This window comes from Bubalus kerabau, chromosome 3 (assembly GCF_029407905.1).
Source record: "Bubalus kerabau isolate K-KA32 ecotype Philippines breed swamp buffalo chromosome 3, PCC_UOA_SB_1v2, whole genome shotgun sequence".
Lineage (NCBI taxonomy): Eukaryota > Metazoa > Chordata > Mammalia > Artiodactyla > Bovidae > Bubalus > Bubalus kerabau.
The window spans coordinates 21,978,554-22,040,574 of NC_073626.1; the positions used below are offsets into that span (position 1 = coordinate 21,978,554).

General features: G+C 42.5%; 4 protein-coding genes across 10 annotated transcripts in view; all 4 read left to right on the forward strand.

Annotated features, from left to right (window-relative positions):
• ZKSCAN4 (zinc finger with KRAB and SCAN domains 4) overlaps positions 1-4,365 on the forward strand; it is an 8,535-nt gene extending 4,170 nt beyond the window's left edge. The window contains exons 4-5 of the mRNA XM_055570929.1: positions 1,247-1,370; positions 2,632-4,365. Coding sequence (XP_055426904.1) covers positions 1,247-1,370; positions 2,632-3,491 — 984 coding nt within the window. The 3' untranslated portion in view covers positions 3,492-4,365. The remainder of the gene's footprint in view (positions 1-1,246; positions 1,371-2,631) is intronic.
• A 6,035-nt stretch (positions 4,366-10,400) lies between these two features.
• NKAPL (NFKB activating protein like) lies at positions 10,401-15,648 on the forward strand. 2 transcript variants are annotated; one of them, XM_055570934.1, is made up of 3 exons: positions 10,401-12,211; positions 12,517-12,631; positions 15,612-15,648. In XM_055570934.1, the coding sequence occupies exon 1, from the start codon at positions 10,929-10,931 to the stop codon at positions 12,129-12,131; it is 1,203 nt and encodes a 400-aa protein (XP_055426909.1). In that variant the 5' UTR covers positions 10,401-10,928; the 3' UTR covers positions 12,132-12,211; positions 12,517-12,631; positions 15,612-15,648. The 2 variants fall into 2 exon arrangements, with proteins under 2 accessions (XP_055426909.1, XP_055426908.1); XM_055570933.1 differs by lacking the exon at positions 15,612-15,648 and having other exon boundaries at positions 12,517-13,758.
• Positions 15,649-17,493: 1,845 nt separating this feature from the next.
• On the forward strand, positions 17,494-28,754 carry ZSCAN26 (zinc finger and SCAN domain containing 26). Of its 5 annotated transcripts, none has more exons than XM_055570951.1 (5): positions 17,499-17,616; positions 19,924-20,863; positions 22,521-23,002; positions 23,312-23,429; positions 26,873-28,754. In XM_055570951.1, exons 3-5 carry the CDS (start codon positions 22,583-22,585, stop codon positions 27,772-27,774), a joined length of 1,440 nt encoding a protein of 479 aa, XP_055426926.1. In that variant the 5' UTR covers positions 17,499-17,616; positions 19,924-20,863; positions 22,521-22,582; the 3' UTR covers positions 27,775-28,754. The 5 variants fall into 5 exon arrangements, with proteins under 5 accessions (XP_055426929.1, XP_055426926.1, XP_055426927.1 ...); XM_055570952.1 differs by lacking the exon at positions 17,499-17,616 and adding an exon at positions 18,917-19,058 and having other exon boundaries at positions 20,787-20,863; XM_055570949.1 differs by lacking the exon at positions 17,499-17,616 and adding an exon at positions 18,918-19,058.
• Positions 28,755-28,891: 137 nt separating this feature from the next.
• On the forward strand, positions 28,892-51,977 carry PGBD1 (piggyBac transposable element derived 1). Of its 2 annotated transcripts, XM_055570945.1 has the most exons (8): positions 28,892-29,570; positions 31,799-32,335; positions 34,069-34,478; positions 35,628-35,784; positions 38,392-38,504; positions 40,083-40,182; positions 40,805-40,901; positions 50,134-51,977. In XM_055570945.1, exons 3-8 carry the CDS (start codon positions 34,083-34,085, stop codon positions 51,698-51,700), a joined length of 2,430 nt encoding a protein of 809 aa, XP_055426920.1. In that variant the 5' UTR covers positions 28,892-29,570; positions 31,799-32,335; positions 34,069-34,082; the 3' UTR covers positions 51,701-51,977. The 2 variants fall into 2 exon arrangements, with proteins under 2 accessions (XP_055426920.1, XP_055426921.1); XM_055570946.1 differs by lacking the exons at positions 28,892-29,570; positions 31,799-32,335 and adding an exon at positions 32,344-33,761.
• The last annotated feature ends 10,044 nt before the right edge of the window (positions 51,978-62,021 follow it).

A 62,021-nucleotide genomic window follows, 5' to 3' on the forward strand; every position in this document is an offset into this window, starting at 1 on the left:
GAGGCTCTGTAGAATCTATTTTCCCTCACCTCAGACCTAGATTTCATTGTATTTTAAAATCATTGCTATAAATAAGCCCCCACCCCTGGTTTGGCAAAGCACATCACATATATTTTGAAAAGTTTGGATATGGTTCCATTCCTTTCACTGCATTTGTCCTTATTTTCCAAACCTTTCACTTTCTGGACTTTTTTATATTTATGTGAAAGTACTTATTGTAATGTGTGTATTTCTTTCCTTTAATGGTTATTTTTTTGATGAAGATATTATTAGAGACAGGGTTAAGTAGGCATAAGTGTACCATACTTGTTTTTTTATAAATAGCCCATGTAAAGGGAATGTTCCTTCATTACATGTACCCAGTTTTGTTTTGTTTTTTTACTGGAGCATAGTTGATTTATAATATGTTAGTTTCAGGTATATAGCAAAGTGAATCAGTTATACATATACATATATCCACTCTTTTTAAAAAATTAATTTATATTTTGGCTGCACCACACAGCATATGGGACCTTAGTTCCCTGATCAGGGATCAAACCTGCACCCCCCTGCAGTGGAACTGTAGAGTCTCAACCACTGGACCATCAAGGAAATCCCTCTCCACTCTTTTTAGATTCTTTTCCCATATAAGCCATTACAGAGTATTGAGTAGAGTTCCCTATGCTATAAAGTAGGTCCTTACTAGGTATCTATTTTATATGTAGTAGTATGTATATGTTGGAGAAGGCAACAGCAACCCACTCCAGTGTTCTTGCCTGGCAAATCCCATGGACGGAGGAGCCTGGTAGGCTGCAGTCCATGGGGTCACTAGGAGTCAGACACGACTGAGCGACTTCACTTTCACTTTTCACTTTCATGCATTGGAGAAGGAAATGGCAACCCACTCCAGTGTTCCTGTCTGGAGAATCCCAGGGACGGGGGAGCCTGGTGGGCTGCCGTCTATGGGGTCTCACAGAGTCGGACACTACTGAAGCGTCTTAGCAGCAGCAGCAGCAGTATGTATATGTCAATCCCAATCTTCCAATTTATCCTTTCCTACCTCTTATCCCCTAGTAATTTTAAGTTTGTTTTCTACATCTGTAATTCTATTTCTGATAAGATCATTTGTACCCTTTTTTTATATTCCACATATAAGCAATATTATATAATGTTTGTCTTTCTCTGTCTGACTGACTTGTACTCAGTATGACTGCTTGGGGAGTGATTTTGGGCAAATGGAACTAAGTGGGATTACCTGTTGTTTTAGGGGCCATTTAAAATGGAAGATGTGGCACTGACTGTTTCCCCTGGATGGACACAGCTGGATTCATCTCAGGTGAACTTGTATGGAGATAAAAGGCAAGAGAACCATGGCAGCCTGACCTCCTTGGGTAAGTCTTATGGACATTGATTTCTTCTAAGATTTCCTGGCTTCCTTTGTATATTAGCATCTACTAGGCTATTAGAAGCTGTATGAATTATGTTTAGCATTAGAACCACCATATCTGAATCCCAACTACTAACTGGCTATGTGACTAGTTTATTAATCCTTCTGAGCCTTGCTTTTTCTAAAAAAAAAAAAATGTATTTATCTATTAATATTTGGCTGTGCCTAGTCTTTGTTGTGGCATGTGGGATCCTTAGTTGCAGCATATGAAGTCTTTAGTTGCAGCATGGGAACTCTTAGGGCATGTGGGACCTAGTTCCCTGACCAGAGACTCAACCTAGGCCCCCAGCATTGGGAGCATGGAGCCTTAGCCACTGAACCACTAGGGAAGTCCATGACCCTTGCATTTTTATCTGTACTGCCAGTGTTCTGGTCAGTTTAGGTGGGATGAAGTAGGTACAACCTCTAGTTTAGATCTGGCTCATAGTAGATGCTCAGTAAATGCTGATTTCCTCCCCTTCCCTTCCTGTTTCTAGCCCTGACAGGAGAGGAGAGCTGAGGGGTCTCTTTAGGAAATGGACCATGGAACCATAGGGCGAGAGCTAGAAGTGATCTAGAGACTGACTGCAGAGCCTGGCCTTAAAGATGAGGATGCGGTGCAGAGACACACAAGATTGCCTGGCTTGTCTGAGTTCACACAGCTCATTGGCAGCACAGTAGGGGCTCCAACTCAGATCTTCCAGCACTGATGCCAGTTTTACTTGGTGGACCCTACCACTGCCTGGGTTCCAGCCAGAAATGACTGCACCTTCCAGTGGTCACTGAATTCTGAGTTCCTGCTTTCCCTGTTTCTCACGGAACATTTCAGAAATTCTTTTACTTGCCTTGTTTACTCACCCCCTGCTCAGCCCTTTTAGTGTCTAATCCCAAGCACATGGCCCTGCCTTACTTTCATGGCCCTTCTCACTTTACAGAATTTAGAGCCTCTGTGTGTATCCCCAGCACAGTCTTCAGTATTTCTCACCACCTTCCCTCCAGTCTCTCCTTTCCCAGGTTGCACCCTTCTTCCAACAGCCCCATTCTCATTCTCAGGTCTCCCTCCTCCCAAACATCCCTGTTCTCCCCCTTTCTTCCCATCTGTATTCCCTTACATCCTCATCCTTGCCATATGCAGACCTCTGTAACTCTTGCCTCCCTGGGACTCATCACAAAGCTTTCCTCTGTGGCAGGACATAACTGACAGTTGCTGGCCGTTTGTTGTTCAGGTGGTGTGGTGCAACCGAAGATCAGAGAGCTGCCTCCAGATGAGGATCCTCCAACACAGGAGCCTGTGCAGATACCATGCCACCTGGGTGAAGCCACTGGCCAGATTCCTGCTTGTGCAGAAGGTGGTGAACAGGAGGGCAGGTTACAAAGAAAGAAAACTGCCTCAGGAAACAGGCGGCACTATTGCCATGAATGTGGAAAGACTTTTGCTCAGAGTTCAGGCCTGACTAAGCACAGGAGAATCCACACTGGGGAGAAACCCTATGAATGTGAGGACTGTGGCAAGACCTTCATCGGAAGCTCTGCTCTCGTCATTCATCAGAGAGTTCACACTGGTGAGAAGCCATATGAATGTGAAGAATGTGGCAAGGTCTTCAGTCACAGTTCAAACCTTATCAAACACCAGAGAACTCACACTGGGGAGAAGCCCTACGAGTGTGATGACTGTGGGAAAACATTTAGCCAGAGCTGCAGCCTCCTTGAACATCACAAAATCCATACCGGGGAGAAGCCTTACCAGTGCAACATGTGTGGTAAAGCCTTTAGGCGGAATTCACATCTTCTGAGACATCAGAGGATCCATGGCAATAAAAACCTTCAGAATCCTGACCCTGGACAGACCTGGGAGAGTCAGGAGAGGAAGGAAAGCCAGTGGGAAAATGTTGAGGCTCCTATGTCTTATAAATGTAATGAGTGTGAGAGAAGTTTCACTAGGAATAGAAGCCTTATTGAGCATCAGAAAATCCACACGGGTGAGAAACCCTTTCAGTGTGATACATGTGGAAAAGGCTTCACCCGAACTTCATACCTTATTCAACATCAGAGAAGCCACGTTGGGAAAAAAATTCTATCTCCGTGACCCATGTCTTACATGCCAGAGTTGATGTTCCTTCCTCATTGAACTGAAGCCACCCTGGAACCCTTGCTGACTAGAAAACTGAGCTGAGCTTTATTTCCCACCACATATCATCAGGTGTTTGTTAGAAAAGAGAGTCTGAGATGAATTCTCTTCTACAACCTAGAAGGTGATTGAAAAAAAACTTGTTTGATAGGAAGCTATGGGAGCATTGTCTGGAAGAGGTTGGACCTGAAATAGTTCTCACCTTTTAGACTTAAATGGGCTTCCAGGCTGTCTAATTAATCACTCTCAGCCAGCATTTTATGATGTCTTCTGGGTGGATGGCTCTCTGATTTGGGGGGCTGGTGTTCTGACTGCTCATTTTGCATATAATTAATCCCTCACCTGTTGGTTGGATCAGTGATGTCTTATCCCCACCCCACTGTGCCTTGTATACAGGTGCTATAAACATTTATTAAATATACCAGTGAAACGACCTTCATAGCTCTGAAAATCTAATGTCTGCATTGCTGATGACTTTTTAAGGCCATTTGTGCTTGTCTAATTCTCTGAGGGTCTAGATTCTGGGTCAATCTAGTATATTTATTGCCAAGTACATAAGATTGTCAGAGTTGGAGTAGTGTGTGTGTGTGTGTGTTAGTCACTCAGTCATGTCCGGCTCTTTGCGACACCATGGACTGTAGCCTGCCAGGCTCCTCTGCCCATGGGATTCTCCAGGCAAGAATACTGGAGTGGGTTGTCATTCCCTTCTCCAGGGGATCTTCCCAACCAAGGGATTAAACCTGGGTCTCCTGTATTGCAGGCAGATTCTTTACCGTCTGAGAGTTGGGGTAGAGCAATCTATATTTCTTCACCAGCATAGGAGTTATAGTAAGAATGCCTTAAACAGCTTCTTTATCATTAAGACATTGTGAGACTGTTGCATCCATACAACTCCAGTCTGTAGTCAGCATTAACGACATTAGTTCATATTAATTGTGCTATTCTTTAGGGAAAACCTTTCACATTCAGGTACATAAAAAACAATTGATCAAGTCAGATCAAAATGGTTATGTATCTTGATATAAATCCTACGATGCTCAACAGCTTGTTTCTCACTTTTTGGTTATCTTGGACCTAACCAAGATAAGACAATTGATATCCCTCTTTCCCAACTTAGACCCCATGGTGCATCAAGGCTTATGCCAGCTAGGCTTAAACTTCTTCCAGGCTAGAGGATTCACACCAGATATTTATAACAAGTATCATTCATGTTTTCAAAACTGCCCTGTGTTTGGGGAGAGGAAGACTGGGTCAGAGGCAGCCAAGGATGATAGAGACCTGAATATGGTTGGTAGGAGAAAATGTATCTTTTTGGAAACACATTGGGAGTCCTGGGATCTGACAGAAATGATTCCACAACGTCCAAAGTATCAACCTGTGAAGTCAAGGCTGTCAATAAGAATTTCTTGGTATCTCCTGATTTCACTCAAATCACCTTCTTTGAAGCTTTTCAAAGACCAATACCATCTTCATAGGTGCGAGTGCCCTCTCCCCAGCTTCCAGCTTTACCAGATTATGCCAAGAATGGATTCTGCTTTGATGAAATCCTGGACCAATTTTGTTCAGTCACCAGCAGAACGTTTTCTGTTCTCCAGTCCCTTGCTGGATTCCTGCTCTGAAGAACCCCAGGCTGAATAGGGACTTTGCAAACTGTAGGACTCTCCCAATCTCACTTCCCTTGGGTCTTTCATTGCCTTCATTATTCCCTCATTGGAGTATAATTTAAAACTAGTTTTCTAAGAACCTGCAGACTTTCTCCAGTTAACCTTTTCTAGCCTGTAAAATTTTCCTTTTATATTAACTGTATTTTGGGTACCTCCATAAAGCTTACCATTTCCTCTTCTCTCCTTACCTTTATTTTTCCTAAATGTTTGTTAATAGCCCTTATATTAAACACTGTTCTTTTTTTTTTTTTTTTGGTATTTGTGTCTTATGTCATGTGAAGAGATATACATGAGAACCTTTTACAAACCAGAAAGCATTATACACTTACTCAATGAGTATTATCTATTGAGATTAACAAAGGACCACTGTGCCTCCTTTCACTCTTTCTGCTCCTTCTGAAGCTAAAAATCTTCTCCATGGAGGATGGGAGGATTGTAGAATACTTTTCAGTGCCTGCTGTGCCTGACAATGAAGGGGATAAAGCATAGACACACACATGGATGCATACTTGGGCTTAGACTTTCAGTATAATAACATTGATAAGACTTACACATAAAAATAAGACAGTGCCAGAGTTGGGACTCCATGCTTCCACTGCTAGGTGCATGGCTTCAATCCCTGGTTGAGGACTTAAGATCCTGCATGCCATGCAGTACAGCCAAAAAAAAAAAATTGTTTTTTAAATAAGGCAATATCCTGATCAGTGACTTGTGAATGATGAACTGAATACTGTGAAAGTTCAGAGGAGAGAAATGTTACTTCTGCTGTGTGCTATTTTTATTACATTGACAGGCTGATACAATAGCTGCAGAGACTAAAGGAGTTATCAGATTTAGTAACTAAGGCAAGTTTGAAGAAGTAGTGCATTGTAAGGGTCTTCAGTGCCAGAGCAAGGGGCTGAAATTTTATTCAGTAGCACTGACATTTTTATGATAAAAATATTTAGGAAGCTGTCTGGCACTATTGTATGATTTCAGATTAAAAAATTATTTTTCTGATAGGCTTTTGGACACCCCACTTTCATATATAACAGATGTGTGTTTATAAATAAGTGAATTATAAAATGGGTTTTAACTCTAGCCAATTTAAAAGGATGGTCAAAAAATTATTTTCAGATCAAAATTAGACCCAGTAAAAGAATCTACTTAGTTAAGATATAATCAGTATATAAAGTGAAATAAAATATCACTTTTCATGTTTTAAAAAATTGTTTCTAGGAATTTTAGTATCAGCTGGCCATTCACTTCTCCAACTGAAGCAATGCTGAAATCCACCATTTTATTTTTCCTTCCATTTCATGAGTAAGTAACTAATTATAACTAATTTTTTTTAACTTGGGTAAAATGAGTAGTTACAATGAAAAAAGATTTTTGATGAATAGCCCTCGTAGATGTGCTCTTATTTTTTAAATGGATTTACTTGGCTGTACCAAGTCTTAGTTGTGGCATGTGGGATCTTGTTCCCTGACCAGGGATTAAAACTGGGCCCCCTGCATCAGGAGCTTGGCATCTTAGCCACTGGACCACCAGTGAAGTCCCCTAGAGGTGGTCTTAATTTTGGTAAATATGTGTGTAATCCTACAAAAGATTCTGTTTCTCTGCCTTCTTTAAAGGAAAAAATGAATAGAGTGCCAGCTTACCTCACAGAATTGTGAGGATCTATCCTACAAAAATGAAGTGCTGGGTAAATAATCTGAAAACATTAACATTGATAAAGAAATGGAGATTAAATGCTCTGTTAGCTGAAACCTCTATATATTGGAATGACAATTGTTTAATAGTAAAGGCTATCTTTAAAAAAGTGTCCTAACACTAGTATATAACAGTGTTGATCTTATCTTGTAATGATGTCCCAAGTCATCTGTGTGGTTGCATCTCAGTTATTCATATGAGAACTTTAACCGCTCAGTAAACTTTATTTACCTACATTTCACTAAACACACTTTTTAGTCTGTCTTTTGTTATTCCTCGTGATAGTTAAAATTGGGTCTGATGGATTCAAATGAGGAAACTTTTTTTCGGTCAGCTCTGTAGATGTGGTACCTATTTTGAATGTTGGAGTAGTGGAGTTGCTACTACAGAAATACTTGGGGATGATTATTTTCCTGTGAATTTTTTTATTAGCATATTATTTGTAGAAATATCCTTTTATTTCTGCATCTACTCACATTTCTCACTTTATCTATGTCATTAGCAATTCCTTTTTGTTTACTGCATCAACTGAGACCTTGGAATTTCAGCACAGCAAGCATTCCTGGTCTCTTTTCCCAATTAATAACTGAACATTATGATATATTCTTACCTGTTCCATGTATTTTGTTTATTAGGAATTGAGTTGTCATCCAAAAGCCTATGCACAACTTTCCAAATTCCTGTTTTTTTTCTAATTTCTAAGCTACTTCAAATTTTTGAGGGTCTAAAAAAAAATCTGAGCAATCCTAATGTAACTTATTTGTATAAAATAATAAATCATGTGATTATTCCTTTTGTCTCAGTGAATTCTTAAACAGCTAAAACACTGCATAATTTCCAGGCTGTTAGAAAATAACTATACTTACAGGTATTAACTAAAGTGTTAACACTTTGAACCATTTCCTCCCCTCTGTTCTCCAATTCTGCCCATCAGCATTGGGAGTCTGGGAAATGGAATTTGTAGCCTTTCTGATGCACTACAGTTCAGGGTATAGGACTGGTGTGGTGAAAGTAAAAGTTGCTTAGTTGTGTCCGACTCTTCGAGACCTCATGGACTATACGGTCCATGGAATTCTCCAGGCCAGAATACTGAAGTGGGTAGCCTTTCCCTTCTCCAGGGGATCTTCCCAACCCAGGGATCGAACCCAGGTCTCCCGCATTGTGGATGGATTCTTTACCAGCTGAACCACAAGGGAAGCCCAGACTGGTGTGAGGCTGAGACATATTTGCTTACAGATAATCTATAATACTTACCTTATCCATTGTGATATGTATGGTGAAATACATGTGACCATTCATTTATAATACTCCCTCCTATTTGCCAGTTTCTAAGGAAGCATAGAGTCCCTTGGACTGCAAGGAAATCAAACCAGTTAATCCTAAAGGAAATCAGTCCTAAATATTCATTGGAAGGGACGGATGCTGAAGCTGAAACTCCAATACTTTGGCCACCTGATGCAACAAACTGAATCCTTGGAAAAGACCCTGATGCTGGGAATGATTGAAGGTGGGAGGAAAAGGGGATGGCAGAGAATGAGATGGCTGGATAGCATCATGGAGTTGATGGACATGAGTTTAAGCAAGCTCTGGGAGTTGGTGAAGGACAGGGAAGCCTGGCGTGCTGCTGTCCATGGGGTCATAAAGAGTTGGACACAACTGAGTGACTGAACTGAAGAAATCATATTTTATGGCAGAGCACCATGCCAGTCCTTATCCCCTAAAATCACATTACTAAAATTCTACTTGGATCAAATGACCTAACTTTGTTCTGTTTAATTTCTCCATTTTATTCGTTGACCCTAGCATCAGGAAAACACCATTGCTAAGTTCTGTCAGCAGTGGCCACAGGACTGGAAAAGGTCCGTTTTCATTCCAATCCCAAAGAAAGGCAATACCAAAGAATGCTCAAACTACCACACAATTGCACTCATCTCACACACTAGTAAAGTAATACTCAAAATTCTCCAAGCCAGGCTTCAGCAATACGTGAACTGTCATCTTCCAGATGTTCAAGCTGGTTTTAGAAAAGGCAGAGGAACCAGAGATCAAATTGCCAACATCCACTGGATCATGGAAAAAAGCAAGAGAGTTCCAGAAAAACATCTATTTCTGCTTTATTGACTATGCCAAAGCCTTTGACTGTGTGGATCACAATAAACTGGAAAATTCTGAAAGAGATGGGAATACCAGACCACCTGGCCTGCCTCTTGAGAAACCTATATGCAGGTCAGGAAGCAACAGTTAGAACTGGACATGGAACAACAGACTGGTCCCAAATAGGAAAAGGAGTACATCAAGGCTACCCTGCTTATTTAACTTCTATGCAGAGTACATCATGAGAAACACTGGGCTGGAAGAAGCACAAGCTGGAATCAAGATTGCCGGGAGGAATATCAATAACCTCAGATATGCAGATGACACCACCCTTATGGTAGAAAGTGAAGAGGAACTCAAAAGCCTCTTGATGAAAGTGAAAGAGGAGAGTGAAAAAGTTGGCTTAAAGCTCAACATTCAGAAAACTAAGATCATGGCATCTGGTCCCATCACTTCATGGGAAATAGATGGGGTAACAGTGGAAATAGTATCAAACTGCATATTTTTGAGGCTCCAAAATCACTTCAGATGGTGATTGCAGCCATGAAATTAAAAGACGCTTACTCCTTGGAAGGAAAGTTATGACCAACCTAGATAGTATATTCAAAAGCAGAGACATTACTTTGCCAACAAAGGTCCGTCTAGTCAAGGCTATGGTTTTTCCAGTGGTCATGTATGGATGTGAGAGGGACTGTGAAGATAGCTGAGCGCCAGAGAATTGATGCTTTTGAACTGTGGTGTTGGAGAAGACTCTTGAGATCCCTTGGACTGCAAGGAGATCCAACCAGTCCATCCTAAAGGAGATCAGTCCTGGGTGTTCATTGAAAGGACTGATGCTGAAGTTGAAACTCCAATACTTTGGCCACCTCATGCAAAGAGTTGACTCATTGGAAAAGACCCTGATGCTGGGAGGGATTGGGGACAGGAGGAGAAGGGGATGACAGAGGATGAGATGGCTGGATGGCATCACGAACTCAATGGACATGAGTCTGAGTGAACTCCGGGAGTTGGTGATGGATAGGGAGGCCTGGCGTGCTGTGCTTCATGGGGTCACAACGAGTTGGAGACGACTGAGCGACTGAACTGAAATGAAGTTCTGTCTTAGCTTTCCTGTCACATTCCAAGTCTGCTAACTGAGCAGGTCAACTTAACTATAGAGAACGAAAATGACAGTAGTGTCTACACATTTTAAGATCGGGGGAAACAATCTTTTGCATGAAATATTTGCCATTTTAGAGAGCGAACAAAATGTATGCAGAGCGTGATTCCCAAACCACAGTTTCTGAAGAGATCACCTAGGTAAAGAGACAATCTGGACTGAGTTGGATGCCTCCCTGTGTTTCTGTGAATTTAAGAATACAAATCATAATTCCAGTCTTCACTTAACTCAGGCCGAGCTCAAATTTTTATTTTAAAATAAGTTCTGGGTTTTGCTTCCAAGTGGGACTTGGTAGTCATTAAAAAACGTATCTCTGCTATGAAAATAGTGGACGAGGTCCTTTTTAAGGGGTAAACAAGAGGAGTGGGAGAAGTGGGGAACCTTCACCAAGGGGTAAAGATAAAGAGAGCCGGAGTGAGAATGGTAGCAGAGAATGGTGTCAAGATGCTTAAAGGCAAATAACCAGGTAGAGAACGGAGTGTTTGAACAGGAGAGGGATTCACTGATGCGAATTCCTCTTCTAAATATTCCCACGGGGCTCAACGTGGGGAATGTAAATGCCCAAAACAGGCGTTGCCACGCCCTCTTCATCTGCTCTCCAGAAGAGGCCTCCTTGCAGCCTCACCTAAAAACGGACCTCACAGCCCACACGCGGATTAAGATTCTCGCCTGGCAACCGCCGGAAGCGGAAGTCGTGCGCTGGGACGTTGCTAGTGCGCCTGCGTGGGCGAGAATTGCCGGCCAGTCAGGAACTCTGTTGTAGCCGCCAGTGTGAAAGACCGGCCCATGGCGCCAGTGTTCCAGTCCAGCTACCCAGAGGACACCCCGGGCTCTGGGAGACAGCGACGCAGCTCGTCCGAGAGCCCGCCATCCGCACAGGCCAGACACTCCCCTTGGGTCAGCCGTACTCACTCCCGCGACCGCGAAGGCCTCAGGCCTTCGTGGAGTAGTCGGTCGGGTGTTGGAGCTTCTTACCCCTTTAACCGCCTTGGGTCTCGAGAGCGGCCACCCGGGCTCCGCAACTACGGCTTCTCATCCTCTGATTTCTCCAGTGGAGGGTACCGTTACCATCAACACCACTATGTGGGCGACAGGCAGTGGGCGGAGGACTGTGAGAAAGAGAAGGAGGAGAGCTATCGCCAGAGGCGGCTGAAAGAGAGAGAAAGGATTGGGGAGTTGGGAGCTCCTGAAGTATGGGGGCTGTCTCCAAAGTTTCCTGAGCCAGATTCTGATGAACACACCCCGGTTGAGGATGAAGAGGTAAAGACCAAGAAGAGCAGCAGTTCAGATTCCAGCTTCGAAGAAAAAAGGAAAAAGGCCGGTCGTTCAAAAAATAAAAAGAAAAGAAAGAAAAAATCCAAAAGAAAACATAGGACATATTCTGATAATAGTGACAGTGATTCGGACTCCGACACTAATTCCAGCTCTGATGATAAAAGGAGAGCAAAAAAAGTCAAGAAGAAAAAGAAACGCAGAGCTAAAAAGCCCAAGAAAAAGAAGACTAAGAAGACTAAAAAAGAATCCAGTGACTCAAGCTATAAGGATTCAGAAGGGGAGTTGCCAGAAGACGTCTGGATTGAGCAGTCAAAGATTGCAGATAACATGGATCTAATAGGTCCAGAGGCACCTATTACACACACCTCTCAAGATGAGAAACCTTTGAACTATGGCCATGCTCTGCTTCCAGGTGAAGGTGCAGCTATGGCTGAGTATGTAAAAGCCGGAAAGCGTATCCCACGAAGAGGTGAAATTGGGTTGACAAGTGAAGAGATTGCTTCTTTTGAATGCTCAGGTTATGTTATGAGTGGTAGCAGACATCGCAGAATGGAGGCTGTGCGCCTGCGTAAAGAGAATCAGATCTATAGTGCTGATGAGAAGAGAGCCCTTGCATCGTTTAACCAAGAAGAGAGACGGAAGAGAGAGAATAAGATTCTAGCTAGTTTCCGAGAGATGGTGTACCGAAAAACAAAAGGGAAAGATGATAAATAAGGACTTTTGTTCCATAGCAGGACTTTCAACGATTTTATATGACCAAAATTAAAAGGCTTTATGGTGCTACTGTACCAACTGTAAGTTCCTTAAGAAAAAGCTGCTTTTTGAAATTTCTTTAACAATGTTGTTAAATTTAACTGAAAAAGTAATATGTGTGCGTGTTTTTAAAAATATTCAAACACTATAGGAGGAGAGTCAGTAAAATGTGGGTCCTCTAGCCCCATCCCTAATCCTTCCCTCCTAAGAAATCTCTTTTTGGTATTTTCTTTATCTATCCATGAGTCCTGTTTAGGTACAAGCATGTGTATTGCAGGATAAAAGTTGGAGCTATTAACCTAAAGGGTTGTTGTTTACCTATTGTTCTGACTTTTCTCTCTTCCAGGGCTTCATTTCCTCATGGAGACATTCATTTACCCAGGGAAAACCAGGAGAACACCACGAAGAACAAAGGATTCAATTGAGTGTATACTTCTGGTTTGCATTTAACAGAGTTAAAAGTTAGTTTTATTGGTTCATTTTCCTCTTTTAGCTTGTTTCCCTTAAATAATAGGCTGCCAAAGCTCCTGAGTTTGGTTATGTATTTCCTGGTCCACTTATGAAAAGAGAAGGAAAATTTTTGTCTTGGCATTCCAAATAAGACTACTGAGACTCAGCCTAATTAGACTAGCTTAGGTCACATGCCCCGCCGCCGCCAACCCCCCCCCCCCCGCTTCCGGATATATCATTGCCCCGGAAATAGAATGACTTACTCCTGATCTGCCGAGTTGCTCACTCTATGGACTATGTGGGTAAGGAATGGATACCTGAGTATCCATATTAGAGTAATGTTAGGAAGACAGGGGTAGGCAACCAACAGGTGCCCACTACAGTTCTGAATGACTTTTAAAAATATATATAGTACTTGTGCTGAAAGCCAACATTTTTTTTTTAAAAACTTGGCTTTGACTATCAGAAGCCAAGGACCTGATTGAAAGAGTCCTGGGGTTTACCCATAAAAATAGACATTAAAAAGATAACAATCCAGAGTGCTTGGGTATTCCAACGAGTAGATTAGGTGCCAGCTAGACGAGGAAGAGAAAGAGCAAAAGGAGGAGGTATAAAGAGATGGTTGGTAGAGCTCATGAAAAGATCAGATCAGGAAGGACCACGTAGACAAGAGAGTTAACCTTGAGACACTGGTTAGCACCAGTGCTGGAAAGACATTTAGAGCAAGCTCCACTTGTGGTCTATGATAAGACCTTTATTGTCATCTAGTGATATCTGACCAAACTTAGACTTTCAGTACAAATGAAAACTATATAATTTGGATAAGCCCCTTTTCAAGCCACAAGACCCTGGAAAGCCCACAGAGCTGAAAGTGAAAGGATGTGGCTCTAGAATCTGGCAGGGCAGAGTTGATGTAGAGGAACTTTTACCCTGGATCACACTAGCTTGACACTGGATCACACTAGCTTGAGATTTTCCCAAAGAGAGTATGGTTGAGTATGTATAATAATCGTAATTCTTTTGTGTGTGAATTATCCACATTATATATTTGTCTATTTTCCTATTGAGTTTCTGATATTTTTCTTATTGATCATAAGAACTCTTCAAATAATAAATAAATCAGTTCTTTATTACAGAACTTGAAGATACTTTCCCCTTATTTGACTTTTGAATTGCTTTTTTGGGAGACACTTGATCATGTTGCCCTTTAAGCCCTAAAGACTCTAGTAGCCATTCAGTGAATTGTCTTTCTCATGTGAGGAAAAGATGTAGCTCAGAAACTGTGGCTCCTAAGTAAACCAAGGTAAGACTGGTGGACTTCTGTCCCTCTCTCTTTTGGCTGCACCAAGCTGCATACAGGATCTTATTTCCCTCTGCACTGGAAGCCTGGTGTCCTGACCCATGGATCCCTTGGGAATTCCTCATCTCTTTGCTCTTAACCTAATAAATTCAGCTGCATTTTTATGAAGATACTTATGAAGTTTTACTATCAAGCATGAGGGAGGTTTTTTGGTTTGAGATACGTGTATGTGTGTGTTTTTCCATATAAAGGAAGTATCCATCTATTCCTATTTTATTAGGAGTTTCCCCATTTATTCAGAAATGTTTGTTGAATTTTATTAAATGACGTTTTAGCATTTGTAGTTATTAGTCTATTAATATGCTGGTTTTAAAGTTATGGATTTCCTAGAATTAAACTATGTGTTAAGTTTATTAGATTCATTTGGAAGTTTTTGATTATTTAAAACAATGATTGACTACAAATTTTTCTATGCCATAATTCACAGTAATGAATGAGTATGGGTGGAAGCAGAGAGAATAGTGGAAAGAATCATTACAAAAAGATACTTGTATCTCATGGCTATAATGCAGTAGTGCCTCTACTTATCATATAGAAAAGGAAGCTTTTATTTTAAACATCATGGACCTGGACCTGATGGAAACATATAAATGACCATTTTGTTTACAGAAATGAGGATAATCTTAGAAAATGAAAATCTCAAGTTCAAAAATTGATTTGTATTATTAGTGAAATGTAGCTCTGTCTTGGTAAAAATGGTATTTTGATTTATTCTCACTTTATCTACCTGTACCGCTTCCAAAAAATACAGCCTACTTAAAAATGCACACCTTAAATTCTTTTAAAAAAGCTCTCCTTTGTCTAGCTTCATTGTGTTTTTATTTTCATGATATCCAATGCAATGACAATAATCTCAGCCTTGATAATATGAGTGACACTTAAGCCAACCATGGTAGGGAGTTTGAAAGTGGGAATAAATGAATTAGGATATATTTGCTTCCTTTTAAAATTGAAATTTATATTTACCTCTTGTATAATTTTTTTGAGGGAAAGCTCTTGAAAAAAATGAGATACGTATTTCCCCCTCAGGACAGAATTATTAACTTTTAATTAGTAAAATATTCGCATTGATTGGATTTGTTAGCCTAAGGAAAAGTTTTTAAGTATATACATTGTACTTTAACTTTTTTTTAAGTTAAACTTTTAAAAGATATTTTTAAGTTTTTGAGACACAAGGGGAAAAAGAACTCTCTTGGTAATGGAGTTTTTTTTTTCTGTTATGATAATTTCAGGCTTGAAACAATATGAATTGTGTGATAAAACAATGGTTAGTAAGATATTTGTTTCAAAATTAACCAACTGATTAAACCAGTTTGTTCAGATTTTTTAAAGGGTTTATTTTGTTCACAGGTAATAAAAATACAGTTTATGATGATGTGGGCAAAAGAGGGAATACTTCTGTTTTCTTTGGCAGAATTTATTTTGGTAGTGACACCACCCTACCCCCCACCCTTCACATACTTTGCAGAGAATAATGGTTGATTATTCTCTCCCATAGTAATAGACTGTAATTGAGGAGGACCCTATGGGATCTTCCTGGTACAAACACCTCCCTCCTATCCTCTGCTGTAGCTCCTCTCTGATGTACATAGATAATAGTATCTGATGCACTCTCCTGGGTTGTTTTACAGATGCTAACATTACCACCAAATGAAAGAAATGAAATACTTGATGATCATGCCTCTAGACCTACAGGCCCAAAGTACCAATAAGTTGACTCAGACTGCCTTATTTGCCTGGTTAAAGAATCTGCCTGCAACGCAGGAGACTGGGTTTGGATCCCTGGATCGGGTAGATTCCCTGGAGAAGGGTATGGCTACCCACCCCAGTTATTCTTGCCTGGAGAATTTCATGGACAGAGGAGCCTGGCAGGCTATAGTCCATAGGGTTGCAAAGACTCAGACACAACTGAACAACTAATACTTAACCTAAGTAGTAGTAATGTTAACCGCTCTGTTACCTCAATACCAACCAATCAGAGAACTGTGCAAGAGCTGATCAGGTTCCTGACAACCCTGCCTCCCTCACCTGACTTTTATTTTATTTTTTTTGCACATCCCTTGAATTTAATTCTAAGACCACATCTCAGAAAGTCAAATTGTGTTTTTCATATGTCCTCAGTATAGGCAACATCAGTGTCTTTCTGGGTGTTCCCTTCATGGTTCTTACAGCTGGGAGAGAGGTTATTTTCTACATGCTTTAGACTGATTCTTTGAAGAGGGTTGGTGGTTTAGTCACTGAGTCATGTCAGACTCTTTGTGACCCCATGGACTGTAGCCTGTCAGGCTCCTCTGGCCCTGGGATTCTCCAAGCAAGAATACTGGAGTGGGTTGCCATTTCCTTCTCCACCTCACCTGACTTTTAAAAAATGCTTTGGTGAAACCCTTTGAGGAGTTGGGGGTATTTCTGAGGACACACCAAAAGTTTTCCTTGCTTGGTCCTGCAATAAACCTCGCTGCTCCACAACGCCCACATTTTGGTTTCTTTGGCCTACTGCATCTGGCACACAACCTTGCGTTTGGTAACATTCCTTAATTTTTTGTTACCTTAAACCTTGCAAATATACATTCATTGTATATTTACATATGTACATACATACATGTTCAACTTAAAAACACATTTACATTTATTTTTGCCACTGTATTTGATAATTTTTTTAATTGGGGAGAATGGTAAAATATGTGTCTGTGTCTTAATTAGGTGAGTGAGCAAAGTGGAATACCGGCTGTGATAACACTAAAGTGAGCTGGCCATGTCCAACTCTTTGCAACCCCATGGACTAAGGCCCAACCAGGTTCCTCTGTCCCTGGGATTTCCCAGGCAAGAATACTGGAATGGGTTGCCATTTCCTACTCCAGAGGACCTTCCCAACCTAAGGATCAAACTTGTGCCTCTGAAGTCTCCTGCATTAGCACGGGGATTACCGCTGAGGTTGTTGATGGATAGGGAAGCCTGGGTGCGGCAGTCCATGGGGTCGCAAAGAGTTGGACACGACTAAGTGACTGAACTGAACTGAGGGCAACCTGCTACTGCTAAGTCGCTTCAGTCGTGTCCGATTCTGTGCGACCCCATAGAAGGCAGCCCACCAGGCTCCCCCGTCCCTGGGATTCTCCAGGCAAGATCACTGGAGTGGGTTGCCATTTCCTTTTCCAATGCGTGAAAGTGAAGTCGCTCAGTCGTGTCCGACTCTTAGCGGCCCCATGGACTGCAGCCCACCAGGCTCCTCCGTCCATGAGATTTTCTAGGCAAGAGTACTGGAGTGGCTTGCCATTGCCTTCTCTGGAGGGCAACCTGGAAAGTCCCAAAATACGCAAGGTCACGAATTTGCGTGTCATCTACATGAATGAAATAAATTTCGGGTTAAATAAATTTAAGAAACCTAAAAACACACCTGGACGCCCCTCCAGCCTTGGGGCGCCCCTCCCAGCCTCTGGACTCGGAGACCGGAGACCGCTCAACCAACTTAGCCTGAATTTGGCCTCCTCTTGGGAGGCGGGAGCAGGAGGCCATCGAGCCGCAGTCCTCCAGCATTCCTAGAGCGACAGTCAAGTGCGCCGCGGAGCGAGAGCGGCCGCTCAGTAAAGAGCTAACAAGCTGCTTGAAAGCTTTTGGCTTTTCCCGTGGGTCCTTGGAGGGGTGAGTGGTGATTGTGCTCCATTTGGGGGAGTAACTGCGGCCCGTGGGCTGGGGAGCAGCTGATTTCCTTGGAGGTGCGGAGAAGCCTTACCCCATGGAGGAGACTTGTGGACTCTGAGCGGGCGAGGACAGGAGATGTCAATCTTGGGGCCTAGGAGAGGAATGATGCTGTGGATCTTGTTCTAGAGGCACAATCTTCTGCATGTGTGTGTGTGTATATATATATTTATATTTATCCACTGAGCTCAATTTTAAATATGTATAAAGTTAAGCCCTAGAAGGTGACTTTTGAGCAAAAGCCTGAGAGAGGTTTAAAAAACCTACGTGGCCTTTGCGGACACGAATTTTCTAGTAAGGGGCAACAGCAGATGCAAAGATGCTAAAGCAGGAGCCTGCTTATCATACTCGAGGAGTAGCTGGGAGCCCAGAGTGGTTAGAGCACAGTCAACAAAGGGAAAGTGTGTAGAAAATGCTGTCAGAGAGATGGGGGTGGGAGGAGGCCTGTAGAAAAAGTGGGTATTGTGTAAGAAATTTGTTCATTTCTTGATGTGGAAAGAGTATTCGGAAGGTTTTGAGCAAAGAAAAAACACCTGACAGGTTTTTAAGCATCTACAGCTGGGAACTCAAGATGAGACCAGACTGGAGGGCAAGACTGGAATTGGGTGCTGGAGGCAGGAAAAACGCTGATTTCTCAGCTTGAAGGCTGTCAGGCAAGTGACTTCTCTTATTGGGGGAAAGCCGTTTTGTTCTATCCTGGCTTTCACCCGATTGGATGACGTCCACTTATATTAATGAAAGCCATCTGCTTTCCTCAGTCGACTCCTTTAAATGTTAATCTCATCTGAAACACCCTCACAGAAACACCCACTGTAATGTTTGGCCAAATATCTGGGTACCCGGTGGTGCAGTCAAGTTGTCAAATAAAATTCACCATCATAATACCAAACTGTTTTCTGGCTAACAATCATTACTCTCATGGACATTTTTTCACTTCTTTTAAGAATACAGTTGACCCTTAAACAACATGGGTTAGCGGCCCATAGTGAAGTCGGAAATCCAAGTATAACTTTATAGTCTGCTCTCTCTACTCACAGGGCCACATTGCAGATTTGGCCTATTTGAAAAAAAAAGAAATCCGTGTATAAGTGGACCCATGTAGTTCACTCTCCTGTTGTTTAAGGGTCAGCTGCGGCAGCATTGGTGTTTTGGATTGTAAATCCTGTTTTGACAAATAAGTATCAGCTGGGAGTGATACTGTATAACAGCGAACTGAATTTGGAACCTAACTGGACACAGCCACTAAGTGAGTGAGCCTTATTCATGTTGATTCAGAAGTGTGTGCCAACAATTGGCAGATACTATTTCACTTATCTCTAGAGTCACTCAAGAGTCATCAAAATCAAGAGTCCCCACATACCAAGAGCCTGTTCAAAAGATTGATGGTATAATTCTCTGAGTTGTTGTTTTTTTATTTTAAGGTTGTGCTGGGTCTTCATTGCTGGGCATGGGGGGTACTCTGCGTTGCAGTGCATGGGGTTCTCACTGAGGTGGTTTCTCTTGTTATGAGCACAGGCTCAAGGGTACATGGGCTTCAGTAGTGCAGCTTTTGGGCTCAATAGTTGCCGTTCCTGGGCCCCAGAGCACAGGCTCAACAGTTGTGGGACACAGGCTTAGTTGCTCCAAGGCATGTGGGATCTTCCCAGACCAGGGATTGAACCCATGTCTCCTACATTGGCAGGCAGTTTCTTAACCACTGAGCCACCAGGAAGCCTCTCTGAGTTCATTTTGACATGTTGAGTTTGATAGGCTTTTGTAAGGTGTCCAGGAACCGGATAGCCAGAAGAAAAATCTGTCACTCTTGAGAGGTCTGGGCAGAAAAATAAGGAAATCATTGGCATAAAGATGGTACATAACATACCTGTCCTCTATGTTACCCTCTCCTAGCTTAGGTCCTATTTCTCTTTTTCCTTTCAATGTCCTGTTTTTTGAAAGAGTAATTTTTGCTTGTGCCATTTTTCTCATTTTCCTGTGGCTGGGTGACTGTTCTCCCTATCCAATGACCAGAATTGCCTTTTCAGAGGTTGCAGTGACCTCTGTTTGTTTGTTTTAAATACTATTTATTTAATATTTATGGCTTTGCTGGGTCTTAGTTGTGACATGCTGGATCTTCCAGATGTGGCATGTGGGATCTAGTTCTCCAACCAGGGATTGAACTCAGGACCCCTGCATTTGTTGCAAAGAGTCTTGGCTGCTGGACTGTCAGGGAAGTCACTGACTTTTTTTTGTTTTTGTTTGTATGTTTTTTAGAAATACTAATATACTTATGGGCTCCCCAGATGATTCAGCAGTAAAGAATTCACCTGCAGTGCAGGAGATGCAAGAGACCCGGGTTCGATTCCTGGGTCAGGAAGATCCTCTGGAGGGAGGACATGGCAGCCCGCTCCAGTATTCTTGCCTGGAAAATCCTGTGGACAGAGAAGCCTGGCGGTCTACAGTCCATAGGGTTGCAAAAAGTCGGATGCTACTGAGCACGATATAGTTATGGACAAGGAGACATGGAAAGTTTTGGGGTTTTCTGTTTGTTTTGGTTTTAATTTTTGGCTGTGGATGCGTCTTCATTGCTGTGTGCAAGGCTTTCTCTAGTAGCAGTGAGTGAGGACTACTCTCTCCAGTTGAGATGCCCTCATTTACCTCAAAACATGTCTCTGAATTAGGTATTATCTTCATTTTACAAATGAGTAAACAGTGTAGTGACAGAGTTGGATTGGAACCCAGGCCCCTTGTCTCCTGGATTCTACTGTCTTTGTTTTTCTACCTTTCTGGTTGTTCCTTCTTACTTCTCTTCCTTACATGTAGGTGTTTCCCAGGTTCCAGCCCCACTTACCCTTTTCCCAGCCATAACTAACAACTACCCTGAACATGTGAGGTTTTCCAACAGCTCTGCGCTCAGGTTTTTCTCTGTCTGGAAAAGCCTTTCTGTATTTTCTTGTCTGACTTTCACATGTCTTTTACGAGTCAGAAGGGCTCACCTTCAAGAGGCCTTTTCTGACCTGCTAACAGGGATTAAGTGTCTTACCACTGAGCTCTGCTAGCATCCTGTGTCTACCTTCACCGTGGCACTTAATACATGCAACTGTAATTGCTTATTTACTTGATTTCTTGTGGGGCAGAGAGCTATAGAGGCCAGAGGTTATTTCATCTCTGTATCTCCAGCAACTAAGAGTGTGGCACCTAGACAATAAATGAGGTAAGTTGTGAATATCCTTATGTTCTTTTAGTTAATTCTGATACTGGCTTTAATGAATGAACATACAAACAGTTTTGTTCATTTTGTGTCTTTTGTCTCCCTCTCAACATTTGGAGAATTTTCAAATCTACTGAAAAGTTGTAAGAATAGTATGGTCAACACTATATACCCCTCATATAGCAGCTCTTGTCAACTTCCTGCTACGTTTGTGTTTTTTCTCTCTCCCTCTCTCCGCATACCTCTCCACAGACTCCCCTCTCCTTGCAACATTTGAAAATAAGTTTTAGTACCATCTCCTGAGAATAAGGCTATTCTCTTACATGACCACAAAACTGTATCCCACCCGAGGAGACTCTCAGATCTACACACTTCTTCTGTGAAGGGCCAGAATAGCTGAGCTTTGCAGGTGGTGCAGTCTCTGTGGTAACTCCAGTTGACCCTTGAACAAAAGGGTTTGAACTACATGGGTCCACTTATACGTGGGTTTTTTCAGTGCATATAGTACATGTATTTTCATTTTGCAGATCTTTAAGTGGGGGAAAGTTTGTGTTTGGTTAGAGATCATGTGGAGTCAAAAGAACTGGAGTTTGAGTCCTGATCCTGTTGAAGCTGTTTTAGCTTCCTACCCTTGCTCATTTATCAGTTCCTTTGTTTTTGCAGCAGAGATAGTAAGTAGCACACAGATTTTGGATTTTTGACTGAGCAGGGGTCAGTGCCCCAGTGTTCAAGTCCTCAGTCCTGCCTAGTGTATTTCTGAAAGCAGATGTAAACACTGTCTACTAAATGGGTTTGGCTGTATTCCAATAAGAAAAAATCAATCTTCCCTGTTGGCTCGGTGAGTAAAGAGTCTGCCTTTAATGTGGGAGACTCGGGTTTGATCCCTGCTGAGTCAGACGTGACTGTGCACCTAAGCAGCAGCAGTATTCCGGTAAAACTTTAAGTACAAATACAGCCTTTGGGCTCTATTTGGTTTGCCTATATATTATTCAGATTTCTGAATTCTTCAAAACATTTGTGTATATTTTTTTTATTCAAGAGCAAATTTCACTTATTACGTTTTGCTGTATCTCTTTAATCTAGAGAAATACCTGTCCCACACTCTTTATTTTCACGATGTTTTGAAAAGTGCATACCTCTTGTAGATAAGCTGCATTCTGGACATTCTGGATTTATCTGAAAGTTTCCTCATTATTAGACTCGTGTTAAACACATCTAGTAAAAATGCTGCATACGTGATTAAGGCACAAGGTCAGTTATCTTACTGTTGGTGTTGCTAGGTTTCATTTGACTGCCAGATGGCGCCATTCTTCCCTTTGTAATTCATAAGCAATCAGCGTGGTGAGTCTTTGAGGCCGAGATTATCCTTTCCCCTTACTCCTTTTTACCCAATGATTTCACCCATTTGTGGCCCTTGATTGAATCAGTTATTTCATCAAGGGCTACAGAATGGTGATTTTTCAAATCTGTTATTTATGCTGTTAGCTGGCAATCTTCTGTAAAACAGTCTTCTCATTTTGTATGGTTGTTTCAGAGAGAGAGAAGAAATGGATAGTAATTATTGGAAATGTATAAATCCAACAAAGGGGTATTGCTATTGCAGTTATTATCATTACTACTACTATTACTGTTTCTGGGATTCTTGTTATTACATTTTCAGGGGTATCCCTGAGGAGGCAGTCAAAAGAAAGTTGCCCAAAATAGAGCAGTCTGAAGGTGGGGATGGCGACAGCATGGGGAACCGTTCCTTCCCTGGCTCCTGTGAACCTGAAGAAGGAGGGGCTTCAGGTGGTGAAGGAGGATCACCTCTCTGCTCGGGAACGGGGAGTCAAGCTGCAGGGAAACGGCACAGGCTTCGGGCAGGAGCCCTTGTGTAAGCGGTTCAGGCAGTTGCGCTATGAAGAGACCACAGGACCTCGAGAGGCACTGAGCCGGCTCCGGGAACTCTGCCGACAATGGCTACAGCCTGAGACCCACACCAAGGAGCAGATCCTGGAGCTGCTGGTGCTGGAGCAGTTCCTGACCATCCTGCCAGAGGAGCTCCAGGCCCGGTTGCGGGAGCATCACCTGGAGAGCGGGGAAGATGCGGTGGTTTTCCTGGAGGATTTGCAGCCGGAGCTGGGAGGAACAGGACAACAGGAGGTAAGGGTCAGGTGTCTCCCTTTGCAAGAAAGCAGGAGTTGACACACTGGGCCAGAGCTGTAGCCATGACTTCAGCAGTGGGAGAACTGCTCAGCTTGGGTTCCGTTTCTTTGTAGTCTGGTTGTTTCTTGCTGGAGCTCTTACCTCAGCCACCCTGCCTCTGCTGGGAGGAAACTGAATGTACTCCAGGCTCTCCAGCCTCTTTTCTTTGCCCTTCTGTGGTTTCTCTTCGCTTCCTTTTCTAAACATTGAAGTGTTTTTCTGAACAGCAGTTTCCACCTAAACCCACGTGTACCTAATCACCCCTAGGACCCAAACCAGGCAAAGAAACAGGAAGTGCTCATGGAGGAGACAGCCCCTGGAAAAGCCACGCCGGAACGGCAGGTCCAACCTGAAGGCGACGCTCCACAGCCCGAGAGAGAGAAGGGTAAGAAGACTGCATCTTCGCATGTGAGATTTGTGGTTCTGCCTGGAGGCCTTGCTCGGCACTCTTGGCATTTTGCTTTTTTGTTTTTGTTTTGAGTCAGGTTTATTGAGGTTAGTTTACATGCACTAAAATTCACTCTTTGTAAGTATACAGGCCAATGAGTTTTCACAAACATGAAATAATGACAGTTGTCTAATCATCACCACAATCGAGACAGAAAAGTTTCCATCACCCCAGACATTTCCTTTTTCCCTAACCCTTGTTTCTGTTTTTGAGTGTTTCTAGTTTGGTTTTTTTCTGTTTAATTAAAACTGAATCCTTCTCCTGTGTGAACCTTTACCTTCCTCTTCTCCCTGTTACTGGGGGGTGGGGGTGTGAATTAAAAAGGAGTGCTTGTTTCTCTCCCAAGGGAAAAAATGCCAGCCACATGATTGACTGCTTATTTTTTCTTACCACCTTTCAGTTATTGTAAATGACTACTGCCTTTTATTTCTAAATGTTGTCTGGATTTTCTTTTGTTTTTTTTCTTTTTGCTCTAGACTCTGAAATCTCTCTTTCTAATATTTATCCCTTTCATTCTTCTTCTCCTCTTTCCAGTCTGGTACAAGCCCTGTTTCTCTTTTTTGTTTTACCGTCTGTCATCTTGGTGCTTCCGCTAAAGTTAAATTACCTCTTGTTCATTCTCCACCATTTAAACACATTCATTACTGTTGCTCCCCTCCTTGAAGACCTTCAATGAACTAAGAAACAACCCATCACCTTCAGTCACTCCCAAAAGCTCTTAACAGAAGCCTCACCTAGCATATTCTGGCACTTGCGGACCTTGCAGCCTCATATTCCCTGACATAATCAGCTTGCTTCAGTTTGCTGGAGACTTTTCATTCCAACTATTCCATGTGCTGGGAAACCCCTTATTCCCAGACACACTGGGATAATTAGTCATCCTTGGTTCCATCAGCTCTTATGTGTGTTTCTCCTCATGCTGAGTCCCTTTCCTGCCTTGTCTGTCTGGAATACTTTTTCCTCACTCTCGCTGGCTAATTCCTACTCCTCCTTCACAGCTAGCTTAGATATCACTTTCTCTGTCCTTCCTAAATCCCCCCAAGTCTAGATCAGTTTCCCCACCTCTGCTGCTAAAGCTACCATAATATTAGAATTGCTGGTTTACTTCTCTTTTCCTCCTGCCAGACCTAAAGAACAGGGCTTTGTTTTGTCTCCTGAGTCTGCTACCATCCCATGCCTAGAGTAGACCTTCAGTATATATCTATTTGATGCATGGCTGATTTCAATTGTAAAGCCTTCTTTTACTTACTACCTGGTTCTCCTGCGCAGTTTCTGAGTATACTTCAAAATTCCTCTTCTTCTGGAAGCTTTCTGAGTAAAGTAGTCAAAAGAGAGAGGCCTACTTTTTCTAAACAGCCTTGCAGAAATGAATTTATGCCATGTAATCAATGATGAGTATATATTTTAAATATAAAAAGTAGATTTAGCAACAGTAGATTCTTGAAATTGTTCCTTACCTTCTAGATCTGTTGAAAAATGTTATTTTACACTCAGAGTTCAGGTTGTTTTTCAGTTTGGGAGGCCCCTGCATTCCCTTTTAGTTGTGTGTGTCATTCTGTCCTCACGGAAAAGGCTGTTCTCTCACTCCCTCCCCATGGGGCTATTCATCCTCTTGCCAAAGGCCTTTACACCCAATCAGGTTTCTAGTGTTTGTACTCTGCCTCCCCAACATGTGCTTTTACTTTCTCTGGTACCTCCTCCCCCCACCCTTAATTTTCACTTTCTCACTGACTCTCACTTTTGAAATGTTCTGCTTGCTGTCTTTATCTTGCTCACACAGAGTAAGCTTCATTTGTTTGTTATTAGTGCTGTTTAGACTCTCTCTCTCTCTCCTATTTTCTCCATCCACTTCTCCTTTTACTCTCATTCTGCTTTCCATCCCATTCATGCTCCTGGACTTCGTGCTCCTATCTGCTATTCCCTCTGACCCTCTCCCTGGTGTTTGAGCTAAGTTTTTATTCAGCAAACGTTGTTTATTATCTCTTCTGTGCCACATCTATAAGCAAATTCTTAAAGCAATGAACTATAATGGATCTACTGAACCACACAGGAAAGCAGTTTCTGCTGTCCAAGGAGATCGGGAAAGGCTAACACATTTTTGTGGACTTCATGTTACCCTCAAGGTCTTGTGGCCCAGTGTTTTTTTGATTTATTGGTGAGGACATTGAGCCCAGAGGATTTAAATCACCTAAGAAACACAGCTAATCAGTGATAAAATTGGCACCATGTCTGCATGCTTTCATTTCCAGTTCATTTCTTCATTTCTGGTGCTATCCCTTTCTCTTATTTGCCCTGGGTATTTAATTGACCTAGCTTTCTAATTTCCACATGGCAGACCATTATCAAGAACATACAGCCGTCAGCTATACAGCAAAGTGAATCAGTTATATGTATATCCACATTAAAAATTTTTTTTATTGGTGTCTAGTTGATTTACAATGTCATGTTAGTCTCAGGGATACAGTTTGGTGAATCAGTTATGCATATTCATATGTCTATTCTCTTGTGGATTCTTTTCCCACACAGGCCATTACAGAGTAGAGTTCCCTGTGCTATACAGTAGGTCCTTGTTTGTTTAATCTCACTTTTAAATACTTCCAATTGTATGCTCTTTTCAGACCCTGCAATTCTATATGCTTTTTCTTCAATTTTGAGACCAGTGATCTCATCCTTTTGCCTAAATTAATATAGCCATTATAAATTATTCAAAAACTTAAGTTTATAATATACTCTTATTTCCTGGTTTTGCCTGGTTGTTGATGTTTTATGGTAATTTATAGAAAACTAGATTAGCAAAAAGTTCTCAAAGATAAAATTGTAACAATCATTTTTTTCTTCTGTGTTACTGCTATGTCTGGCACAAACTTTACGTTATTTTCCCACTGCTTGTTTATAATTCTGTCTCTCCTTTAAAAAGAGTTCATAAAAAATAAATGAGTTTTTATCCTACTTGATAACCTCAGTGCCTACAGTAATGATTGGCATTTAGGATGGGTTTAGGAAGGAAGGAGTGAAGGCAGGAAAATGTTCAGTATTTTCTTCACTGAAGCCATAAGCAGATTTAAAAACAAAAAAGAACATAGAGCCCTGCCCTTTATGACTGTTTACTTGCTTGCTAACTTCTCTCTGTATGTATCTATGCATATGTATCACATGACTTCAAACCATTTAAAATAAGTCGTCTCTCACCATAATCCTCTCAAAGCAGCCACTGGGAAACATTTTCTTATGTATCATTCCATGTATGTTATATGCAAACACAAACATCCACATTTCCATTTTGCACACATGGCTTGATTCAGTTTTATCCTCCTAATTGCAGATTCCTTTTCCTGAGCACCAAAAAGCAAGTAATTGGTATTATATACTTAATGTTTCAGGGGAGGCGAAAAGGATTGAGAATGGGAAGCTGGTTGTAGAGACAGACTCCTGTGGAAGAGTGGAATCATCTGGGAAACCATCTGAACCCATGGAGGTTCATTACAAGGACTCTAACCTGGATAGGCAGCAGGCTGAGCCCAAGGAGAAGACTGACTGTAAATGCTCAGAATATGGGCAGGGGTTCTTCCAGCACTCAGACCTGATTAAGCATGAAAGTTCACACAAGAAAGAAAAATTCTGTGAAGCTGAAGTGTGTCAGAGTTTGAGTCTTCCTGGACATCAGAAAATTTGCTCTAGAGAAAAAGGTCATCAGTGTCATGAATGTGGGAAAGCCTTTCAGAGAAGTTCACACCTTGTCAGACATCAGAAAATCCATCTTGGTGAGAAGCCTTATCAGTGCAAGGAGTGTGGAAAAGTCTTTAGCCAGAATGCAGGCCTTTTGGAACATCTCAGGATCCATACTGGAGAGAAACCTTATCTATGTATCCACTGTGGAAAGAACTTTCGGCGCAGCTCCCACCTTAATCGACACCAGAGAATTCACAGTCAGGAAGAGCCCTGTCAGTGCAAAGAGTGTGGGAAAACCTTTAGTCAGGCCCTTCTCCTCACCCACCATCAGAGAATCCACAGCCGCTCCAAAAGCCACCAGTGTAATGAGTGTGGGAAAACCTTCAGTTTGACCTCAGACCTTATTCGACACCACAGGATTCACACCGGAGAAAAACCTTTCAAGTGTACTATTTGCCAGAAAGCCTTCCGATTAAACTCCCATCTCGCTCAGCATGTGAGAATCCACAACGAGGAAAAACCCTACAAGTGTAATGAATGTGGAGAAGCCTTCAGGCAGAGGTCCGGTCTTTTTCAACATCAGAGATACCACCACAAAGACAGACTGGCTTGATGAAGTGTCCTCTCCTTATGGACCATCAGAGACAGTACGTTAATAAGCAGCACTTCAGGAAAAGTCATTCTAGCCATTCTGGCAGAGAATTGGGGGCCAAGTTGAAGGCTTTCTGCCTGCACTCTTATTTTCCTTGTAGTCAGCTTTGGGCCACAATATTTTGACCCTAGATGGTACTGTGGGATCAAAGGTAAAAGCATTCTTCACTGCAGGACTTGTCAGAGCCTGTAACATGGTAAATGTGTAGTTATGTGTCTCCAAGTAGCAGAGAGTCTCATGATTAAGGGCTTGAAGTCATCAATGAGTCAAGTATGTATAGATTTATAGATTTAAGCAGAAGAAGAGAGGGTTGATATTTTTGCACATGCTGCAGCAGCAGTCTCCTATACAAAAAAAAAGACTTTGGAATACTACACTGAAAGGTACCTTTTAATTTTTTTTTTTTTTTTTTTTTTTGCTGCATTGCACAGCACATGGGATCTTAGTTCTCTGACCAGGGATCAAACCCATGCCCCCTGCATTGGGAGCGCAGACTTCCACCGGACTGCCAGGGAAGTCCCTCAAAGGTATCTTAAAGTGCAGGTTATTAATGGTAAACATTTTTCCCCACTGATTTTACTACCCCATCCCCACCCCAATCAGCAGAAACATTTTGGAAAGCAATGATGATCTAATTTTACCATTTCCCAGCCCCATCCCTGCCGTGTATACCTCATTGATTCAAATTAGAAACTAAAGTTTTATTTAGACTATGGAAGAGATTTGGTAAGTTATTTGAATGAACCAGGCTGAATTAATCAAAGTAGCAACTATCTTACTTGATAACTTCAGTATTAGTAGAGTGGCTGCTGCATAGCAACTTTGATAAATGTCTGGGGAAAGAAATTGGATTTTTTTCCTTTAATACTGATGATGTAACTTTAAAATGCTGTTTGTTCTGGAATTTTGAAAGTCAAGTAATAAAATCAGCTTGGAAGAGATCATGATCGTCACATTGTGAATGCCAAAATGTCATGGTAATGGTGAAGACTAGTAAGCTTAGGGGAGTCTGACTTCTGAATATGTCACCAGGGTGATAAACATCACTTGCTGATTGGTGGCAGCTGCTTGGGGTACTGCTGTCTGGAAAAGACTTCTTAGTCTGTCATGTGGGTGAGGAGACTGGTGAGCCCTCAGGTTTTGCTAAGGTTTTGTTCAGCTGCATATAATTTAAACACGAAAAATGGGAATAACATAATAAAAGTTTGTTTTTCTTTAAATAGAAAAGGCCAGAGACAGCAGCCCAGGCCTGGAAGGTGGTTCTCTGACATCACTAGGGGCCCCAGCCTTTGCCTTTCATGCCATCATTCCTTAAAGTCATCATATGATGATCCTTGATGGCTGCTGAAGCTCCAGCTATCACATACAAAATGTGGACAGAGGCAGAAGAACAGCGATGCCTCCTCGTCAGTCAGCTCCTTTTAAGCAGCTTTCCCATAAATCACTTCAGCACGTATATCATAGGCCAAAACTAAAGAAAGGGAAACTGGAAAGTATATCTTATTCTGGGTTTCAGACTGTCCAGCTGAAAATCAGGCTTCTGTCACTAAGAGTAAAGGGGAGAATGAAGGTTGAAATAGGCACTTAGGAGTCTTTGATCCACTTCCCACTGTGATCTGACTCAGTGCAAGCTGACCAGAAGCTACAGTTAATGCCATTTTCTGGAGAAGGACCAAATCTGCAGGAGAAACAGCTGTAATTTTTCAAGAAATTGAATTTTATGGAAAGTCAGTCATATTCCGTTGCTTAAGCCATAGGTATGTATCTTTTATTCTGCTTTTATTAGTAAAATTAAGTTGATACCAGGGAGTTTTCCAAGAGTTTTGAGGCATGTGCTGAGGTTAATGCCTAAATATTTAGCTCTATATCATAGTTTAGATCTGTTTGATTCTGCTCAGTTAAGGAAGTGACCTGAAATATCTTTATTCTCTATTAAAGAGCGATGATAATGAAAAGATTCAAAGTATGAAGAATTATATACCCTTCAGTTCAGTCGCTCAGTCACGTCCAACTCTGTGACCCCATGGGCTACGGCACGCCAGGCTTCCCTGTCCATCACCAACTCCCAGAACTTGCTCAAATTCATGTCCATCCAGTCGGTGATGCCATCCAATCATCTCATCCTCTGTCGCCCCTTTCTCCTGCCTTCAATCTTTCCCAGCATCAGGGGTTTGTTTTTTTTTCCAATAAGTCAGTTCTTTGCATCAGGTGGCCACAGTATTGGAGCTTCAACTTCAGAATCAGTCCTTCCAGTGAATATTCAGTACTGACTTCCTTTAGGATTGACTGAAGCTTCCACAAGCCTCTTATCCTTATCCCTCAGAGGGCAGAGAGAATGGAAACCATGGTTACAGAAAACTAACCAAACTGATGACTTGAATCACAGCCTTGTCTAACTCAATGAAACTATGAAATGCCGTGTTAGGGCCACCCGAGACAGATGGGTCATGGTGGAGAGTTCTGACAAAACGTGATCCACTGGAAAAGGGATGGTAAATCACTTCAGTATTCTTGCCTTGAGAACCCCATCAACAGTACATACCCTTAGCTCTCTGGAAAATTAATCTTGGCTTTTTCTTTTCATGATGATTCTATATTATAGGTATTATAAGCACCTTAAGTTCATTGACACTTTAACCTAATTCTTCCTTACAATTCCAAAGGAAGTGGTGCACTCATCTGTACCCTGGGGGCAGACCCATAAATAACCACCTAGGCACAAATGATGGATAGAGATATATTTAAATAATGTTTTCCTTATTCCTGGAAATTATAGAAACGTTGAACAAAGGGCAAATGTTAGATTCAATTGGGGTTTTGCTTAAAAAATAAAACATCCTAGACACCCTAAAATGCAGCTAAAAATCTACTCAGAACAGAAAGTCAGGAAGACTACTGTATTGCAGCGATATTGATTGGCCATTTCTGTTTGAGTTTACTTTTAGAGTTTTTAAGTAGTTTTACTGTCAAAAATGACCATCTTTTCACATGTTAATTGGTTGTTAATATTAATTCTGATTTTGAACCACCATGTTCACCTGGGCTGAATTATTCTATTAGATTCCCATTTTACTCTTAAACAGCAGTGCCCTTAAAAATTAAACAGGGGATTTAAATTTAAATGCACATGCCCTTTGACAAATATATTCCAGTATGTATTTACCCTAGAAATATATTCATAAAAGCATATAAAGATATTCAGTGGTGTTCTCTACGTATAAAGAAAAAATATAGTAGGGATAGTTAAGTAAATTAGCCCATACACTGGAATACTAATTGCTCTTAAAAGATAAACTGGTATGGGAAGATCGCCAAGTTAACTGAAAAAGATAAGATGTAAAACATATCATGATGCCAGGGGTGGTTTAAAATGCATACTAAACAAATGTTTGTTGAGTGCTATTGTGTGGCTGCGGAGAAGGCAATGACACCCCACTCCAGTACTCTTGCCTGGAAAATCCCATGGATGGAGGAGCCTGGAAGGCTGCAGTCCATGGGGTTGCTGAGGGTTGGACACAACTGAGCGACTTCACTTTCACTTTTCACTTTCATGCATTGGAGAAGGAGATGGCAACCCATTCCAGTGTTATTGCCTGGAGAATCCCAGGGACGGGGGAGCCTGGTGGGCTGCCATCTATGGGGTCCCACAGAGTCGGACACGACTGAAGTGACTTAGCAGCAGCAGCATTGTGTGGCTGGTGGTGTCCTGGGAGGGTATACGCAAAATACTAACAGTGGTTAACTGTGGGGAGTTGGGATACTTTTCATTTCAGTCTCTGTGCAACATGAGGGTGTGTTTTGTTTTTGTTTTGGGACTTTTTAATATATTTTGATATATTGATACATTATTAGCAGGCTTAACTAAGTTATATATGCAGTTATATGCAACTTGAGTTTTAGTTGTGTGTATTTGAATCTGTATATTTAAATTTTTTAAATGTGTGCTGCTTGCTCTACTGCAATGTTTATTCATCTGTCTCCCCAGCAGCCTGTGAGGACTCTAAAGACAGAAACTCAGTTTTGTCTTCATAATCTATTTGGTTTTTAATCGAAATAATTGCAAAAATGAGGGGTAGTTTGGGGATATCCGGATGGTCTATCGGAGACTATGCTACTGAGCCGGTTGGGCTGTGGCAGCTGGAGTCCTCCAGGCGCACCAGAGAGATGTGCGGCCGCATTCCTAGAGAGAGACACAGAGCCGGCTCCGCCGCAGCCCGGAGTCCTGATGGCAGGAAGTGGGGGCACGCCCACCAGGCAGGGTAGCTGAATTCTCTGGACTGGAGAGCTGCGCCTCCGATCTCCGATGGGATTTTTCACTGGGTCAGCTACGTCTTTGTTGTGCTTCATCCTTGAACTTTTGGTCTGTTAGCAGTTAAGACACTCATTCACCGAGTGCCCCCTGTATTCCAAGTGCTGGGGTGCGATCGCAGTAAGATACGTTCTGGGCCCGCGGGACGTCCTGGCATCCCAGTACGTCTCCGTGCATTCAGCAGGACATCCACCAGTATTTGCTGAATACCAGGTACGCCGGCAAAGATAAGACCCTGTCCTCAAGGAGCAAGGGGCGATGGTCGTGATGGGGGCTGTGACCTGTGAGTTGGAGAATGAAGCGAGTTGGTGAGGCAGGCTTGGGCTCACTTTTCCATGGGAATGCCCTCCGCCTGAGTGGCTCAGAGGACAAGATTGTCTGTACGTTAGGTTTGGGGGTGGCATTTGCGCTGGGCCTTGGGGATTTACGGTAAGAAGACTAATCGTGGCCATAAAGTACAAGGTGGGTGAAACAAATACGAGTATTAGCTGGCAGTGACACGAGGCGTTTGAGAAGACGATGGCTTTCTTTCAAGTAGGGTCTGTGTCTTTTATTCCGGGGATAGCTCCTGGAAAATAATGATGTGCTCGATAAATGTTTATCGAGTGGCAAACACGTAAGTGAAACTCAGTTCTAAGATCGAATCCTGGGGAATTTGAATTTAGTTCAACCAGGAGCAATTGAAATTAGCATTTGGGGGTGGGGGGGTTGTCAGATATGGTCGGAATTGTGCTTTAAGAAATACCAGTCCAGTGATGATGAAGTAGTGGAGCAGGAATACCACACAGAAAATATTGTGATAATAGTGACTGTCAATCATAATGGTGTAAAAAGGAAGATGAAGGAGTGGGTGCAAGAGGCCTTTTGGAGGAAGAACTGACTGGACCCAGGGTGATTATGTACACTATATGTAGGCTGGCTTTGAGCCTGAATACATGGAGGATGGTGGTGATGCCAATAAAAATAGAAAAATACAGAGTGAGTGCAGCTTTGAGGAGGCTAATTTCAGTTGGGGATGTGTTGAAATGACAGAGAAGGAAGGTCCAAGGCTGGAGGCATCCTGTGGCTTTTCAAGATGTGAGTCTGGAATGTGAAAGGCAAGTCAGAACCAGATAGATAAGAGTGTTCTTAGAACAGAGATATATTGAATTTTGATGAAGATAACAAAAGGAAAAATGAGGGAGAAACAGAAGTTGAAATATTTCTGCTGTTTATCTATTGTTACATAAAAAAATAATGCCCCAAACTTAGTGGCGTAAGACAACTTCAGCTTATTATTTCTTATGATTCTGTAGGTTGACTGGGCAGTATTACCGGACTTACTCATGTGTCTGGGGACTAGGCTCAGCTCCGCTTCAGCTGGGGCTCTGTGGTTCTCATCCACGTGACCTCTGCATGGCTAGCTTGGGCCTTCTCATGGCAAGGCAGTCTCATGGCTGTGTGCCAGGCACTACAAGAGCACTTCCTCTTACAGTGTCATATCTGCCATATTTTATTGGTCAGAGCAAGTCACAGACCAGCGCAGATTCAAGGGAAGGAAAAAGACTCCACCCCATAATGGGAAAAGTAACAAAATCTCATCACAACAGATCTTAGGCGATGGAGACTTGGAGACTTTTGAAAGTCTGCTTCACCTAAGGTAAAGTATTCTGTGAGAAAGACACAGAGATAGATGACCCTCCATCTAAAGTATAAGCTGCTCAGGCATTCTTATTAACCCTTCTTCTCTTATATCCCCTCCCTCTGGGCTCTACTCCCTTAGGAGTCAAGGTATACTTTATTGATAAAACAGGCAAGCAGGCCCAGTTTTTGAGCATCACTTAGAGTGGAGACAAAAAGATAAATGTGTTACATAGATTTTTGAAGCTTTTGTTATTTTCATGTTACTGATCAATACTTACGCCTCAGGTGTACATTTGCAAAAGCTAAGTGAACTGTTTTCTAAGCTTTTAAGATCAACATGGATGAAGTTTTGCAGGATTCCACTCCTGAAAATGGAGACAGCCTTGTGAAAGTGAAGGAGGAAGATCCCACATGGGAACAGACATGCAGCTCACAGGAGAGTGTCTCCCACACTCGGGAGCTTTGCCGCCTGCGCTTCCGGCACTTCTGCTACCAGGAGGTACCTGGGCCCCGGGAGGCTCTGGCCCAGCTCCGAGAACTTTGCCATCAGTGGTTGAGCCCAGAGACCCACAGCAAGGAGCGGATCCTGGAGCTGCTGGTGCTGGAGCAGTTCCTGACCATCCTACCCGAGGAGCTCCAGGCCAGGGTGCAGGCGTGTTCTTTGGAGAGTGGGGAGGATGCAGTGATAGCGCTGGAGAGTCTAGAGAGAGACACAGGAGACTCAGGAGAACAGGTGGGAAGAGAATGTGTGTGGTGGTGTGGGAGATGTAATGGCGAACATTTGTCTGTTAATTTTTAACTCTGAAATAATTTATAACTTGGGAGAGTAGTGCAGAGAACTGTGTGTACGATTCACACACATGTTAATGAAATGTTAACATTTGTTACAGCAATGTGCACCCTTCTTGTGTGAGCAAGTGCTCCCTCTCTCTCTATGCATACATATTGTGTGTGCACGCACACACCCCCATACAGCTTATGCAGTTTTTTTTCTTGAGCCATTTGAGAATGGAATTAGTTGGAGATACCTTTTATCTCTAAACACTTCAGTGTGTTTCTGAAGAAGAAAGACATTCTTTTGTATAACTGGAATATAGATTATCATGTTTTGGGAAATTAAAATTTTTATGATACTATCACCTCAGTAGTAGTCTTTGTTCAGATGTATCTGTGATAGCCCAATAGTGTTCTTATGACAGTTTTGCCCCGATTCCATCATCACACATTTTTTAGTTGCTGTCTCTTCAGTCTTCTTAGATCTGGAACAGTTGTTCAGTCTTGTCATGACAATGACATTTTTGAAGAGTACAGATCAGTTACTTTTTGGAATGCCCCTCAATTTGGGTTTGTCTTGTATTTTCTCACAATAAGACCCAGGTAGTACATTTTGGCTGGAATACCACAGAAGTGACATTGTGGTCTCCTTAGTGCATCACTTCAGGAGGCACACGGTGGTAGATCATCCTGTTAGTGATGAGGTTAAGGTGGTATATTTCAGATTTCTCCACTATCAAGTTACCATTTTCCCCTTTGTAATTAGTAATCTGTGGGAGACATTTGGAGATGGTATGCATATCCTATTTCTCATTAAACTTCCACACACTAGTTTAAGCATCAATCTGGGGTTTGGTTTTGTTTTCCAGGCAGGGGTTCTTTGCCTGTATTGTGTCTCTTCTTTGCTTAGCATGTAGAACAGAATCTGGCTTTAGTAGGCATTCAGTCCATATTTGCCAAATGAGTGAGTGAATGTGTCTTGCTACTTTGTCTTACTCACTACTTAAGGACTAAATGAAGCTTGGTGTTCCCTTGGGGAATGTTGCTAACTGCTGTTCAGTCCAGTTCACACCAGGACGCCTTTTCAAAGTGAATCTTTTGTCCGCAGGCTTCTGTCTACACTCTAGGACAGGACCTGTGCCTCCTGGTGACAGAATATCGAGGAACCTCTTTGGAGTGTCAGAGCCCCCAGCTCCTGTTGGGGGCAACCACCCTGAAGAGTGAGTCTCCAGAGTCCCCCCAGGAGACTTCCCAAGAAGTGAGTGGTGAGTGCCAGAGGGCGAAGTTAGTCAAGACATTGGGAACAGGCCACTGACAGGTGTGTGGCCTTCTACGTGAAAGCTTGTTTATCTGTGTTCTCAAGTTTTGTTTTTGTCTAACCCTATACCTCGGAGAAGGCGATGGCAACCCACTCCAGTACTCTTGCCTGGAAAATCCCATGGACGGAGGAGCCTGGTAGGCTGCAGTCCATGGGGTCGCGACGAGTCGGACACAACTGAGCGACTTCACTTTAACTTTTCTCTTTCATGAATTGGAGAAGGAAATGGCATCCCAGGAGATGCCAGGGAATCCCAGAATCCCAGGGATTGCGGAGCCTGGTGGACTGCCGTCTCTGGGGTCGCACAGAGTCAGACACGACTGAAGCGACTTAGCAGCAGCAGCAGCAACCCTGTACCTAAGCAAGCTTTTAAAAACACCTGAAATTGTAAAATGTTAGAAATCTAAGATCTTTTCAACACCCTTAATAGTTAGGAAAACCAAAACTCAGAGTATAAATGACTTGCCCAGGGTCAGCAGAGGCAGCATTGTCACCCGACCTTCTGGCCAAGATTCTCTTTACTATATGTCGCTACTCTACGTTTCTAATTCCACACCTGGAATTTAAATATTTACTTGGTAGCTTTCCATAACTTTGTCTTTTTCCCCATGGTAATGTTTTCTTCAGTGGCCTCCTTCAAGATGCATTCCCTGTCATTCGCAAGGGCTTTTTATACCTTCGTAGGCCCTCCCAAATATTCTGGAAGCTCTAGCCAAGGACCTGTGTGCCTACTAGTCATAACCCAAGCACATTTCTCCAGGGTACCAGAGACCAAATGAACGGAAGAACAATTCCCCAGGCTACCTGCCTTCCCTCCCCTCCTGCTGGAGGGTAGGGTTTATTTAGGGGAAAGGCGGAGGGCGGAGGGGGGGGGATTAGTTGGGGCCATTTTATGGGGTGTTTAAATTCAAACCAGGAAGTTCAGACTTGTAAAAAAGTTGGGTACCATTGAAGCCTTTTTTTTTTTTCCCGTAAAAAATATGATTTACAGTGACTGTTATTTGTGTATATTTGATATTTCATTCCCAGCAGTCATGGAACACTAGTTTAAAATGAAAACTACCAAGTACTTGAGTTTTGCTAGCCTCTTAATGCTCAGCTTTGATTCTTAGTGTCAGACAGATTGTTAAATTTTAGATATGTTGATGGAGAAGTAGAAAAGACCTTGGTATCATCTTACTCATGGCAACTTAAGCTCACTTTGTCTTGTTCTGTCTTTGGCAGAGATATAGATCAATGGGATCAGTGTGGTGTGTGTAGTGAGCATAATATGTTTGAAAACATTCTTCTACCTTCTTCCCAGTCTTAACCCTAAAACTTTTCCACCTCAGGAGGATGATAAGGAGCAATCACAGAGTCTGGTCTGATGTTTGCGCTCAGATTTCCCATTGCTCTTGATTTCTTTGCCCCTCTTCCATTTTCTGTTGCCATCCTGCCCCTCCTTAGCTTAGCCCTTTCTCTGACAGCAGACCTGCTTCACACTGTGCTTTTTAAGCTGTTGGTTTTCTGGCATATATGCATTGTGGGGAGATTAGGTAGTAATAGTGAATCATGGGCTAGGCTATTTTATTTTCCTAGCAAGCTTTATTCTCTCTAGTATGAAGGAACAGCACCAAAAAGATTCCACAGTGATTCACTGTTGAAGCAAAGAAAAGTAGTGCTATGTTCTGGGTTAGAATATCCCCTGTGCACTTCGTTTAGTAATTCTGGACTCCCTCTATTGTTACCGTCTTGGCAAACAGTGGTACATTACTTTGCATGGGGTCTTAAAGGGCTTTACAGAGGGCTTTTATGTTATCTCAGTCTTCACTGCCCCTGTAAAGTGGACTGTGTTCTCCCCCTTGTACAGATAAGGAATTGGAAAGAGTCTTTCTAAGTAACAGTGCAGTGACGTGCGGTCAGTATCACTGTTTGGATTACGGTTTCCAATGCAGCAGATTCTCAAAAGTTCTCCTAGTTTGCAGGTAGCATCTCTTCTGTGTATGACTGTGTGTCTGACATTTTTTACTGAAGTATAGTTTATTTACAGTGTTATTAGTTTCAAGTGTACATGTATGACTTTTTTAGAGCCATTTTAGGTTCATAGCAAAATTGAAAGATCTCTTGTCTCCCCCTGGCTCCCACACATACCCAGCCTCCCTCATTATCAACTCAATTTTTTTTATCCTCATTTTCTCTTTTCATTTTTCTCTTACCTGCTTTCCTGTTGCTCCTTGGTTTTGTCTCTGTTCTCCACTTCTTACCTTTCTTCTTCGTTCTCTGGTTAATGTTTCTTTAATCACCACCTTCTTCCCTCTCCTTATTTTCATCTGTGATTTCTGATTTTTCTTTTATGTCTGTGAAAGTGCATCACTGGAAAGCATCTCATGAGTTCATAAACACCACTTATTCTGTGGGTGGGAGACGCTAAAGCTCTAGAATTCCTGACAATGAAAACAGACGTGATGTTCTAGCTTAAGATCTGTATCTTAGTTCTTGGATGTTTAACAAACATAAGATTTAGGGTCTGGGTCCCCCATAAAGGGCTCTTGTAAAAGCTACTGTTTCTCTTCAGGACTCTTGTCTGCTCCGTCCACAAGGCCTGCTCCCCAGAGACCAGACCTTCTCCAGGAAGAGAATCCCAGAGACCAGGCTGCAGTACTGGGGTTGAACTCAGCCAGGTCCCAGGTGAGCAGGGTGCCCAGGCTGTGGGAACCTCAGTAGTAGCCCTCCTTCCCCCGCCCACCCATCCGTGGCCCTTCTCTTGGCTCACACTGGTCACCCTGAGAGCCTTTCAGGTGGCACAATCCCTCTGCCTTCACCTTGTCACCGAATACCACACACCATGTGCGCCTCATCCGGGAGCCCACACACACACACGCTGTTGCCTCATTCCGCACCATATGCGGAAGGCACATCAAATCTCAGGCTATAAGAATAAGGGACAGAGTGAGGCCCTTGGTTTCCGAAAGTGCCTCCACTCATTTGATGCCCAGTGACAGATGTTTTCTCTTTTGGGGAACCTCTGGTTTCTCTCCGCAGTCTGAGAACCAACCTCTTCCTCATATTCCTTTATATTCCCAGTGTTCTGCACATGCGCAATTCATACTTGGTGATGGTAATGGCAGTACTGTGTATCTTCTTCAGAGTGGACTCTTGTTCATTCTTCCTCTTATTTTTAGTGGTCCAGTCATTTTCCGAGTCGTTTAGTTTGTAAGTGTTTAACTCTCCCATTGAAGCCCTTTCCTCTGCGTTCGTTTCCTCCAGACAGGTTTTCTCGCAGTCCTCTCCTCACTAAGTTTTCGCCTGTGATTTCTAATTGGCTCTTAATCCTGTCAGACCCAGGGCCTCCTAGTCGTAATACTTTACCTTCCTGAAAACCAGTGTATAGCAAGTGAAATGTATAGCAAGTAAAACTTACCTTATGTATATTTAAATCAATGTAATTATCCTAAAATGTAACATAATGGAGAAACAAAATAATTTATTAAGAAAAAAAAGAAAGAATTCCCTGGTGGTTCGGGGGTTAGGACTTTGCACGCTCACTGCCTTGGGCCCAGGTTTGATCCCTCATCGAGGAACTAAGATCCCATAAGCCATGTGAGTATGAATTTAAAAAATGCAAACATTTGAACATAATAACTCCAAGAAATAATTAAATGTTTCACCATATGTAATCAAGTTTGAATTAAGTTGGAGTAAGAAGATCAACAGTCTGGGCAATGAAAGGGCAGAGATATGGGTGGTCAGTAGAATGAAAGTAGTGTTGAGTCAAATAATGAAAGAGCAGCCAGAGAAAGAGAAAATTAATATTAATTGAAGTAGGGCTAAGATGAAGTTATGGGTTGTATTGTGTCTGGAAAAGATATATTAAAGTCCTAACCCCAGGTGCCTGTGACTGATCTGATTTGGATATGGACTTTTTGTGGATGTAATCAAGTTAAGATGAGGTCATACTGGATCAGGGTGGGCCCTGCGTTCAGTGGTCAGTGTCCTTGTATGAAGGCCATGCGATGACAGAGACACACACAGAGAAGGCCATGTAAGGACAGAAGCAGAGACCAGAGTGATGCATCCAGGGGACACTGAGGACTGCTGACAACCCTCAGAAGGTAGGAGAGAGGCAGGACGCTACTCTAGACCTTCAGAGAGCAGGCCCTGCTGGTTGGTCCTACTGGTGTGCAGTGTGGTAGTCAGCACCCTTCACAACCAGTCCCTTTATCTTTACCATAGTGAAGACTAAGAGGCCATTTGTTGTCCTTGTAGACATCAGTGAAGACTGAGGAAGCAGCACCGGTCCTTGTCTCAGAGGAGTGGCCAGTTCCAAGTCTGGCTCGGGAGGAGGCTACAAACGTCAGTCTCATGGGTAAGGACGGGCGTCTGACTGGTGTCCACTTTTCCCATCATTAACCCTGACTCAGCCACCATGAACCCACATTTCCTACACACCCTTCTTTCCCCTTCTTCTGGGCTCGATCTCCACGCTTCTCTCAGCCTGTCATTTTGTATCCCTCACAATCACAGTACCTTCTATTACTAGACACTCAGCCTACTGATTCTTGCTGTTCTCTGATCATCCCTCTGTATTGCTTGATTCCCTCAACGTCTCCTCCTTTGCTCCCTTTTTCCCCCTTTGCAAGGGTCCCATGTAATTTGTCATTTTCACACATCCCTTAATATCTGGAAATTCCACAAACACCTCTGCCTTATCCCTTCTTCACATCAGAGGAAGTTCTCTTTACTCTGAGAACACTAAAAATTATGTGTAATTTTCTTTAAATAGTCTTTACCCCATTAGGCCTTCTCCCCTGGAAACTGATCTTTCTTAATATCTTCCCACACTCCACTACGTTTTTAGGATTGCTATGAGTATGTTCCTGGAACCTGTTGATTTTTGGTTTTAATTTGAAACATCCTATTCCCTACCCTGGAGATTTTTTCTAGATTCAGGTGGTAATGACATTTGAATTATCAATGTGTTATTTTAGCTGAAGAAGTTGTAACTAAAGACGGATTTTTTAACACAAAGCAAGAAACTTCTGAAGAAATGGAACGAGGTGCTGAGGCCTCAGGAATAGCCAGCAGGTGAGTGTCCATGTAGAATAGCTCCTACAAAAGTAAAAAATTGGAATGAAACCAGAGTAACCAGTTAGTAAACGTCCGCTTCCCTGGAATAATACAGAAAAAGTAACACTCACTTCTATGATCAGAGGAGGCCCCACACCAAGACACTGACCTGTCGGTATATCATAATTACATAAAACCTTCAGTTGGCACGTGGTTGCCTTCAAGAATCCTCTCTTCGTTCCTTGCCTCTTCACTGTTCCCCTGGCTCCCTTATGTTTTTGTGGAGCTATAGATACAGAAGCCAGAAAAAGAAGATAGAGAAGGCAGAGGATTGAGATAGGAGAGTGAGGGCTGCAGATGAGGCTGTTGTCATGATGGTTAAAGAAATATCAGATCTGGAAAAGGACTTAAGACAGGAAGATAGGGTATTTTCAGCCTCCATTAGGGGAGTCCTGAGCAAGAATCAAAAGGAGTGAAGCTGATAATGGACAAATTAAAGGTAATAGTAGGATTTGCACCAGTGACCTGGTGAAAACACCACCTGAGAGTCACCAGAGCCATTTGCCCACATAGCCAGGGTTAATAAGGTGGGACTGAGAGCAGCCCCAACAATAGTGTAGCTTGTGAACTCGCACAGTGGACAAAAGGGGACACAACAGAGCATACCCACAGGTGAACAGCCCCAGAGGAGAAAGGGCCTAATAACAGAAAGCTTCCTTAACATGAGAAAGGAGATAGTCACCCACATCCAGGGAGCACAGAGAGGAGAGTCCCATACAGGGTAAATCCAAGGAGGAACAAGCTGAGACCACACAGTGATCAAACTAACAAAACTTAAATATAAATAAAGATATTAAAGCAACAAGGGAAAAGCAGCACATTACAAGGGAATCCCCATAAGGTTATCAGCTGATTTTTTTAGCTGAAACTCTGCAGGCCAGAAGGAAGTGGCAAGATATATTTAAAGTAATGAAAGGGAAAAACCTACAACCAAGAATACTCTACCCAGCAAGGCTCTCATTCACATTTGACAGAAATCCAAAGTTTTACAGACAAGCAAAAGCTGTGAAAATTCAGCAGCACCAAACTGACTTTATACAAATGCTAAATGAACCTCTCTAGGTGGGAAACACAAGAACAAAAGAGGAAGAGAGGAAGGGAAGAAAAAAGACCTTCAAAAACAAACCCAAAACAATTTAGAAAATGCAAATAGGAACATATATATCAATAATTACCTTAAATGTAAATGGATTAAATGCTCCAACCAAGAGACACAGGTTGACTGAATGGATACAAAAACAAGGCCTTGTATATATGCTATCTACAAGAGACCCACCTCAGACTTAAGCACACATACAGACTAAAAGTGAGGGGACGGGAAAAGATATCCATACAAATAGAAATCAAAAGAAAGTTGAAGTAGCAATACTCATATCAGACAAAATAGACAAGAGACAAGGTCACTACATCATGACTGAGGGATCAATACAAGAAGACAACACATATGCACCCAACAGAGCATTTGCCTTATATATTGAGATGCTCTGAACAGCCATGGTCCTGGAGAAGGGAATGGCTACCCACTCCAGTATTCTTACTGGAGAATTCCATGGACAGAGGGTACAGTCCATGGGGTCACAAAGAGTCAAACACGACTAGGTGACTACACTTGCACTTTAACAGCCATGAAAGGGGACACGACGGCACAAGAGTAGTGGGGAACTTTAACCCCCATTTACAACAACAGACAGATCATCCAGACAGAAAACTAATAAAGGAAGCACAAACCTTAAATGAGTTCAGTTCGGTTCAGTCGCTCCGTTGCGTCTGACTCTTTGCAACCCCATGAATCGCAGCACGCCAGGCCTCCCTGTCCATCACCATCTCCCGGAGTTCACTCAAACTCAAGTTCATCGAGTCGGTGATGCCATCCAGCCATCTCATCCTCTGTGGTCCCCTTTTCCTCCTGCCCCCAATCCCTCCCAGCATCAGAGTCTTTTCCAATGAGTCAACTCTTCAAATGAGGTGGCCAAAGTACTGGAGTTTCAGCTTTAGCATCATTCCTTCCAAAGAACACCCAGGACTGATCTCCTTTAGAATGGACTGGTTGGATCTCCTTGCAGTCCAAGGGACTCTCAAGAGTCTTCTCCAAAACCACAGTTGAAAAGCATCAATTCTTCGGTGCTCAGCTTTCTTCACAGCCCCAACTCTCACATCCATACATGACCACTGGAAAAACCATAGCCTTGACTAAACGGACCTTTGTTGGCAAAGTAATATCTCTGCTTTGGATATGCTATCTAGGTTGGTCATAACTTTCCTTCCAAGGAGTAAGCATCTTTTAATTTCATGGCTGCAGTCACCATCTGCTGTGATTTTGGAGCCCAAAAAAATAAAGTCTGACACTGTTTCCACTGTTTACCCATCTATTTCCCATGAAGTGATGGGACCAGAGGCCATGATCTTCATTTTCTGAATGCTGAGCTTTTTTCACTCTCCTCTTTCACTTTCATCAAGAGGCTTTTTAGTTCCTCTTCACTTTCTGCCATAAGGGTGGTGTCATCTGCATATTTGAGGTTACTGATATTTCTCCCGGCAATCTTGATTCCAGCTTGTGCTTCTTCCAGCCCAGCGTTTCTCATGATGTACTCTGCATAGAAGTTAAATAAGCAGGGTGACAATATACAGCCTTGACGTACTCCTCTTCCTATTTGGAACCAGTCTGTTGTTCCATGTCCAGTTCTAACTCTTGCTTCCTGACCTGCATACAGATTTCTCAAGAGGCAGGTCAGATGGTCTGGTATTCCCATCTCTCTCAGAATTTTCCACAGTTTATTGTGATCCACACAGTCAAAGGCTTTGGCACAGTCAATAAAGCAAAAATAGATGTTTTTCTGGAAGTCTCTTGCTTTTTTGATGATCCAGCGATGTTGGCAATTTGATCTCTGGTTCCTCTGCTTTTTCTAGAACCAGCTTGAACATCAGGAAGTTCACGGTTCACATATTGCTGAAGCTTGGCTTGGAAAATTTTGAGCATTACTTTACTAGCATGTGAGATGAGTGCAATTGTGTGGTAGTTTGAGCATTCTTTGGCATTGCCTTTCTTTGGGATTGGAATGAAAACTGACTTTTTCCAGTCCTGTGGCCACTGCTGAGTTTTCCAAATTTGCTGGCATATTGACTGCAGCACTCTCACAGCATCATCTTTCAGGATTTGAAATAGCTCCACTGGAATTCCATCACCTCCACTAGCTTTGTTCGTAGTGATGCTTTCTAAGGCCCACTTGACTTCACATTCCAGGATGTCTGGCTCTAGGTCAGTGATCACACCATCGTGATTATCTGGGTCGTGAAGCTCTTTTTTGTACAGTTCTGTGTATTCTTGCCACCTCTTCTTAATATCTTCTGCTTCTGTTAGGTCCATACCATTTCTGTCCTTTATCGAGCCCGTCTTTACATGAAATGTTCCCTTGGTATCTCTAATTTTCTTGAAGAGATCTCTAGTCTTTCCCATTCTGTTGTTTTCCTCTATTTCTTTGCACTGATAGCTGAGGAAGGCTTTCTTATCTCTCCTTGCTATTCTTTGGAACTCTGCATTCAGATGCTTATATCTTTCCTTTTCTCCTTTGCTTTTCACTTCTCTTCTTTTCACAGCTATTTGTAAGGCCTCCCCAGACAGCCATTTTGCTTTTTTGCATTTCTTTTAGATTAGACCAAATAGACTTAATTGGTATTCAGAGGGCATTCCATCCAAAAGCAGCAGAGTACACTTTGTCCTCAAATGCACACAGAACATGCTCCAAGATGGATCACAATCTTGGGTCACAAGTTTACTGAGGCTTAAGAAAATTGAAATCATAAAAGCATCTTTTCTGACCACAATACTATGAGATTTGAAATAAATTACAGGAAAAAAACCTGTAAGAAACACAAACACATGAGGCTAAACAATGTTATTAAATAGCCAATGAGTCACTGAAGAAATAAAAAAATACCTGGAGACATAGGACAATGAAAACATGTTGATCCAAAACCTATGAGATGCAGCAAAAGCAATTCTAAGAGGGAAGTTTATAGCAGTACAGTCTTATCTCAAGAAACAAAAAAATCTCAATCTAGTTGCTTACACCTGAAGCAACTAGAGAAAGAAGAACAAACAAAACCCAAACTTAGAAGGAAATGAATCATAAAGATCAGAGCAGAAAGAGACAAAACAATAGCAAAGAACTAAAAGCTTGTTCTTTGAAAAGATAAAATGGATAAGCCTTTAGCCAGACTCATCAAGGCAAAAAGGAGAGGACTCAATAAAATTAGAAATGAAAAAGTTTCAACTGACACCACAGAAATACAAAGGATCATAAGAGACTCCTATTAATACAAGCAACTGTATGCCAATAAAATGGACAACCTGGAAGAAATGGACAGATTCTTAGGTACAGTCTTCTAAGACTGAACCAGGAAGAAATAGAAAACATGGGCAGGCCAGTCACAAGTACTGAAACAAAGTTCAATTAAAAAACTCCAAACAGGGCTTCCCTGGTAGCTCATGGGTAAAGAATCCACCTGACATTGTAGGAGACATGACTTGGATCCCTAGTCCGGGAAGATCCTACACGCCATGGAGCAACTAAGCCTGTGCTCTAGAGCCCAGGAGCCACGACGGCTGAAGCCCGTGTGTCCTAGAGCCGGTGCTCAGCAACGAGAGAAGCCACCACAGTGAGAAGCCTGTGCACCACAACGAAGAGTAACCCCTGCTCACGACAACTAGAGAAAAGCCTGTGCAGCAATGAGGACCCAGTACAGCCAAAGATAAAACAAATAAAAAATTATTTTTAAAAAAGATAAAACGGTCCCAAAGTGGGAAAAATATCCCCACAAACAAATGTCCTGAACCAGATGGCCTCACAGGTGAATTCTGTCAAACATTTGGAAAAGAGTTAACACCTAACCTTCTGAAACTCTTCCAGAAAATTGCAGAGGAACACTTCCAAGCTCCTTCTACAAGGCTATCATCACTCTGATACCCAAACCAAAGATATCACACACACAGAAAAGAAAATTACAGGCCAATATCACATGAACAATACTAGCAAATTGAATCCAACAACATTAAAAGGATCATATACCCTGATCAAACTGGATTTATCCCAGGGATGCAACATGGATTCTTCAATATATGCAAACTAATCAGTGTGATACACCACGTTAACAAATTGAAGAATAAAAACCATATGATCATTTCTATAGATGCAAAAAAAAAACTTTAGACAAAATTCAACACCCATTTATGATTAAAACTCTAGAAAGTGGTTTTAGAGGGAATCTACCTCAACATAATACAAGGCCATTATACAGCAAACCTACAGTTAGACAGCCCTCAGGAAGGGAGAAAATATTTGCAAACAAAGCAACTGAGAAGGGATTAATCTCCAAAATATGCAAACACCTCATGCAATTCAACATTAAAAAAAAAACCTCAATGGATAGTTAGGGAGTTTGGAATGGACATGTACACGCTGCTATATTTAAAACATAACCAACAAGGACCTACTATATAGCACATGGAACTCTGCTCAATGGTATGTGGCAGCCTGGATAGGAGGGGAGTTTGGGGAAGGATGGATACACATATATGTATGGCTGAGTCCCTTTGCTGTCCACCTGGAACTGTCACAACATTGTTAATTGGCTATTTCCCAATATAAAATTAAAAGTTTTTTTACAAAACAAAACAATGAAAAAATGGGCAGAAGATCTAAATAGATATTCCTCCACAGAAGACACATAGGTAACCAAGAACAGATGAAAAGATGCTCAACATCACTAAGTATTAGAGAAATGCAAATCAAAACTACAGTGAGGCATCAACCTACACTAGTCAGAATGGCCATCATCCAAAAACCTACAAACAACAAATACTGGAGAGGATGCGGAGAAAAGGGAACCCTCCTACACTGTTAGTGGGGATGTAAATGGTACAGCCACTATGGAGAACAGTATGGAGGTTCCTCACAAAACTAGGGTTGCCATATGACCCTGCAATTCCATTCCCAGGCATGTACCTGAGAAAACCATAATTCAAAAAGATACATGCACCCCAGTGATCACTGCAGCACTATTTACAACAGCCAGGTTATGGAAGACACCCAGATGTCCATCAGCAGAGGAATGTATAAAGATGTCATACATATATACAATGTTAGCCATAAAAAGGGATGTAATAATGCCATTTGCAGAGACCTAGGGACTGTCATACACAGTGAAGTAAGCCAGAAAGACAAATATTGTATAGTATCACTTATATGTGGAATCGAGAAAAATGGATGAACTTATCTGCAAAGCAGAAATAGAGTCACAGATGTAGAAAACAAACTTATGGTTAGGAATGGGGGAAGCGAGGGGTGGGATGAATTGGAGATTGGAACTGACATGTATACGCTACTGTACATAAAATAGATAGCTAATGAGAACCTACTTTATAGCACAGGGAACTCTGTAGTCAGTGCTCTGTAGTGACCTAAATGGGAAGAGAATCTTAAAAAAAAAAAAACAGTGGATATGTGTATAATGGATTCACTTTGCTGTACAGCAGAAACTAACAACGTTGTAACTCAACCATACTCTAATATCAATTAAAAAAAAAAAAAAAAGACTACATACACGAGTGGTGGTTGTGGAATGAATGAGTGTGTAGCATAGGTGCTCCTGAAGCAGAGAGACCAGATCATGAGCAGAAGGTGGGCTTCTGGGAAGACCACCAACTCCTTGGAGACTTGAGTAAATAAGAAAAAGGAAATAGCTTGGGGTAATTATACTGAAGAGCAGGGCAGAGAATGAGAATTCTTCTTGACATTTGTTCATCTTAGGCAAACAGGGACCACAATCTCAGTTAAAAGAGAAACCTCTTAAAGCTTGAGAAGTGAGATCTTTCATAAAGCTCGTGAAGTCTGAGCCAAGCTGTACTAAACGAAGAGAAGTAACACTGTGACTTAGCTCAGGACTATAATTAGAGAATACAAATCTGCTCATGTGTCTGTCAGGTACATTTACATCAGATAACAAACCATAACTCACAGTGCCTCTGAGAATCAAGATATCTTACTGTTGATGTGACAAGAAGTCTGAAGGGGTAGGCTGTTCTAGGCTTGAGACTCCACCATGATATCAGAGATTGAGTGACCCCCAACATCCTCACTCATTCAATAAGCATATTATCACTCATATTCAGAATCACATATAATACAGAGACCCTACCTTCAGTAAGTCATGTGAGGGTACAGCAGATAAGTGAACACAGAACACAATGCAGTATGACTTCATGCCCTGTAGCTATGATAGATCTTGCAGCAGAGAACCCAACTGAGATCTGGATACTGGAGAGGGTATCCCAGAAGAGGTAACATTTGAAACAAAACCTGACGAGTAAGCCAGCATTTACCAAATAAAGAGGAGGCAGATCAGAGAGAGAAAGAAAATGCAAATGCCTAGAGAGGCTAGAAGAACTGGGAGAGAAGAGTCACAGATCATTCTGAAGAGCAACTTCTGCCTGAAAAATTCTGGGTCCTCTGGAGTAGGAAAAGAGGTCATGTTTGGAGATACCAAGAACTGAGTACAAAGAAGATCTGAGAAGAGTGATGAAACACCCATTGTGGGGAACTGGGAAGAAAGGGACAAGAGGACATGAGAAGGATTTCTGGGCAGTATTGAGTAACTAGCTGAACTTCAGAGACCATCGTTATTAGCTGTTATCAGTCTACCTCATTGTGTGATTTCTGTGGCACTGCTCACTCCTGGATGAGGAATAGAGAAGACCAGGGAGGGGGTTGATCGGGTGCTGAATTTTGCTGGTCCAGCACTACAGACACTGGGGCAGGGTGATTGATGATCCTGGCAAGAGAGGGACTAAGGCAGTGGATCATGAAGTCTAGATGGAAGAGCAAGGGAGGTAAAATGAGGAGGGAATGGAGGAGTCAGAGTGAGAGGGAAGAACCAGTACCATGGGACAACTTTATGAGGGGCCTAGAGTGAAAAGAAATTGGGACCAGAGAGTGAGCTTTTGGAGTTTTCAGCAATGGAAAGTTCAGTGTAGTGAAGTGACAGGATTCAAGGAGGATCCCTGAAGTTGAGGATGTCAGGGGACTCTTAAGATGGATTTGTTGAATGGATCATACACACAGATATTAACAACATTCAGGATGATAAATGCTCTAAGCAGATAAATATATGTACTGTAAATTATATTGGGCTTCCTAGATGGCTCAGTGGGTAAAGAATCTGCCTGCAATGCAGGAGACCCAGGAGACTTGGGTTTGATCCCTGAGTCAGGAAGATCCCCTAGAGTAGGGCATGGCAACCCACTCCCAGTATTCTTGCCTGGAGAATCCAATGGACAGAGGAGTTGGTGGGCTACAGTCCATGGGGTCACTGAGAGTCAGACACGACCTAGCATAAATGCTCTAAACAGATAAATATATGTACTGTAAATTATATTACACCATACTTTTTTCACTGCTTTTTTCTCCCTTATGTCTTCTTAAATTAGACCATCTACCAACAGGACATTAGTAAATAACATGCAGATTTCTAGAATTTAAGAAGCTTGTATGAAATAATAGTTTTCCTCTTAGTAACTTTAGCACACTTCTTTGAGAAACCCATAAAAATCAGTTCAAGGGCAATCAGTCTGAGTTTCTGTTTTGTTTCTCCCCAAAACTGTGTATCCACCAGATGAATGCAGAACTAGAGGAGGCTAAATCCTTCTTTGTTCAGAAAGTCTGTTAAAGATGAGGGGGCTGAGTAAATAACCACCCATTTCTTTGTCCAAATTCAGAACCAATTGATAGAGACATAGGAGTAAAACAAATAGTTCTAGAAACCTCAGCTTTATGACTGACAGAAGCTAGACCAATAAAGCCGCTCAGAGGCAGAGCTAAATGGATGCATAGTGACTGCAGACCCTTTCCGCATAGGCCTTCCTGATCCATCTTGGCTGGGGGAAGGAACATGGAATGTCTGCAACCTGCTCATAAAGAGGACAGCCCAGTTCCTTCTCCCAGATTCAACAGTTAAGTCATGAAGAGTGAGTTGGAAGAAGGGAGGCCAGAAATGCTCAGTCTGGCCAAGCCCTCCCCACAGGAACACGAGGAGTGAGACGTATTCCCCACAGAAGAATCTTTAGGTGTCAGTGGATTTATCCTGTATCAGTAAATAAGACTGAGAATTTTTACAGCCTATGTTTTTTCTTTCTCAGAGACTGTGTACCCCAGACCCCTTGTGGTACCCCTGTTCCTGCTGAAAGGACACTTGTGCATTTGAATACTCTCAAGGACCGTCATCCGGGGGACTTGTGGGCTCGGATGCACATCTCCTCCCTGGAATATGCTGCAGGAGACATCACCCGGAAAGGGAGGAAGAAAGACAAAGCTCGAGTGAGTGAACTGCTCCAAGGCCTTGCATTTTCTGGTGATTCAGATGTGGAAGAGGATAACGGGCCTGAGACCCAGCCTGCTCCAAAAAGGCCAAAAGGGTCAGGTGTCCCAGAGAAGAACTGGACCAAAAGAGATATTAAACCCAACTTTCCATGCTGGTCAGCACTGGATTCTGGACTTTTGAATCTTAAGAGTGAAAAGTTGAACCCAGTAGAGTTCTTTGAGTTATTTTTTGATGATGAAACATTCAACCTGATTGTCAGTGAAACCAATAATTATGCTTCTCAGAAAAATGTCAACTTGGAAGTCACAGTTCAGGAAGTGAGGTGTGTGTTTGGTGTCCTGCTTTTGAGTGGACTCGTGCGGCGTCCCAGAAGGGGAATGTACTGGGAAGCGTCTGATGCTGACCAGAGCCTGGTTAGAGATGCAATCAGAAGGGATAGATTTGAATTGATTTTCTCATACCTGCATTTTGCAGATAATAGCCATCTAGATCAGAATGATAAGTTCACAAAATTGAGGCCTCTCATAAAGCAAATGAATAAAAATTTTCTCCTATATGCTCCCCTTGAAGAATACTACTGTTTTGATAAGACAATGTGTGAGTGCTTTGATAGTGACCAATTTCTGAATGGTAAATCTATTAGAATTGGCTATAAAATCTGGTGTGGTGCTACCACAGAGGGTTATCTGGTTTGGTTTGAGCCTCATCAAGAAGAAACAACTCTGATGGCAGGTAAGGATCCTGATCTTGGTTTCGGTGGAAACCTCGTGATGAATTTTGCTGATGTTCTTTTAGCAAGGGGTCAGTATCCATATCACCTGTGCTTCGATGGCTTCTTTACCAGTGTCACATTGGTGTCAGCCTTGAAGAAGAAAGGGGTGAGGGCCACAGGGACAATTCGTGAGAGCAGGACTGAAAAATGCCCCCTTATGAGTGCAGAACATATGAAAACAATGAAGAAGGGGTACTGTGATTTCCGAGTAGAAGAAAATGATGAGATAATTTTGTGTCGTTGGCACGGTGATGGTATTATCAGTCTGTGTTCCAATGCTGTTGGCATAGAGCCAGTCGATGAGATACACTGTTTTGCCAGTGACAAGGAGATCCCTCAGATAAGTCAACCATCCATAGTGAAACTGTATGATGAATGCAGGGAAGGTGTAGCTAAAATGGAGCAGATCACTTCCAAATACAGGGTGAGAATAAGAAGCAAGAAATGGTACTCAGTTCTGGTGAGCTATATGATTGACATAGCCATGAGCAATGCATGGCAGCTACACAGAGCCTGTAACCCAGGTGCCTCTCTAGACCTCGGGGATTTTCGGAGATACGTTGCACATTTCTACTTGGAGCATAATGCGAATATGTCAGATGAAGGCAGGTGAAACAGACACAATGAAGACATTAATAAAACACAGAAAAGTCACAACTATACAGCAGATTGTACCCAAAGCAAACAATGATGTATGTATACAATTAAATAATGTATACAATTCAATAACTAATATTTCTGTTAAAAATGTAGAGTTTCAAAAACTTATAACAAATGATCTGTAAAAATGTTGAAATCCGTTGGTACCTTGTGTATGTCTAATTTTGATATAAACATATGGGAAACCCTTTATTAGTTGCATTGAATTGATTATCCATTTAAAGAACGAAATCCTGCCTTTTTTTTTCCTGGTGGTTTTTTCTGGGGAATGCCATTTATAAATGCAGGCAGAATTTAATATAATCCCTATCAAATCACTCATTAAAATTTTTCACAGAACTAGAACAAATAATTCCAAAATTTATATGGAACCACTAAAGACCCAGAATTGCCAAAGCAGTTCTTAGGAAAAAGAACAAAGCTAGAGGCGTAACCCTCCCAGACTTCTGACAATACTACAAAGCTAAAGTTACCAAAACAATGTAATACTGGCACAAAAAACAGAAACATGGATCAATGGAACAGAATAAAGAGCCCAGAAATAAACCTACACCTATGATCAAACTTCGACAAGAGGCAAGAATATACAAAGTAGAAAACAGTCTTCAGGTGGTACTGGGAAAGTTAGACAGTCATATGTACATCAATAAGGTCAGAACACACCCTCACACCACATCCAAAAATAAACTCAAAATGGCTTAAAGACAAATATAAGACATGACATCATAAAACTAGAAGAGAACCTAGGCAATTTATTCTCTGACATAAATCATAGCACTTTTTCCTTAGGTCAGTCCCCCAAGTCAATAGAAATGAAAGCAAAAATAAACAGATGAGGCCTAATCAAACTTAACAAACTTTTGCACAGCAAATAGAAACATATAAGCTTTTGCACAGCAAACAATAAACAAAATGAAAAGACAACCCATAGACTAGGAGAAAATATTTGCAAATGATGTGACTGACAAGCCACAGATTTGGCTTAATTTCCAAAATATACAAATAGCTCATACAACTCAGTAACAGAAAAATAACTCAATTGCTAAATGGGCATAAGACCTAAATAGACATTTTTCCAAAAAAGACAAAAGTCCAAAAGGCACATGTGCAAAGATACTCAAAGTTGCTAATTATTACAGAGATGCAAGTTAAAGCTACGCCAGTCAGAATGGCTGTCATCAAAGAGCCCACAAATGGGTCTTTGCTGGGGCACAGTGAATAAGAATCCACCTGCCAATACAGGAGACGGGGGTTTGACCCCTGGTCTGGTAAGTGCCTCAGAGCAGCTAACCCCTTGCACCACAACCATTGAGCCTGTGCTCTCGAGCCCACGGGCCACAACTACTGAAGAACCCGCACGCCTAGAGTCTACGGTCAGCAACAAGAGAAGCCACCACAATGAGAAGCCCACACACTGCTACTAGGGTAAGCGTGTGCAGCAACGAAGACCCAGCATAATCAAAAATAAAAAATTTTTAAGACTACAGATAACAAATGTTGGAGATGATGGGGTGAAGGGAACCCTTCTACACTGTTGATGGGAATGTAAATTGGTGCAGCCACTATGGACCCTGGGCTTCCCAGGTGGCTCAGTGGTAAAGAATCTGCCTGCCAATGTAGAAGTCATGGGCAGATTTTCCTGAATTGTGAAAATCCCCTGGAGGAGGAAATGGCAACCCACTCCAGTATTCCTGCCTGGAAAATTTCATGGACAGAGGAGCCTGGTGGGCTACAGTCATGGGGTCACAAAGAGATGTAACTGAGTACACACTATGGAGAACAGTATGGAGGTTCCTTAAAAAGCTAAAAATATAATCCAGCAATCCCACTCCTAGGCATATATCAAGAGAAAAACCCTAATTCAAAAAGACACATGTACCCCAGTGTTCATAGCAGCACTATTTACAGTAGCCAAACCATGGAAGCAACTAAATGTCCATTGAATGGATGGATAAAGAAGATGTGTTACATATATACAATGAAATACTACTCAGCCATAAAAAGAATGAAGTAATTCCATTGGCAGCAACATGCATAGAACTAGAGATCATCATACTAGGTGAAGTAGATCAGAGAAACACAAAATCACTTATGTGGAATCTAAAATAGGACACAAATGAACTTATTTACAAAACAGACTCATTGATGCAGAAAACTTAGAGTTACCAAAGGGGAGAGAGTGGGAGAGGGATAAATTAGGAGTTTGGGATTAGCAGATATGCAGACAGCAGATATGAAACAGGTAAACAGCAATGTCCTACTGTATGTAGCACAGGGAACTATATTCAATATCAAGATAAATGATAATGGAACATAAAAATAACCACAGGATGGCACTGAATCCATAGCTGAAAATCAAGACAGATCCCATGAGGTCAGGAAGATCTAAATAAAACAGGTGTCAGAGGCTGATGACCTGAGCATTGGTATACCCACTTCCGATTGTGTGTAGGCAGGGATGTTGAAGGAGTGTTCTGTAAAGAGAAAACTGGAGGTGAAGCAGTGTATTTGAGTACTGAAGTGAAAAGTGTGTCCTATTGTGACTGTGGAAATTGGCAGCAGAAGCCAAAGGAGTCAAGAAAACAGTAAATAAGGAGAAAATCAGGGTAACAATAGAATCATCATGAGAAGAAAGGCAAGGGTAGCAGTAAAGTCGACATAAAGCCTATGGTGAAAACTACTAAGGAGATTAAATGAGTCCAGGATTCAAGTCATCAGAGCAGGTAACCAAAGGAGAAATACTTAGGGGCGGGGGCGTGGAGAGGGGAGTGAATGATGTAAACTGTGACTCTTTAGTGCTGAATTTTAGTATTGATGATTTAGACAGATCTCACTCATTTCTGTGTGACATACATTGCATTCCCTTCTCACCCTAACCTGTACCTTCCCAATCCTGGCTGGATGGCAAGTAGTCCGACTTGAATTCTTTCAACAGGCATGAAATTACCCACATGCTGAGGTGCAAATGTAAGCCATGCATAACAGTAACAGATTCACTTACTCCACACTCCGATGCTCAAATGTTATTTTCTTTAATGTTATTCCTTGTGAAATACATCATTAAGGTGGATTGGCTTCTGCTTTCAGTGGAATGTCTGGTATCTATGTGAAAGTGTTAGCCACTCAGCTGTGTCCAATTCTTTGCAACCCCATGGACTGTAGCCTGCCAGGCTCCTCTGTCCATGGAATTTCCCAGGCAAGAATACTGGTATCTACAAATACCCACTTACAAGAGTATTAATAGAATGCAGGTTTCAATTAAATGATAAAGGACTTCCCCAGCAGTCCAATGGTTAAGACTGTTTCCAATGCAGGGGGCATGGGTTCAATCCCATTGTGCCACATGGCCAATAAATAAACAAATGATAAATGACTAGTACAGATAGTGGTTGCTAATGTGGGCAGGAATTATTTACAGAATAAACTCTTATTTCACTTTCTATCTTGATCTTTAGAGCCCTCTGTCCATCCTCTACTTGGCAGTTATCAAAGGTTGTATTTATTATCTGCCCCTTCCAAATGTGTTCTTCTCAAGGGCTCCATAATTAAATACATAAATGACTTCAGTACCCACCCAGGGACCACAGATGTCATCTGTGATTCCTTCCTACCACCCACCTCTTAATCTCTCTTGAGTCTGTAGCTCTCTACCTGGCTTCCCTGACTATCATTTAGATCACAGTTCTGTGATATCCAGGGCTTCCCAGGTGGTGCAGTCGTAAAGAATTTGCCTACCAATGCAGGACACACAGGTTCGATCCCTGGGTCCAGAAGATCCCCTGGAGGGTGAAATGGCAAACCACTCCAGTATTCTTCCCTGGGAAATCCCATAACAGAGGAGCCTGGCAGGCTATAATCCATGGGGTCGCAGAGTCTGACACGACTGAGGGACTGAGCACACGCGTGCATACATACACACACACAGTGATGTAGCCTGGCTGCCTGAACACGTGTGCACGCATGCACACGCACAGACACTGTGATGTGGCCTGACTGCCCACCACAGCCTCCCTCCACCACCACCATGCCCCCCACCCAAGCCCTTCTCTGAACCACATCCACAGAGTTCTAAAGAGCAAATCAGCACCAGCTATGCAAGAGATAGAGACAGTGTGAGTAATATTTATAAAGCAGCATAAATGTGGCACTGGAAAGTCTTTGCTTTGGGCACATTACCCTCTCTGAGCCTGGCCTACACCCTTACATGACCCTCAAAGTGGCTCCACAGTTAAGAAGAATCAGTGACTCAAGGGATATGGTGAGGGACTCTAGTCCTAAGACTAAGGCAGAACTGGCCCAGGCTAGCTATACACACCAGTCTGTGCTCAGGAAGTGGTGGAGAAATAAGCTAGAAGGAACCTAGTTCTCTAAGTGCTGGAACAGAACCCTGGCAATCGCCTTCCTCCAAAGTTTACACGTGAGGACCTGAACTTATATCTTGGTGAAGTCATTACTCCTGGGGGGAGAGAAGGTTGGGTCTCTGTTACCCCTATATCTCCCAGAGATGGCTAGAGTCAGGCCCAAGGAAATCCTGGTAGAAGGGCTGTTTGCAGACTTCCTGCTGTGAGGGACTCTTCCCTAGCAGGCTAGATTCCTGATTCTATATGAAGCTGTTTTTTTCCACTTTGACTCATGTAGCCCTTTTTTGTTCCAGAGGGAACTGGCATGACCACAATTGGGACTTCTCTTGCTTCTCCAGATAGTCCAGATAATTTAGTGGCAAGTGCACTCCACCTGAAGTCTGGGATTCAGCAGAACTCCCATTCAATATCTTATGCTCCAGAGGTAGTCCCGTTTTTTTTAATGACACATATATATCCACACTGGAGAAGGCAATGGCACCCCACTCCAGTACTCTTGCCTGGAAAATCCCATGGACAGAGGAGCCTGGGAGGCTGCAGTCCATGGGGTCGCTAAGAGTCGGGCAAGACTGAGCGACTTCACTTTCACTTTTCACTTTCCTGCATTGGAGAAGGAAATGGCAACCCACTCCAGTGTTCTTGCCTGGAGAATCCCAGGGATGGGGGAGCCTGGTGGGCTGCCGTCTATGGGGTCACACAGAGTCGGACACAACTGAAGCGACTTAGCAGCAGCAGCAGCATATATACACACACATGTACATGTATACATATACACAAATGTACACACATTAATATGGATTACTTAATACATATTAATTATAGGATTAATATATAGACTATAAAGAATTTCTACACATCAATAAGGAAAAGTTAGGGAATTCCCTGGCAGTCCAGGGGTTAGGACTCCATGCTCTCACTGTTCAGGGTCCAGGTTTGATCCCTGGTCAGGGAACAGAGACCTTCCACAATCCACATGGTACAGCCTTGGGGAAAAAAAAGTTAAAAAGCCCAAAAGGAGGCTGGACAAAGGATATGAATCAAAAACTCACAAAGGAAGAAATGCAAATGACCAATAAACATATAAAAAGAGGCATAATTCCATTAATATTTGGAGATTAAAAATAAAAACAAGATACCATTACACACCTAACAGATTGGCAAGTATTTAAAAGTTTAATAAAATATTGGCAGGGATATGGAATGTAAATTGGCACAGCCAATCTGGATGCACTTAAATATCAAAAATTTAAATGCATAAATGATGTGATATGTTAATTTTATCATCACACTGTCCTTGAGAACTAGAAGACTTAACATGGGAGGAAAGTGTGGTAGGCAGGCTCTAAGATGTCCTCCAGTGACCACAGTTCCCAGTATTCAAAACCTTACATAATCCCCACAACCTCTAAATAGCTTGCTTCTAACCAATAGAATGGGCTTCCTTAGTGGCTCAGACGGTAAAGAATCTGCTTGCAATGCAGGAGACTTGGGTTCCATCCCTGGGTTGGGAAGATCCCCTGGAGGAGGGCATGGTAACCCACTCCAGGTTCTTGCCTGGAGGAATCCCCAAGGACAGAGGAGCCTGGCGGGCTACAGTCTATGGGGTCACAAAGAGGCAGACACGGCTGAGCAACTAAGCACACACAACCAATATATACGGTAATGTTGAGGGGATGTCACTTCTGTGAATAGGTGACCAAAAATACTGTGATTTCTGTTTCATAGCTGATGCTCACCCCTGGGGATTTTGATGACGCAAGCAATCATGATTTAAACAAAACAAAAACACAATCTATAGACTCCAAGAGAATAGTTGCACACTGATGTATAGAACAGTCTTATGGACTCTGTGGGAGAGGAAGAGGGTGGGATGATTTGGGAGAATGGCATTGAAACATGTAAAATACCATGTATGAAACGAGTTGCCAGTCCAGGTTCGATGCACGATACTGGATGCTTGGGGCTGGTGCACTGGGACGACCCAGAGGGATGGTATGGGGAGGGAGGAGGGAGGAGGGTTCAGGATGGGGAACACATGTATACCTGTGGCGGATTCATTTTGATGTTTGGCAAAACTAATACAATTATGTAAAGTTTAAAAATAAAATAAAATTAAAAAAAAAAAGAATAGTTGCAAATGATGTGACCAATAAGGGATGATTTCCAAAACAGACAAACAGCTCATGCAACTCAATAACAATAACAAACCCCAAACAACCCAGTCAAAAAATGGACAGAAGATCTAAATAGACATTTCTCCAAAGAAGACATACAGATGGCCAAAAGGCACATGAAGTGTTCATCATCACTAATTATTAGAGAAACACAGGTGATACAATGAGGTATCACCTCACACCAGTCAGAATGGCCATCATCAAAAAATCTACAAACAATAAATGCTGGAGAGGGTGTGGAGAAAAGGGAACCTTTCCACACTGTTGTTGGGAATGTAAACTGGTATAGCCACTATGAAGAACAGAATGGAGATTGCTTAAGAAACTAAAACTAGAGCTACCATATGATCCTGCAATCCCACTCCTGGGCATATATCTGGAGAAAAATATGGCTTGAAAGGATACATGCACCCCAACGTTCACTGCAGTGCTATTTACAATAGCCAGGACATGGAAAACCTGAATGTCCATTAATAGATGAATGGATAAGCAAGATGTGCTTACCATTGCACCACCTGGGAAGCTCCAGCAAATAAGATGCAATAGGAAAAAAGAAATGAAGGGGAAATCTAATAGAAAGAGACAAGACCTATCAGCCAAACACATTTGGCAGATTGCCAGAGTCCAGCTCCAGCAGCAAGGGATTCAACCTGAAGGGGTTAGCAGTGCCGGCAAGAAACTCAGGCAGCCTCTCAGTTTTCTTGGACTGCCTGTTTATTTCAAGCTTATGATTCTCTTGTATACTTTTACAAAAGCATTAGGTCAGAGGTTTGATATTTTTAGTTCCCATAGACCCAGATTTATTTTTCTCCAAAAATCATTCTTGCCCCTCAAAAGGAGCTCCTTCCTCAGCGATTCTTATCTGCTTTTTCTCATGTGTCCTTGTGAATACACTGTAACTCATGCTAATGTCTGGGCTGCATACCACATTCCTCAGTTTATTTCTTATTTTCTAAGTCCTGTTTGCCCCTAGTATCCTAAGCTCACTATTTCTTAGAAAGGGCTTCTAGCTAATAATATCTCTAAAGTCTCTAATTTCTATAAGCTATAGTAGAATATGCTAACATTACAGCAATCCTTAACTCTTTAGCTTCTATTTTAATTATTCCTAAGCCCTCAATTCAGCAAACTCCTTTGCCATAAACACTTTTCTTACAAATGGGCTTCAGATAGCAAGCAGTCCCTCCCATGGCCTCAAGCTGCGGCCTGTGTGCTCACCCTGGAACAGTCTTTTTTTAAAAGTCCTTGAACAAATGTCAATGATTAACAAATGTCAATTATTCTTTGAGCACAGCTGCAGAAGGCTTTATGCCTTCTCATGCTCCTCTCAAAAACAATAAGCACCTTAATATTCTCTTCAGTCAACTCAGCCAAGGAAAGGAAAAAACAAGTCAGAATCGCAAAGCCTAACTCCTTCATTCCAGGTCTGTGCCTACGGAACAGAGGGAGGGGGTTTAGGGCCGTGCATCCATTTTATCAGTAATGCCTAACGGAGCTCCCGACAGCAGATATCATGGGGGTCCCGATTTAAGCAAACATTTAAAGACATGCCCTTTGTGTCTTTCCACTTGGGCAGAGAGAGGTGAAGTAACTCACCTACAGCCACACCAGTGGACAGGAACCAACCACAGCACAGCAGCGCCCTGCCACCAAGAAGCAAGCGTGTCTCTCCTTCTCCCACCCTTCAGCTTTCCCCGTTCCCCTTCCCATCCAGCTCTGGCTGCCTGCAGAGGTCCTGCACCTGGTTGCATCTGGTCCCTGTGTCTCCCATCCTATCACCGTCATCATTAACATCACCAGACCTCCAGGAATCCATCCATATATATTAACATAAAGAACTGGAATGTAAACACTTACTAGGTATGTAATAATATAAGGTAATCACTCCCTGGGTCTCCCGCCCCACCATTAGCATCTCCTGACCTCCAGGAATCCATCCATTTCTTCCTCTTGTGCACTACCAGGGTATCTGTGCCACGCCCATTCCCATTGCTTCCAAGACAGAGCTAGTCACACAAAATATTTGACACCTGCTTAAGTGGTTTCACCTACGTTTTCTGGATAAGGGAGAACAACTTTCTGGGGGCTGGGGTGGGTTGTTGTTTTCAGTCACTATGCTGTGACTGATTCTTTTTGACCCCATGAACTGCAGCATGCCAGGCTTCCCTGTCTTTCACTATCTCCCTGAGTTTGCTTAAACTCATGTCCATTGAGTTAGTGATGCCATCCAACCATCTCATCCTGTCGCCCCCTTCTCCTCCTGCCCTCAATCTTTCCCAGCTGTGGAGGGTTGGGGGAGGACAAAGTTTCTGGACGAGAAAATCCCATGGATGGAGGAGCCTGGTAGGCTGCAGTCCATGGGGTCGCTAAGAGTCGGACACGACTGAGCAACTTCACTTTCCCTTTTCACTTTCATGCATTGGAGAAGGAAATGGCAACCCACTCCAGTGTTCTTGCCTGGAGAATCCCAGGGCCAGGGGAGCCTGGTGGGCTGCCGTCTATGGGGTCACACAGAGTCAGACACGACTGAGGCTACTTAGCAGCAGCAGCAGTAGGAAAGAGCACTAGACAGTCAGTCTCGAATACTTTGCTCAACTTCGCCTGCTTGGGAGATGACAATCACTTCATGTCGCCAAGCTCAGTTTACTCAACAGTGAATGTGAATGGTAAATAGCATGTCTTCCTCTTCTAGGGGGATGGTGAGGAGCACCTGTGAAACCCCAGGGGAAAGCTTTTTGGTCTACACCATAAGGCTTCTGCACCAGCCCATCCCCTTCCTGAGTCACCCTCCCACACAGCACCAACTCCCTCACCTGCTCCAAATCTTAGCGAAAATGCCTCCTTCTCAGTGAAGCCTTCCTTGACCACCCGAGATAATGAAACCCCACTCCTTTATCCTGCTCCCTGTTCTTCTGTTTCCAAAACACTTTATTACACTGTCATTTATTTATTATGTGCTGTACTTAGTTGTTAGTCATGTCCGACTCTGTGACCTCATAGACTGTTGCCCACCAGGCTCCTCTGTCCATGGAATTTTCCAGGCAAGAATACTGGAGTGGGTTGCCATCTCCTTCTCCAGGGGAACTTCTGGACCCAGGGATTGAACTGGTGTCTCTTCTGTCTCCTGCACTGGCAGACGGATCCTTTACCACTGCGCCACCTGGGAAACCTCATTTATTATACTTACTGTTTGTTGTTTTTCTCAAGCAGGGTTCCCTGATGTGTCCCAAGTCCCTGCAACAGTGCCCACTGTCCCAAAGCGGTGCTCAGCAGATGCTGCTGACTGGCTGGGTGCCCTGCTCACTGCCTGAACTTCCCTTCTTTTCTAGATGCTCCTCTGCTCACAGGCAGTGAAAATCCTTCATATCACCATCTTAAGGCTGAATGCCGGAGTGTGTTATCAGCGACTAGAACACTTTGGACTAGACTGATGAAAGAGAAACTGAAAAAAAAGCAACATCCCCCAATTCTCCCTTTGGTTTCCTTAGGTCGCAGGCCTGCCCTATCAGGCCCTTTCCTCCCATCTCTCCTCTCCTCCCCTGTGCTCTTCTTCTTTATGCCTTGCGCCTCTCTTTTATGGCTGCTTTCTCCTTTGTGGGCTTTTCTTTGCCTTTCTGGAAAGGTGAGACAGGAAAGGGCTGTCTGAGCCCTGGGGCTGGAATCTCAGAGGGACGAAACTGAAGGTCTGTGTTGAAGGTGAGTGTGGTCTGTAGTAGCACCCTAGCTAAGGACAGGCCGC

Excerpts from the sequence above, each read along its gene's own strand:
- NKAPL (XM_055570934.1), top strand. The coding sequence starts at position 10,929 with ATGGCGCCAGTGTTCCAGTCCAGCTACCCAGAGGACACCCCGGGCTCT.
- PGBD1 (XM_055570945.1), top strand. The coding sequence starts at position 34,083 with ATGGATGAAGTTTTGCAGGATTCCACTCCTGAAAATGGAGACAGCCTT. Across the intron at positions 35,785-38,391 it reads GACTTCCCAAGAAGTGAGTG|GACTCTTGTCTGCTCCGTCC; the intron begins GTGAGTGCCAGA and ends GTTTCTCTTCAG. Across the intron at positions 38,505-40,082 it reads TGAACTCAGCCAGGTCCCAG|ACATCAGTGAAGACTGAGGA; the intron begins GTGAGCAGGGTG and ends TTGTCCTTGTAG.
- ZSCAN26 (XM_055570954.1), top strand. The coding sequence starts at position 22,583 with ATGGCGACAGCATGGGGAACCGTTCCTTCCCTGGCTCCTGTGAACCTG. Across the intron at positions 23,003-23,311 it reads GAGGAACAGGACAACAGGAG|GACCCAAACCAGGCAAAGAA; the intron begins GTAAGGGTCAGG and ends AATCACCCCTAG. Across the intron at positions 23,430-26,872 it reads ACAGCCCGAGAGAGAGAAGG|GGGAGGCGAAAAGGATTGAG; the intron begins GTAAGAAGACTG and ends TTAATGTTTCAG.